This window comes from Dendropsophus ebraccatus, chromosome 5 (genome assembly GCF_027789765.1).
Source record: "Dendropsophus ebraccatus isolate aDenEbr1 chromosome 5, aDenEbr1.pat, whole genome shotgun sequence".
NCBI classification, from domain to species: Eukaryota; Metazoa; Chordata; class Amphibia; order Anura; family Hylidae; genus Dendropsophus; species Dendropsophus ebraccatus.
In genome coordinates, this window is record NC_091458.1 from 95,436,719 (window position 1) to 95,508,807 (window position 72,089).

General features: G+C 40.8%; 2 protein-coding genes across 2 annotated transcripts in view; both read right to left on the bottom strand.

Moving 5' to 3' along the window:
- Positions 1-10,990: 10,990 nt before the first annotated feature.
- EFNB2 (ephrin B2) lies at positions 10,991-49,262 on the bottom strand. Its single transcript, XM_069970751.1, has 5 exons — positions 48,696-49,262; positions 30,232-30,512; positions 16,812-16,904; positions 15,814-15,927; positions 10,991-14,594 (listed from the first exon to the last, which is right to left on the bottom strand). Exons 1-5 carry the CDS (start codon positions 48,815-48,817, stop codon positions 14,212-14,214), a joined length of 993 nt encoding a protein of 330 aa, XP_069826852.1. The 5' UTR covers positions 48,818-49,262; the 3' UTR covers positions 10,991-14,211.
- Positions 49,263-69,853: 20,591 nt separating this feature from the next.
- ARGLU1 (arginine and glutamate rich 1) overlaps positions 69,854-72,089 on the bottom strand; it is a 9,068-nt gene continuing 6,832 nt past the window's right edge. The window contains exon 4 of the mRNA XM_069970752.1: positions 69,854-70,665. Coding sequence (XP_069826853.1) covers positions 70,501-70,665 — 165 coding nt within the window. The 3' untranslated portion in view covers positions 69,854-70,500. The remainder of the gene's footprint in view (positions 70,666-72,089) is intronic.

Genomic DNA, 72,089 nt, shown 5'->3' on the forward strand with positions numbered 1-72,089 from the left:
CATCTGTTTTCTACTAGGAGTTAAAATCTATCTCTGGTACACAACTAGGCAGATTTTTTTTTACAACACTTTTTAACCCCTTCATGACCCAGGTCATTGGTGCCCGGGTGTGCGGGTCAAATTAATGTAATGTTCCTCCCCGCCTTCTAAGAGCCATAGCGCTTTTACTTTTCCACCTACAGGGCTGGTCGGGGTGTAATTTTTTGCGCCATGATCTCTAGTTTTTATTTATATCATATTGGTGTAAACTAAATATTTTGATGGCCTTTTATTAATTTTTATTAGTCCTGGTGTTTTTTTTTTCTTTTTCCGTTGACTCCGTTAACCGTGCGGGAACAATAATGTTCTATTTTAATAGATTGGACAATTCTGCGTGATACGATATGTGCTATGCTTATTTATTTATTTTACATATCTTTATTTTTATAATGTGCACAGAGCTATTTTATACTTTTAATGGGGGGGTATAAGGTTTTTTTTAACACTTTTAAAAACTTTTTTTAATTACACTTTTTTTTACACTTTAATTTCACTGTAAAACATGCAATCATTATCATTATCAGCGTTTAAGGGGTTAATGATCACAGCTGCCTGTCATTATCTCCGTCCCCCTGACACACGGATGTGTGTTGGACCGCTAACACTGCTGCGGTCCCGCACCCATCACAAACCACTGAAGCCATATGGGGCATCGGCAGCAGGAATCTATATAAACGTATTGCTGACGTGAATGGGTTAAAAGCCCCTGCATCTATTTTCTCATCGTCAAATGTGTGTCTTGTTAAAGGGAACCTGTCACCCTGTGGCCCCAGGCAGTAACGGACATAACCTGCAATAAAGCTCAATATACTTACCATATCGGTCCCGGGTCCGAGATCCCGCTGTTGACACGGAGAAATCGCCGAATCTTCTTCTGGCTCCCATTATGGTAATGAGCGCCCCCCGGGCTCGAAGTCCAGCCTTCTCCACGTCCCCGACAGTTGATTGACGCCGGTCTTCTTCCTCCTCATCTTCTGTCTTCTAAACAGATCCCGCATGACGGACGTTTTCAGCGTATGCGCAGTTCACTATTGAAGCTGCTCCACAGCTTCACTGTTTACCAGTGACAAGACCTTCGCAACAGCGCCTGCGTGGGAATTCGTTAAAAGACTGAAGACTGAAGACGTCAATCAAGTTATAGGAGGCGTAGATAGGCAGCAACAGGTAGAGGACCTCATGAATAAGATGGACTTATCCATCAATTCCTATGGACGTTGGACTCATCTCGGCCCATTGCCATAATGGGCGCGAGAAGAAGATTCAGTGATTTCTCCGTGTCAACAGCAGGATCCGGGACGGGATCGGGACCGATGTGGTAAGTATATTAAGCTTTATTGTAGGGTATGTCCGTTCCTGCCTGCCTTTAAGGAATGTGACCTACACTGCACAGGGGAGAGACTATGGCACACCACTGACAGCATGCATTCATTTTAATACATTTGCGCCCTATAGTCTTTTAAAAAAAAAAAAAAAAAAAAAAGGAAATTAAAGGGCATCTCCCAAATTTAGAAATGATCACAAAGCTGCAGCATAGGTAGTAACATTGTGATTGGGGAGGGCTGGCCCGTGTACGAATCCGCATCAAGATCCACTGCTAATCCAAAATTTCGAGTCTCCATGGATACAGAGATGCAATGAGACTATAATGCATTACCGTCTCATTGTCGTCTCCGTATCCATGGAGACCATACTTAGGATTAGCAGTGGGTCTTGACGCTAATCCAGAAGCAGCCCATTGCGAGAGGTACACTTTAAAGTGTCACTGTCGCTTAAAAAAAAAAAAAAAATCAATAGTCCAGGCAGTGCTGACGATAGAGGAGATAGCCCGGTGATGTAGCTGTAAATTTGTTGTCCTGTTTTGGTGCCTCATCTCCCTCAACCATAAAGACAGAGGGGAGAGCTTCAAACTGCTTTTTCATGATAAAAATGCATTTTCGGCTAGTAAGCCCAAATACAAAGTTTCTTAAAATCGCCTGTACTATTGATTTCTGCAAAAAAAAAAAAAAAAAAATGACAGTGACACTTTAAAGGGGTTATCCAGCCCTACAAAAACATGGCCACTTTTCCCCCTACTGTTGTCTCCAGTTCAGGTGTGGTTTGCAATTAAGCTCCATTTACTTCAATGGAACTGAGCTTCAATACCCCACCCAAACTGGAGACAACAGTAGGGGGAAAGTGGCCATGTTTTTGTAGTGCTGGATAACCCCTTTAAGTTGGGAACACTATAGCATGCTGCTTAAGGCTATGTTCCCCCAGCGTATCTTTTCGTAAAATACAGTCGTTGTTGCAATCGGCAACAACGACCGTACTTTGTATGAAAGGACACACTGCCTTATTTTCTATGGGATCCCTGCTGGAGTGTATACACATAGCATAAGCTCTGGCCGGAATCTCTCGCTGCGCCGTAAAAAATTGACATGTCAGTTTTCTGCGGCCGCTATTCACTGAAAACCCTGTCAGTGCATACTATGAAAAGTAACTAAGCAAAGCCCTGTGCCAAGGAGCCGACAGCCTGAGAAGCAAGCAGTAGTGCGGCCAGGTAACGTATTAGCCTGCCAGCAGTGGGTTAAATGGGAAGAGGCTTTACATACTCCAATAAAAAGCCATAGAAAATGATAGGACACAGGATTGCAGCGGATTTTGCTGCGGAACTTGCAAGGTGAAATCTGTTGTGGATTCTGTATGTGTGAAACTGTCCTAAAGGAATTTTTTTAGTGAAATAAGACAGACAAATGTTTTTAATAGGAATGACATAAAAGGTTTTATTAAGCAGTATGATGCTGTGCTGCCAGCTTCATGGCATTTGGTATGGGGGGGGGGGCAGATTCGCTTGAAATTTTTGCTATGAATAGAGGCTCTACGGGACAGATATGCCTAAAATGAAATAGATTGGCTGTCTGCCAAAAGCATGTTAACATTTGATAGTGGATATTTTAGCAACTGTACAAGTAGCAGGCATATTTTAAAAAGTGGCACAGATAAGGTTTTGGATCTGAACTGGAACAAAGAGGAACACACACATGTACCATATATACTTATGCTTCTTGTGAGTCACAGGAGGGGGAGACGGTTATGTCTATCTATCTATCTATCTATCTATCTATAAAAAATTAATATTTTCCCGCAGGACTTCTCTTCTAAGAAATGCTGCGGGAAATTCTTTTTTTATAGCTAAAGGAATCATGGTCAGATACAATCCCGCTGGCACTCGGACTCATTGACTGAACTGGTGGTGCTGCTACTATTCTATTGGACTAGCTAGGTGTGCGTCCGGGCAGAGGGGGTATGTTCCCTCCTGCCCCGATCTGCCCCATGTTCCCCCAATCTGCCACATGCTTCCCCAGGTCTGCCCCATGCCCCCTCCCCCGTGTACCTCATCTCCCCCCCCCCCCAGTGTGCCCCATGCTTCCCCCCCAGTGTGCCCCATGTTCCCCATTCTCCCCTCAAGGTGGCCCATGCTCCCCCCCAGTGTGCCCCATGCTTCCCTCTCCCAGTGTGCCCCATACTTCCCCCCAGTGTGCCCCATGCTCCCCCCAGTCACCAAGATTTCATGGGGCCCCATGCTCTTAGTTATGTCCCTGACCATCATCTGTTCCTGTACTACTACATCCTTAATCTATTCCTGTACTACTACTACACCCCTCATCTTTAGCTGTACTACTATTACTCCCCTCATCTGTTCCTGTACTACACCCCTCATCTGTTCCTGTACTACTACTACACCCCTAATCTTTACATGTACTACTACTACACCCCTCATCTATACCTGTTCTACTAATCCCCTCATCTGTACTACTACTAATACATTCCTCATCTATACCTGTACTACCACACCCCTCATCTTTACCTGTACTACTACATCCTTAATCTATTCCTGTACTACTACTACACCCCTCATCTTTAGCTGTACTACTATTACTCCCCTCATCTGTTCCTGTACTACTACTACTACACCCCTCATCTATTCCTGTACTACTACTATACCCCTAATCTTTACATGTACTACTACTACACCCCTCATCTATACCTGTTCTACTAATCCCCTCATCTGTACTACTACTAATACATCCCTCATCTATACCTGTACTACCACACCCCTCATCTTTACCTGTACTACAACATCCTTAATCTATTCCTGTACTACTACTACACCCCTCATCTTTAGCCGTACTACTATTACTCCCCTCATCTGTTCCTGTACTACTACTACTCCTACACCCCTCATCTGTTCCTGTACTACTATTACACCCCTAATCTTTACCTGTACTACTACTACACCCCTAATCTTTACATGTACTACTACTACTACTACACCCCTCATCTATACCTGTGCTACTAATCCCCTCATCTGTACTACTACTAATACACCCCTCATCTATACCTGTGCTACTAATCCCCTCATCTGTACTACTATTAATACACCCCTCATCTATTCCTGTACTACCACACCCTCATCTTTACCTGTACTACTACAACCCTTATCCACTATACCTCCACTATTACACCCTACCTAGATGGAGGCACAAAGAAGATCTCCTATAATATATGGGGGCACAGAGTACATAGGGCACATATTTGGGAAAACTATTTATATGGGGCATACAATGGGCTTGTCTACTACATAGGGCACAGGGGAGCACTGTTACAGCAGGAAGCAATGTAGTTGTTGTCTCAAACATCATTAAGACAGTATCTGGAAGAAAAATCAAGATTTAAATCGAGAATCACCCATAATTTTTTTTTAAAAATTGATTTTTTTTTTGGCCATATCGCCCAGCCCTACCGTCAGCTGCAATTTATGTTTCAAACTGCTGACACTATTAGATACTGTTAGGTGAAGAGGACACATGGTACCATTCATATATCCAGCTGTGCTTCCAAAATGTAGAGAAAGGCTTTTCCAAGCTCCTGAATAGCTGCATGCTGGAATGCCTCCTTTCTTCCCCCTCCCTGCTTGATTGACACCTGGAAGCCGAGTCCCAGCAGGCTCAGGTATGGGAGGGAGAGTAAGGAGGTGTTACAGCTATATAAGGTGTTCTTGCTGTATAATAAAAGCATTTTTTTACATCCTGGAAGCACAGACAGATATATGAAAGGTACCATGTGTCTTCTTGACCTAACAGTTATCTAACAGTATCAGGAGTTTGGGACATGAATTGGAGATTCCCTTTAACCTCTTAAGGACATATGACGTACCGGTACGTCATATGTCCTCACTTGCACTTCAAAGCGGGGCCGCGCGGCGGCCCCGCTTTGAAGTGCCGCGATCCCGGGTGCCGCGAGTAGCCCGGGACCACTGCTATTAGCGGGCACGGTCGGATCGCCGTGCCCGCTAATTAGCTAATCGGAGGCAGCTGTCAAAGTTGACAGCTGCCTCCGATTACCGGAGGCAACGTTTCCCTGGTGTCTAGTGGGGGAGCGATCTCCGTTACTGATGCCGGCCGGGGACGCGTCCAAGATGGCGCCGTCCTCGGCTCGGCACTCGTTCGTTTTCGGCTGCAGCAGCCGAAAGCAAACGAGTGCCGATCTCATGGATCTCTGCAGCATATCTATGCTGCAGAGATCTCTATGAGAGATCAAAGTATATATACTAGAAGTCCCCCAGGGGGGCTTCTAGTATATGTGTAGAAAAAAATAAAAATAAAAGTCTGAATCACCCCCCTTTTCCCAGGTTTTAAATAAAAGTAAACAAATAAATAAATAAATAAACATGTTTGCTATCGCCGTGTGCGTAATCGCCCGAACTATTAATTAATCACATTCCTGATCTCGTACGGTAAACGGCGTCAGCGCAAAAAAATCCCAAAGTGCATAATTGCGCATTTTTGGTCACATCAAATCCAGAAAAAATGTAATAAAAAGCGATCAAAAAGACGAATATGGGCAATCAAGGTACCGATAGAAAGATCACATCATGGCGCAAAAAATGACACCTCGCACAGCCCCATAGACCAAAGGATAAAAGCGCTATAAGCCTGGGAATGGAGCGATTTTAAGGAACGTATATTGGTTAACAACGGTTTGAATTTTTTACAGGCCATCAGATACAATATAAGTTATACACGTTATATATCGTTTTAATCGTAACGACTTGAGGAACATGCATAACAAGTCAGTTTTACCCCAGGGCGAATGGCGTAAAAACACATTTCCCCCAAATAAAAGAAATGCGGTTTTTTTTTCAATTTCACCACACTTTGAATTTTTTTCTGGTTTCGCAGTGTAATTTATGCAAAAATTCAGCCTGTAATTGCAAAGTACAATTAGTGACGCAAAAAATAAGGGGTCATGTGGGTTTCTAGGTGGAAAAATGCAAGTGCTATGACCTTTTAAACACAAGGAGGAAAAACCGAAAACGTAAAAACGAAAATGGGCCACGTCCTTAAAGGGTTAAAGAGGATGTACCACCAGGTACATCCTCTTTAAGTTGAACCAACGGATCGAACGGCACAGTCACGCGGAAGTCGGTGCCGCGGTCCGTTTTTCGGACCGCGGACCACTTCCCGTGCACGGCTCTCTTCTATGCACCAGAACCTGCCGGTGCTCAAGCACTGGAGGCCGGCCGGGCAGCTCCCAGTGGGAGGGAATTCCCTCCCCTGTATGACGCGGCTCCCTTAGAATGAATGGAGCCACGTCATCCCACCCATTGGGGGCGGCCCGGCCGGCCTCCAGTGCTTGAGCACAGGCCGGTTCTGGTGCATAGAACAGTGCCGTGCACGGGAACCGGGCCGCGGTCCGAAAAATGGACCTCGGCACCGGCTTCCCCGTGACGGCGCCGTTCGATCCGTCGGTTCAGCTTAAAGAGGATGTACCTGGTGGTACACCCTCTTTAAAGACAGTTGTACACCGTTCATTGACAGGAAACCCTTTATGAATCCTAATCATATTCTCATATTCTGAAAAATAGATAATTAAATGTTTCTTTCTGAGCAAACAGAAGGTATTTTTCTGGAAAATTGGAGCAGCCAGTAATTCTTACTGCCTAAAAACTGGCATCAGCTGGCTGAGCTTAGGACGACGCACATGCATGGGTCCAAGTCAGGTTGTTGTTTTAAATGGTCTAATAAAAGAAGAACTTTCAAACATCCATCACGTTCACTTTCTTGCCTATGTGCCAATATTCAAGCAGCAATACTGGAACGGATTTGAATTTTCCAATCCATTTATATTGCACCATTAATAAGCATCTGAGTTATTTTCAGGCCACAAGTTGTGATACTGGACCAAGCTGAAATATTGCAGTATGTGCGGCTGGCATCATATGTAAAAACGTTCACATACAGGGGCACTAGACCTAAAGTATTATCAGTAGAGCACAATCATATACAAGTAAGCATTCTCGGGGGGAACTGTAGGACGTTTGCAAACTTGTATCTGACATTTCTATAGATTGTAAGCCCTCGCGGACAGGGTCCTCTATTCCTATATACCAGTCTGCCATTTACCTTGTTCGTGTAATGTGTTTTGATTTTGTAATATTCTGTTTGTTACCCCCTATCACTTGTATAGTGCTGTGGGATCAAGGGCACTTAAAATAAAATAATAATAATAATAATACTTTTCTATTAAAGCAATCTGCAAGAAGCAAATTAGCCTTCCCAGTGGACATTCTTGTTGTCCTCTTTTGATGCTGTTCCCAGTCATGTGCTTGGCAATGTAAGGCTATGTTCACACTACGTAAAACTACGGCCGTATTTTTTGCCGCAGAACTACGGACGTAGTTTTGAGGGTGGAACATAGCCTTATTTTCAATGGGATCCCGGACGGAGCGTACACACATCGTACATGCTTCGGCCGGGATCCCATGCGGTGCCAGAAAAAAAAGTGACGGCTCGGGCCGCTTGCTTCACTGTGTGCTATGGGAAGCTCTGATGCGGTCACGCTGATGCGCCCGCATCAGAGCTCCGCAGCCGGAAAGATCACCCGGCAGGTACTTAAAGTGACACTGTCACCCCCTTTTGTGCATTCTGACATCTCTACACAGGTGTAAAGGGTAAATTTAGCAGTTTTCACACCTTATTTTATATCATACGTCATGGTGCTTGTTTAAAAAAAAAATTAATCTTTTAAGAACTGCAGATTGTGTTAAATGGACGGGGCCTCGCGGCATTAGCGCTACTTAGCCCCGCCCACAACGTCACCGTTGGTCCTGCCCCCTTGGCGGCCATTGGTGGGCTGACCTAGAGGAGGTGGGGCCTAGACCTTTAGGCCAGACTGTTCCAATGGCTGGTGAGGGGGCGGGGCCAATGGTGGCATTGTGGGCGGGGCTGAGTGGCGCTAATGCCGTGGCCCCACCCACTTAACATAAACTGCAATTGATAAAAGATGACTTTTTACTTAAACAAGCACCATGACGTAAGATAGAAAATAAGGTATGAAAACCGCTACATTTACCCTTTACACCGGTGTAGAGATGTTAGAATGCACAAAGGGGGTGACAGTCACAGAACGGCCGGTCTCACACGCCGTGTGAACATAGCCTAAATGTGGAAATGAGTGGTATTCTAATTACCACCACAAACACTACTAGGCACTAGCAAGAGTAAGAACTATGACAAATAATATATTGGTGATCTTTTTGTTCATATTTACACTAGGTAATTGCTGTTACAAGTGTCTGAAAACTCAAGTCACAAAAGTATTTGCCCCAGTAAAGTCGTCCTAAGTTCTCTGTTCTGCAATGAAATTATTGATATACAGCCAGAAAAAAAAACTTACTTCAAGATCATTAATCATGTCTAGTTGTGAAGACCTTCAAAAACATCTACACACATTCAGGGGTATTGCTAGTCAGCATGGGACCTCTGAGTTGCTATATTTATAAAATACATAAAATTATTCACGGTGACACAAAGAATAAAAATGAAAGCATTACTCACTCCTTGGAGGAGAGTAAAGGTAGAACTCCCCCCCCCCCTCCCAATACACATTGGAAAAGTGCAATAAATGTTTTTATTTGGATGAGTGTGCAACATCTACGTAGGATTGTGAAGCTCAGTGTTTATCCAACCTGCAGAGTGATTGTGAGCGCTCAAAAGGATGCAGTAAAAACAGCTGCGGCCTGCATTCCAGGGGTGTTATACAATCAAGGTGTTCCAGGCCCAGGGGGGAGTTCTACCTTTTCTCCCCTCCGAGGAGTGAGTAATGCTTTCATTTTTATGCTTTTTAGTGTCAATGTGAATAATTTTAGATCAGCAACAAGTCTGCTCTCCAGATTTTTGTTGTGTTTTATCTCTATATCAAAGGATTAGTCAGTCTGTCTAGGAGGATAGTAGCGGACATGAGGATAGAAACTATTTGGGCGTTGTTTCCTAGGGAGTGGTAAATGATTCACTATTCACCAAGTGTAAGACTATGTTCACACTATGTATATGACCGGCCGTTCTGTGACCCGGCCGGGTCACGGAACGGCCGGTCTCTGCAAAGAGCATTCCAGACGGTACTTAAGTACCAGCTGGATGATCTTTCCGGACGCAGTGTTCTGATGCGGGCGCGCACTGATCAGAACTTCACATAGCACACAATGAAGCAAGCGGCCAGAGCCGCTCGCTTTATTGTGTGAACTGACAGGGCTTTCTGCGGCCGCAATTCACTGAATTGTGGCTGCAGAAAACTGACATGTCGGTTCTTTGGGGTGCCGTATGGGATCCTGGCCGGAGCGTATACTATGTGTATACGCTCCGGCCGGGATCCCATAGCAGTTAAGGCAGTGTTCCACACCGTACAAAGTACTGCCGTTGTTGCCGATGGCAACAAAGGCCGTACCTTTACGTACCGTCAACATAGCCTAAGTGTGTATTGCTGGATTGCTGCTAGGTCATACTGGAAGAATGGTTCTGCTCCAGATTAGGTTATTTGTGCTTTCTCTAGAATTATTGGTTGGTTTTTGAAATAGTGACTCACAGTTGATGTCTTCTCTGATCACAGTCATTCGCTTTTAATTTCCTTTTCCATTTTGCCCAAGCCATGATTCTTCTCTGCAGAATCTTCCAGATAAACACTTTAGGCTTTAAGTATTTCCATACAGAACAACCCCCTCCGCTATGCAAGCTTTCCATATAGAATAGCTCCACCCAGATGTGCAGTTCCCATGTGGGTTAAAAAACAAACAAAAAAAAAAAAACTTGTTTTGCTACCCAGAAGTGTCTTATTTCCTAGAGGCCATCCATGCTCACTCATCTCTCTTCCTCCCCATTAACCATGTAACCATGTAACGCGTCCCGTATTGAGCATCAAAGCCGGCCCAGGAGTGTGCAGCCCCACCCCCCTCCCAGAACTTGACGGGAGGTAGGACCTGTGTGTGCACTGTCAGACATTCGGATTGGATATATGCTATCACCCTTACAATTACATACTATGACAGTATACAGCATGTGGTTAGAGAAAAGATTAAGGGCAGTGACCTTCCTATCTGGGGCACTGGCCCTGAATCTTAATGCCTAGCAACACCACTGCACACAATATTATGAATTTGACAAATATTAGATATATTTCATGGTGTTATATACATTTTCAATGTGATACTTACATTTCCACTACACTACTTAACATAGAAAATAAAGCAATTCCTTCTTTTAAGGGGATGTCCCACAAAAATAGGTTATCCCTATTCCCAGCATAAAGAATAAATAATGCACAATGTCAGCTAATTGTGGCCTTTCAACATGCTAAAAAAATCAGGTTATGTGACGTCTGCTGTGCGTCGCTGTGTAAGGAGCGACAACATCAGACCACTGCTGACTTCAATGGGCCGCCAAGATGATCTAATAATAATAATTTGGGCCGCCCCTCCCCGCTCGCTGCCTGTCATGTAATAGCACTGTCCTTCAGACTGACAACGTGTGGGCAAGTTTATCATGTATAATCTATCACTCCTTTCTAGATCTAATGTTCCCATACAAGTGTTCAGTAATAAGAAAAAATGAGAAAGAAAACGCAAATTACAATAATATCCATAGGAAAAAATATTTTATTTTTTAAGAACAAATTCAGTTTGAAACAGACGTGGAATGTGAAATTTTAGAGATTTGTTGTCTTGTAGGGAAGGGGCTGAAGGGCTAAATACAATGTGAAACTAAAGCAAAAGTTGTAAACCTAGGGCTATTTCGTTTCTTAAAAAAAGGAAACAAATATTTATAAACTCAGGCATAATACTGTGTTACTTACAAAATTGGACAAAATTATTTTAAATAAATATTCATGGTACACAATTACGGCACATATATGCAGCAATTTGGCAACCTTTTTTTTACCTTTTCTTCCTCATTACAGTGCAAAGGGAAATGACACTGCCTTTAAACAAGCGGTAGCTAAATACATAGCAAAAATTCAATTTTATACAAAACATTTTGCTTAGACTTTGTAAAAAAATCCAACATTGCTCTATGTACACAATCTAGTTAAGAAAATCCATTTTCTGTCTTTTTTTTTCCATGTGTAATTTTTCTTTTTTTTCTATATTAATATTTAAAAAGGTGAATAAGGCTACGGACACACCCCAAATCCAGATACAGTTCTCCACATATTTACAGCATCTTCACTTTGACATAATGGTGCAAATTCCTAAGTCGGGTGACTAAGGATCATATGATCTCACAAGCAAGGCATTTACAGAAACAAAAACAAAAAAAATTCCAAACCTGAACCGACTTCTAAACAAAAGGGAACAGATTGAAGATTGTCATTCGGCATCAAGACACAAAACAGACAATAAAGTAAAGGGTTTAACACTATTTGCAGGTCATTGCATTTGTGATTAAGATTTTCACAGCTTGAATTAAAACAAGGACATGGTCAAAGGAGTTAAAAAAATAAAGTGTCCTTTCTATAGCACACAGGATGACAAAAATTTAAAAAAAAAAAAAAAAAAAAAAAGGCGGCACAGCATGAGTAATTCCCATCAACTTAGTGTACCTACATGAACAATTCTGTGCATCACACTCAATTGCTAGAAAAGAACTGTCGCAAATGCTAACAATGTCTTGCCACCTTGCATTTGTTTAAATGACCACACAACTATTCCTTCGTGCCAACGTAATTTTCAGGTTCAACAATACAAAGGATCAATCAATCCTTTGACAGTTTGTCGTTGCAGGTGCTCCTTAGAGACTTGAGAACCTTAAAACGTTGTTACTAATTTTTTTCTTTCCAATTCAGAGAGCAAAGTGTTACCATAGAAACAGGACTGTGTTGATGATATCTGTTTTGCATAGCACATAAATGTAGGAGAAAGAAGGGGGAAAAAAATGACTGAAAGAGGAGAAGATGGTGATGGGGGAGTATAGGTAGAAAAGAGGAAAAACTAGGTATTGCGCTCTGTAACCTGCCGAAGTCTAGTAACATTGTTGCATTAAGGCAAAAGGAAATTCTAATGGAGAGAATGACTTACAAAACATCTTCTCATCTTTGTTACACGTATGATGCAGTAACACTGATTTCCTGCTTTTTTGGGCTTGAACTTCCTAGTCTGCTCGTGTTGCTCGTGTAAGACGCCTTGAGAAGGCTTTGTTATTTTCCTTCTTTTTTTTCTCACTATTGTTATTTTTGGACTACAGTTGTTTTCTCTCCCACCCGCCAGAAGCAGCGTCCGACTCTTCTGTAAGACTATTTAACTGCTGAAAACTGGATTTCATATCTTCTGGCGGGGCAGGCTGTGCAATATTAAATTATATATTAGTAAAATCTTTTTTTTTTCTTTTTTTTACTATATATCCCCTGTGTGCTATACACCTATTAAATAAGTATTTTTTATTCTTTCCTGTTCTCCGTACTAATAATTTATTTTATACCTAAGAACTGTAAAATGTTTGCCATATGTGCTTTTTTTTCTTTGAAATAGAGCACCAGCGAAATGCCATGTCAGCTAAGGTTTCTATGCCGCACTCCTCCGGGACAGTATGACCACAAAGCTAAAGTGTCCAATCATTCATTCTATAAGGGCCGGGTAACGCCGTTTTCTCAAAAATATACCAATGTGAAAAATAAAAAAATAATTTAAGCGGAGATGTGGAATATTTGCTCTGCTATGACCTGTGGTACTAGAACTCACAGGTCAGATTTGGCTTTCTGCTATTGAAAGCTTTTCCTAAGCTGAGGAATAATATGGTCAGTATAGCACCTGAGTCTGCTTATAAGTTCAGTCACAACAGACTAGGAGTTTTTATACAACATCCTCTTATTGCCTATGTCTCCAACAGTCTAGCCTCATCACCACTTACTATTTGTTCTTCTCTACCTGCTTATGCATTTGTCTAAATATCGCCATCTTGAAGGTATTCTGCGCTTCGGCATACCACTGCTAGACGGACAGAATACCCTTAGCTGCAGTCTTCACTGCATTTCATTTGTCTTTCTAAAACTAAGATATCAAAGTGCTTCGCTGCCTATATAGGTGTCTGCCCTATGTCTAATGTCAGAGGCAGCAGCAGCATTTAACTGCATTTAACAACTTATCCTATGGACTCCAGGACTCACTGACAGCCATGACTTCAATGCTGGAAGGCTCGCTATTAGCAGATACAATTTCCATAATATATTACCCATTCGAGTGTGACTGCAGTAGAAATGGATGGAGCAAGAGTCTACAAAGGTTAATGTTCCATTAGTGATATAGGAGGTGGAGTGAAAGAAGTCTTACGTGAAGGATACAGTCATCCTAGACAACAGAGTAAATGAAACAGTGATGGACTAAAAAAGCAGAAAATGCAGTTTTTATGTGTTTCCTTAAAAGTCTTAGACACATGTTTCTGACAAATCCAGTATGCACTGAGAAAGTCAGTGGATGTTAAATCAGAAGATTGCATTTCAAGATAAATATTCTAAAGCATCTTAAAAATGCCTAAAATGAAAAATGTCAGTGATTCTGTCTGTATTAACCTGGTTTTGTATACAATTGGATGCCCGGTGCTCATGGCTTAAAAAGAGGGTGAACATGACCAGGGTATAGCTTTCAGAATGGGTATTTTGTCATAGTCTTCCAGCTTGAAATAAGCACTTTTCACAGATCCCATAAGCTGCACAGCTTAAAGAGGCTTTCTCTGAAGGAAGGTTTTCACTTGTGCCGGTTCCCCAATGCAAGTTCATGTTTATGCATAAGGAATCACCAAAAAACCCCATCAGGAAGCAATGGACCTTTCTTGTCCTTAATATTGTCAAAAGGTACCATCACTATCCTCAGACCTTGTAGTAAATATTTGCAGGACTCTGTGGTGGCATTTCTTGCACAATGTAAACAGGATGTCCATAATCTCCGCTGACCTTTTCATAATGGGGGCAGAAAACACTGTCTGCAGTCCTTAGAGGGATGATAATGTCACTTGGCTCTGAACCGTTATTATTGCCACTGCGCTTTGGTGTGGCTAATGTACTAAGGGACAAAGTTGTTGTATGCTGAGGTGAATGCTTTCTGTGTCGTCTTCTGTATTTCAACAAAAGCACCACTAAAGTGATTATGATGACGATGAAGATGATGCACCCTGAAGCAATCCCTGCGAATAAGGCCACCTCGGATCCTATGATACTCGTGTGTCCGGAGTTTCTGCCGTCTGTGCTAGAACCTAGGAAGAAAGAAACCAAACATTAGAATCTTGGAATAAATGCACTCCTGTTTTATATGGTCAAAATGATTATTCTGAATTCTCGGCAGACAACGAACAATGAACTGGCTCTTATCTGAACTTTGACAAAGCAATTACCCTTATAAGTAGCGAAATACAAACAGAGGGAGAAGGCGATCAATATTAAACAAGACTTTGTCTCTCATAATCCTACTTCCAAGCTGATGTTCAACCACATTGTTGCTTTTATGGACATCCATCAACCAAGACAGCCAGACTACGCTATGCGTCTCCTCCTGTAGCAATTGCTGGATGTCCTCTTACTTTACTGCAGAAGAGGCATTCCCAGAGGAGTTGCCCTAACAGTATGAAACATTATCTTATTGTATTTCCCTGCAAACGCTGATTAACCTGTTTAGTGCCTAAGGGGAAATGCAGCCAAGTTCCTTTATCCTAATACGAGCTAGAGAATTCACGATTGCTGATGCTGTAATGTGCTGGTATCTCATGTAGCTATCGGTGCAGAGTAAGAAGCTATCTACCCTCATGAAAACCAAAGTTAATTTGTGCAACACAGTAGAAATATTAATGATTCAGCTTATGTAATAGACAATTAACTAAACAAATGACTGCACATCTGGCAAGCAATAAAAAGTGTCACATTGAACAGTCTGATATTCTGTGCTCTCAGCATATTATGAATTAATTAGAATAATAAGCACATATAACATAATGAGCACAATGGGGGACATTATGGATGCGCACATGGTGAGGGACTCCTCCCATTTTTCACTTCAGAGGGTCATGCCAGACGACACATTCAAAAAATTAGTTACAACACTGTAGCTATAAAATCATGTTATCAATGCAATTAATCATTACCCATTCACCAATAAAGGATAGTCATCGTTCAAGAGTATGCATGTACTGTATGCACAACCATTCAACCCCTGCACTGAGATATGTTGGATTAATACAGACCATTGATGTTCATTTAATTTTCAGATCTACTAGTTCAGACTACTTTATGGGTCTGCATGATCTCCAATTATAGAAATTCTAAGGGTGAGCGTCTAGAATGTTGGTATTAAAAGCTGCCTATTCCCAAAGTGATGTTTTGCTTGAACAACACTATTAAATATAGACCAATAAAATGTATATTTATTCACGCAGGATCTAGATCTAGATGAAGACACAAGATGGTGGTACTGATACTTACTTGCAGGGCTATTAACAAATGGACTAGTGGTTGAGCTCTTCCCATTTGAGCCTGCCTCCTCATCTGGACGTCTAGATGGACCTAAATCCCGATTGGAACCCGGAGAGGAAGGATCTAAAAAAAAATACAAGTCTATTTTAGTACAGGAGATATCAAAAAGTTACCAAGTCAAGTAAAGGAACAAAGTAAGAACACAAAGGAACAAGGAAGAAACAGGAATTTAGAGAAGTGCAAAAAAGTCCCTTTAAAAGAATCACGCAATGCAAGTTATTCTAGATGCTGAGATTGTAAGACCATCTGCAGAAACTATAGGGATTCTCACAGTTGGCAAGCAAAGCTCGGCAAATGACATTTCAATTTAACAGAGTGAGTTGATTGACTACTAAAGCAAGATCTAATTAGGAATATTATTCATTCTTGACACATAATCGGTTATCTATATGTAAAGGGACAAAGCAACCTATACAGATTATATGAGAAATAATAAAGCTGCTGAAACAACATTTACTGTAAGCAAGAGGGGGAATAGGCAGTGTTTACATCCATCTATTCTGTGCATGTCTAAGAAGAGGTTTAAATATTACTATAGTCTACATTTACATTGTGGAGGTCTAAACACTCTGTAAATAACGCTGTCAGCTGGGGTGACTACATACCACCTAATAGGAGATACAAGTTCATCTGTATTACTATAAAACTATAGAACTATTATAAATTTTCTGATAAAGTTATACACAGCCTTGCCAGATGTAGAGACCTAGGTGGTCTTAAAAGCTGCAGGCAGGATGCAGATGGGTAGTCTTCCCATCTTTGGAAAAGTCTTTCCTTTTGGAAAGATTTTTGGCTTGGCATATATCCCTTAGCATATATCCTAGATGGAGTGAACCACTGACTTGAAGGGTCACAACCTTTCCAATGAGGCTTGAGAGCTATTTTGCATATCCTTTCTTCCAATGAAATTAAAGTAAATAAAAATTTTCAAAGAAAAAGGTTCTCACCTTGCCCAACTTTCATAAGGATCTTCATGGCTTTAGTTACACATACACCGCCTTGCTGGTTATCCACACCCTCTAAAGAGCCATTTGATGTAGCTGTAAAAAAAAAAAATAGGTATATACAAGGTCAAAACACAATCTGTACTGTATACAATACACAGATGCACAGTCTGTTAGTCGTCTACAGTCTACTGCTAACTTATGACCATGAATACAAAGTTAAAAAACACTGAATTCTAAAAGGGGGCTTTGAAGGCTCCCACCTGGATTTTCTGATTTAAAGTGTTTTCCCACATTTATGCCATTTTTTATTTTGTATAAATAAGATCAGGAAATTACATAGATGGTGTAATGTATCAGTTAATTGTTGCCATTAAGAAAAGTTAGCTGGTTCCTGTCAAACCAATCACAGAACGTTTCATCATAAGAGCCTGTTTTCAAAACAACATAAAGGATATAGGAGTTTGATTAACACAATCAGTTAAGTCCTTGCAGCCACAAATACATATATTATACATCAAAGGGCTTCTATCGAACTAAAAGATGTGGTCAACTTGAACTTTTTGAGAAAGTAAGGCCAGTCACAGGTGCTATGTATTTGCTCAAATCTATCAGTCTTGAATCCTAAATAAACATGAATGTCCAGCTCAGGCTAGCGTGCATGTTATTTTAACATAAAGCAGAATAAAGACAAGCCTATCTTGCTGATTGCAAAGGTTAAAATCCATCCTGATCCTAGGTCCCCTAATGGGAGAAGTTGTCACGCCATCTAGCAAGCATTAGATTGTCAGCTAAAGAATTGGGATTCAGTAAGACAAATCTATTGTCTAAGGGTAGACCTGAAACAGAACACCAAATTGAGTACTGGATTATAAACTCATAGATAGAGAGTTATGCTGCGGCAATGCTGGATTCATAGCAAAACTACTTGTCACTGCCGTGTAATGTCCTCCATGCTGCTGCTTCTATAAATGTGAGATAGTGGAAGAAGCAGTAGCAGTGTCTGTCTGTGTCTCACTGCAGTTGCTCCTCTCCTTATCCCTATCTTTATAAAGGTTTATTGTCACTTGCTGTAACCTGATCACTAAGTGAAGTGGAAAATAGCTCTCTCCCCTCATGCCTGGATTTTTTCAGTGGATTCAAAGTGAGGGATCTGTGCAAAGGGGCAGAAGAATACGAGTCTGATAAGAGGAGAAAGATGCTTTTTCCTGTTCATAGTTTTACGTGTGCCCTGCTCTCTTTAGGTAGACTTACATCACTCTCTAATTGGCCTCCCTTACTACCCCCACCCCCCTTCATTTGGGAGTGTACCCCTATGCTTCATGCTTTTATACCTGTACATACAGATATTGGTTGCTGACTGGTTGACCCACCTTCTCTCACACAACCATATTATATATATATACATATATACATACACACACTGTATATATTTCTCATGGATTGTGAGCAGAGCCCCAACTTCTCTTGATTGATTTGAAGATTCGCGTGTAGTTCTGTAATGTGTGTTTATGAACTTATGTACCATCCAGATTGTAAAGTGCTGAGGAATATGTTGGTGCTATATAAATAATAATACTAATACTACTGCTACTGCTAATACTAATACTATTATTATTATTTCCTACCTTAGCTTGTGCTAACGATCTATGGAAAAGAATTTACAATTGGACATACTATTAAAGACTGGATTGAGAATAGATCTATACTTTGTGTTTATCCACACACAATACTCTAAAGAAAGACACTTATTCTGCATCCACTAATTGTCCAGACACTCCATTGTATGAGTACAGCAGGCTTGTACCACCCATCCATCTATTGTCCACATGACGCTACCTCTCACAATACTCATAAATCTCTCTTTAACTTGTCTACATGTGTACTTAGGCTTACATGTACAATAAAACAAGTCTACATAGGCCTTGCTTGCTTTCTTTCATTAACACACAGGCATTCCAATGCAATGCTATGATGTCTCCCTCTTAAACCGTCTTATCAAACTTATTCTTATTCCAAGCCCTTCTTTAGGGAAAGGGAAAAAAAGCGATAGTAATTTAATCTATGAGTACATCTGACAGCGTGACACTAGAACACAAGGCTCACAAAATAATGGAGACATAGTTTTTTTTTTTTTTTAGCGGAAGCAAAAATCAATAGCAAGCAGCAGCCCTAGACATAAATCAAATGTGTCTTTGATAAAAGTGTTTTTTTTTACAACCTATTTGCCAATGTACTGGCAAGCAAGATAGAGGAGAAATAGGTGCAGAGAAACTAAAAGCTGAACTGGAGCTATGCTGAAGCATTTTTTTTAATTGTAATGAAAGCTGCAGGGTGCCCTGTCCTTTGTCAGCCACAAAATGTATTTACTATTGAAAAGAGCCTTGCATCTACTGTTGGGCTGTCAATCACCCATTACACATAAAGACTGCGAGTGTGCAGCACAAGAGGGAGTTAATATAACCCAACATTTTGTAGCAAAATGGAGCACACCTATAGCATAGTTGATTATAGAAGCGTCAGGATCTAATTCAAGCTAGAAGCCTCATGTAATAGAATGCCAACATAAATCTGACTCAAGCAAGCATTTCTCTATTTGAAAAGTATTCTGCTTGGGAACTACAAAACGCGGCTCACTCGAAGCCATTTCATCATTTATATTAGTGCACACTATTTTAGTGTTACGGCCACTATTTTAATTTTTTTTTAATGCGACGTTTCATGAAGGCCTTTGTGTCGAGTAATTTTGCATGTCACAGTCTTTTTGCGTGATCTCTCGGAGGTTCCGAAAATAGCTCTGGGCACAGCAAAGCTCATCCTCAAAAAATGAAGCGTTATCTGGTAGCATAGCAAAAGGCCAAAGCCACATTACACCCTTAATTAAAACTGACTACTTGTAACAACCTCTATAGGGAAATTCAGAACACCAGCAATTTGGATGAATTCCTTTGCTTCCTATTCAAAGCACAATAAAGGCTTTTTATTAAGCAAACACATGAAATGACTGGAAGGCCTTTCTGATATTGAAGGGGTATTCTCTGTGGCCATTTTGTATTCTAAGCAGATGACAATGACATTTAAAGCAAACCCTTTAAATCGAATAGCGAAATCACCATAGAAACGACAAAAAAAAAAAAAAAGCAGCAACCATATTTACATTTCAGACATTATAATGTTAATAAAAAGGTATCAAAAGTCACCCTTTGCCTGAGGCACTAGGAAAACATTGCATTTCATTTAGATTTTAGGAACCAAAATGTTACTTTGTGCTCTAAATCATTTTAGTTCCTAAATCAATCTGAAGAGGAAAGGTCGGTCCATGGCCCTAATATCTGGATGAATTTTAAATAACGACATACCTTAAATGAAATATATTCACAAACTAAAACCAGACACTAATACATATTCTTTCTGCTAATCTTATTATTTTCTAGATTTTATAGAACCCAAATGGCTGACTTCTATGGTTTAGTTTTCTAGGCATGCCCTGTGACAAGTGCAGAGGTCAGTGTGCAGAAAGGGGGAGAAGGGGAGCCGTGACTATCACCTATGGTTGATCCTGTGTTATGTATATACACATGTAATTCTTTCACTGTGATCCTGCCTGTGATGATATCACAGGAGGAGAATGCTAAAAAGTGAACTCTACTGCACAAGAAGGCTTAGTGGCCAGATTGGGGAGTGCAAGATATCAGATTATTTTTCTTTTAGATTTTATTTTAATTTTATTTTAGTGTTTGTTTTAAACAGATGTGCAGATATTCTCTTATTTAGCAGAGCTCCTGTGATGTAGTGGGCTAATTAATAGGACCCTATTATTGAGGATATCAGGATTACAACCAGTTAACCTTCTGTTAAAGAGGTTATCCAGGTTTAGAAAAACAAGACTACTTCCTTTGACAAATGGCACCTGTCCTGTCCTCAGTTTGTGTGCACCTCAGTTGCTTTGAAGTGAATGGATCTTAATTGTAATACCACACACAACCTCAGGACAGGTGTGGTGCTGTTTTTACTAAAATGTAGTATTCTTTTTCAAATCCTGGAAAACTTCTTTAAAAAAGGTAAGGTATTAAGTTCTCAAGAGCTGTAAATTATGTAGTATGAAAAAAATATATATTTTTTATATTGTTTTGCATCCTTCACAGACAGTTCTCCTATAATCGTCTGCTGCTCATTTAATGGATTTTGTTTTCAATTTAGATGTTAGTTAAATGCTTAAAACTTGTCAGAAAGCTCATTTAAAGCTAAAATGAATTAGTCATTTGTGTTGATGCAGCAGCTTGCACTGAGGCACGGTGATGAGGCAAGTCAGGATGAAACGGTTCTTGAGAGCAACCATATTAATTCTTCAATGACTGATATCTCACAGCGCTCTCTCTATAGCTGTTTTTTTTTTTTTTTTAAAGAAAAAGCTCTAATAACACAACACATTAAGAAGAGATTTGCCCAATTTGCTCCATAGTTTCAATGAATTGAGTTTTTGTCTCCATAATAAAATCACAACATTAATTTCCTGCCATTTAAAAGGGAATTAATATTCCAAACCCTTTGTTTGTACAAATGCTATAGCTAAAAACTTGCGGCAAAATGGAATGTGCAATTTCTAATGCCCGAGGCTGAAAGCTGTTCCTACTTTAAGAGCATTTGCTCCAATTATTTTATCATTTGCTCTTGGCTTTTGTTGTCCTAGGAACAAAGTGCTACTGAATTTTTAATTTATAAAGCATGGTGTGAATGCTAACATGAGTAATGTTAGATCTCAGATTGGAATCCCAATGCTTTTTAACAAAAGTAACGCTGTCTAATTTTCCCATTAGGTTACCTTTTAAGTAACCACTTGGTGAATGGTCTATAGAAAGTCTACCAAAAACATCTAAATGTCCTAAAGGATGGTGAAATTAAAGGTCAGACATGTCCGAAATTAGGGTCAGACATGACAGACACGATCAAGTACATAGGCACTCGTTTAAGGAGCCTATCAAACAACCCAATTTTATAGTTGACACAGGGAAATGAAACCCTAAAAATCTTTGCCGGTTGGTGGTACATGATCATGATGGTACACATGCTAATTCGTCGACCCAATGCTGTCTCATACACAAGGCAATAATTACAGGCTGATATTTGCCCTTGGTACACGTCCCTTTATTGACAATTGCTCAGAGCAGAGCTCAGCTTGTCAAAGACTGGACATCAATGTTCTACAACAGGTGTGTTGCTCTTGCTAACATATGGCACATGCTTAGCCTACTTGCTCATTTGTGCCCCCCTGCTGACAGTGAGAAGATGAGAGGTTTACAGTTTGTTGCACATTTGGCCATTAACACTGATGCCAACCTGAAGCTCTTTTCTATCCGCAGCAAGACATGAATAGTTAACATATCAAACAGCTCGAACAATAGACAAGTGATTTATGGGGCCTATGCCTGTACGCAATGTGGCTCTATATGTCTTGGACAGACATGCCAGGGTTTGTCCTTACATTACTGCAATATGTAGTGGTATCTACAGATGTAACAAACCTGTCAAAACTAGTCTATCCCAAGTCACGGGCGGAGTAGGTGAGTAGTTGTCAGATGCAATGACATTGTACGGATCGTGGCTGGGGTTGCGGCACGGATTGCGTGAATGGCTGCATTTACTTGGATGGCTTCTAAAATTGTCCGTGGTCACGAATCCGCGACCATGGACAATTTTGTGTGACGTGTGAATGCAGCCTAACTCTACAATGTCTGTAGTCAACCAATAGACATTTGTTGGACTTAAGTCTATAGTGCAGTATAGGCCTTATAAAACATGCATCAGTTCTGCTGACCCCATCTAGAAGTTTGAATAATGGGGTAACCACCAAGCTTCTAGGCATTCCATTTGCTATGTGGCAATCAATAGATGCCATCCTGCTACCCTTCCTAACAGAATCCATGTAAAGAGCTGGAACACATGGCTCACGTTGGTTTGACTATTTACTCTATCGGTCTATATATCTGTTCCATTTAGCGTTAGAAATGCTAACTCAAATTGAAAAGCTATTGAATCAGCAGCTAAAACAGAAGCAGCAGGCACAATCTGTTTCTGGCTATGATTTTTATACAGTCCCCATGGAAGGGAAGTAATATTACATTTTAATATGTCTTCATTTGATCGTTATTACCCTACTTCCCAGGAGACTAAGCTGCTGCATAGATCTTGGCTGATTTTGGCCTATCAAGACAGTAACACTGCACTAATCACATAGAGCACTGAGCTGGCTGGGTTTCTGCCTCTACATATATTTTCTCTGATATGGGCTGAAGAAAAAGCAGTAATAACAGCCAAATCCATCCTCTGCAGTTGATTGTTGCATGGTAGATAGTTGAAGACAGAGAGTGTCTATTTTCTAATTACTGTCTATAATGTCTCTTCTCCTACATTCTGCTCACGCTACATGGTAATTTAATCATAGTGTTGAGATGAATTACCTGCGAGTTTTTAAAGCCTAGTTAAACGAATATTCATTTCTCCAGTCATATCCGTTTGGGCTTTGCAAGAGAGGGAGGCAAGTGTAATAAACATCCCTCGTCTCGGTAAAAAAAATCTATTCTACTCAGTAAAACAGAAAAAAAAGAGAAAGCCTTTAGAATCACGCATTATTAAGAAGCAATCCTTATTGCGAGCTGTACTTGATCTAATGTCCGCTTCACAGGATTATCAAGCTCACAGCTCTTTTATCAAAGAAAATCCTTTGGCGGCAGGACCATGCAAGCACGTTCTGGCTCTTTTCATTTGTCTCCCTGCCTTATAGTGCATTCTGCTGGACTGTCTGTCTTAGCAGCCTGTCCATTACACTGTATGTGACCAGCCAGCAGTATGGGTTAATGAATGTCCCTGTGTCATCATTTTGATAATCCACTGGTAATCCATGCCTCTATATTAATGCCTTATACATGTACAGCAGCAGCAAAAAGCATTTGTTCTCTCGGAGACAGACTTTGCAAAGGGTGTATCGTGTTTTTATGGCAATATCCTTCAATATTAGAAAAACCAGGGAGCGTGATCTCTTGCTAGTGAGGAATTATTCTAAGGAGCATAAGCCAAAGCTGACATAAAAGTCATATCGGTCAAAGTCATGTTAGAAAGTGGGAATGTAAAAGCACCGAGAGCATAGAGAGAACTACATGTCTGCGAGTGTAATGTTATTGAGCAAACTGTACAGACACAAAGGGAGAGGCATAGCACAGTAACAGTGTACCTAGAGAGTTCAGGAGAATGGGGCCTAATTGCTGTAATAGTACATAAAAATTGCAACCTATGTTTTCTGCATTTGTTTAAATCTTTGGTCTGTTTAGGTCTAAAGCCCCTATTACATGGAGGGGGGGGGGACTCAGAGGAGCAAGCGAGTGCTGACCTGACAGGTCAGCACTCACTTGCTCCTTGTTCCCCGCTTGCTGCCAGTGCTATTACAAGTTCCGACAGTGAGTGGGTAAGAGCTGGAGGTCCGCAAGGAGCTGTAAGGGGGATGTCTGGGTGATAGCTGGAAAATCCGAGCAACCCATAGAAGTTAGCAGCAGTCTGTTGCCACCGCTCCTTTTGCACGGGGTGACGGCAGCATATCGCTGCTATCTAGATCGTTGATTTTTCGTGAATGTCGAGTGATCGTTGTCTTCTATTACACAAGATGATTATTGGCTATAACTGTCAATATCGGCCGAATACGGTCAATAATCGCTTCATGTAATGGAATTAAAAATAAAAATAAAAAAAATAGCCATGGGAATACTGAAACAATAATAATGGGACTGTATAAGGAAAAGTAAATTTCCACTTCCTCCTTCTGATGATTTTTTTCTGTGAGAAGAATCTGCCAGCCGGCTAGCCCACTGACTGGCTTAGCAGACACAAAGTGTCTTTTGAAGGAGGTAAAAATAGATTGCAACAGGGACCAGAAAACTGCAACAGAAGAGTCAGGAAGGTGAGTATGCAGGATTTTGATAATGAAAACATTTAAAGCACCTATTGCAGGCCATGATGCCCAAACTTTTCCCTCAATTCTGCCACTAAAGGCGCATGGTGAGAGCTCAATAGAACTTAATAATTGGCGGTTATTCAGTTTTGATCTAATGTTTATGGGGAGCTGCATAGTGTTTATAACAAGAAAAATCAAAGGCTCGTATTTTAGAGAAATGGTAAAAAAAAAAAAAAAAAGAGAGAAAAAAAAATCTCTATTATGATGACTCATTAACAAGAAACCTATTATAAATGCTCTATGGCATATATAGAAGCTAGCGCTCTGTACAGAGATTTCATTGTAATGGTGTGTGGGCATTAGGAGCCATGATGAGGAAGACAGACATTTATTTTACATCAGCTCCAGAGAGACTGAAAAAAGCCATCAGTTGGTAATCAAACAAATATCTGTAAGTCGTAATCCAACAACACAGAATACATTACAGTTTGTGAGCTTTTCTTGAGAGAAATTTCCCTTTCAAAGCAAAGTGCACTGAAATCCCATTCAATTAGGCAAATAAATGTAATGCTACAGAATCATGAAAGGAAAGCCTGCACTGGTAATCACGCAGAGGGAACACATTACTGCAATAATGCAGATAGACATTAGCCAAGTCAAAATGCATTGACATAAAGAATATATACATGGGGTTATATAAGACATGATATCATCTGCAGCTGAGTGCAATGCCATTCGCAATCATCTCAAGAGTCAATGACCTTTGACTCTTACTATATAGCCAAATACTAGCTTTAAAGCATCCACCCACTATAGGACACTATCTTGTACTGATCTAAATAAACATCCTGTATTATAGTGCAGGGATGCATTATAAAGGCTTGTTTCACACACCGCAGTTCTTTGGAAAACTGCCACTGCAGTTTTTGAGCCAAAGTCAGAAGTGGATCCAGAAGTATAAGTCCTTCCTTTATATTTCCCACTTCTTTTCAATCCACATCTGGTTTTGGCACAAAAAACGCATCAGCAAGTTTAAGGGGAACCTGTCACCCCAGGCAACACTCTCAAACCCACATCACCCCTAGACAGGGCCCCGCATACATACCCGCTCCTGCATGTCCCACTCCCGATGCTGGTCCCACGATGGAGATCTGTGTGCTCAATATGCAAATGAGCTGAGATGAGTCCAATGGCCATAGGAAAAACACTGGAGCAGTGATTTCATATGGCCATTGGACTCATCTCCGCTCATCTGCATATTGGGTGTGCAGGTAAGCCGCGGCCAGATCTCCACGGCAGGAGCAGATATGTATGTGGGGCCCAGGGGTGATTTTAGGGGGCCTGCCCGGGTTGACAGGATCCTTTTAAAAAACTGCTGTGTGAAACCAGCCTTAAGTGTCTCATTCAAACCAAACAATTCTCAGCCATCCCAGGTGATCTGCATTCTAGGTGGAGTTTTTATAACATGCACTAACTGGTACGATAAAGTATTGGTCCCCCAACCTTTTGTCTTGCTACATTCTGTACAAGAACTGCAACATTGTGTTCAAAAGTGTACATACCCTTTAAAGGCACCAAACCCAAGGGGCATTGTACAGACAGCTGCTAATATGTCCAAATGTATAAATGTATAGTCATTGAGGCCGACATTTTTCTAGACTTCCTGATGATAAATCTATTGTATAATGCCGTCAATCTATTCTGAAATGCTAGTAGATAACACAGGCTTATCTTTTATGTGACTTTTTTTTAAATAACTTCCTTACAGAGAGGAGACAAAGGAAAGCAAGTTTTAGACATTCATTTTTAATGTTCTAAGACATTTCTACTTGTTACTGACTTTTTTATGAAGTATATACTGATGTTTCCCAGTTTCGGCAAAGAAAGAAGATACTTTTTTACGTTTGTTTTTTTTTAGAACTTTGGAATATCTACAGAAGTTTTTTTTTAGACTTTTTTTTATAGACTAATGTATAGCAGGAGTTTATGAATTGTTCATAGTTCCTAAGAAATGTTCATTGGGGGGGGGGGGATTATATATATATTTTTAGAAAACTGACATTTTTTTAGCTCCTCCTTTTACCCATCATACACATTTCTAAGAGCACCATTACAATGATGTCTCATGCTCTGGCCTTTCAATAGCTTCTAGGAACACTTTACAACCTGAGTGGCTTGAATTAATGAGCACAAATTTCACAGGCCACAGCTGTCTTTGTAAAGCACAGTTCATTGCCATCCTTGCCGATAGCAAAGAAAAAGAAAGAGTGACAAGGACACAAGTACCTTCCCAGGCCGGAGCCCAATACGCCTGCATTTTCTCAAGATGATCAAATAGTCCTTGCAGTAATAAATCGTCTCTCCTCTTGTACAGTCATGGCAGATGAGGAGGGCGAATTCTTTATATAAGCTCATCGTATACAGTAATGAGTGGGGACTCATTGAGGAGTATCCTAATGCCACAGTCATGTCCTCTTTTATTCCAATTTACATATGTACCCTTTGAATTTGCTAAAATATGTATAAACTACATAGTATATTAAGTTCAAATGAGCACACTATGGACCAAAAACATAAAAATGTGCACGTAAGCCTCAGATCTCCGCTAAATTGAAGCTGAAATATTATTTTTATTACTCAACTACGAGCTAATTTTCTGTCTGACTTCAACCTGATTGACTCCGAAGGGCATCTTTAGCAATACAGGCTAAACCGTTCTTGAATTTATATTTACTTTTATGTTCTTGGCCTTTCTCAAGTAACACTGGAGGGCTGGCATTAAAATGATGGGACACAATATAAAAAGGAGGAATTAACAGTCATTTGTAAAAGCGGGAACAACTAAGGGGACCTTGGGCAACAAATGGAAGGCACAGAAGGTGTGAACAGGCAGTGATAATGTGACAGACAATAGGGTGACGATGCGTGGAGGACTACAGCACAGGTGATTTAACCCATCTCATGCCTCAGTAGTTCACACAACGCTGCTATTACTGTAATTACACCAATCAAATGTTTGGTGGAAAATAAAAACAGGCTGAGTGAGCTGATCTGCTGAATTCTCTGGCCGATGTGGGGTCATGGTGCAGGGAAGATCCGCACGCTCGCTCTACTGGCACTAATTGCATGCAATGATATTAATGACCCAGTAATTGCGTTACAAGTGGCACTGAAGTGGAAAACATCATTTTGAGGCAGAGTTCAGCTCTTGGTGGTGAGATTTTACCACTGACTGAGTTAATGCCAACTGACAGTTCAGAATATAACACTACAGATTAGAAGGCCCTCCACTCTCAATGTATAATAGATCAGATGGATGTGATGCCAGCCTAGTGGTAACCCAATAAAAAGGCATGGTTAGACTCTGCCCTCTCAGTGAACTTTCTTTAGACTATTCCTTAGTGGGGATCTGATCAGTTCAATACATTGCCTACAAAAATTTCCCACATGCATGGCTAATAACAAAAAATTACCTAACTCTACAATAATAAAGAGTTGAGAAAGCCAATTACAGAAGAACACAAATTTGTTCCATCTCTAGGGAGTGCCTTTTATAGAAAGAACATCCCCCTGCTGAGCTAAAGACTAAATATAACAAACAAAAAACAGCTAACAAAATGGCTGCCCCTTCTGCTGTAAAGTAACATGCTGCAAAATTGAAAGCCTGGTACAAAGAAGCTTTTTTTTTTTTTTTTTTTAAGTGTTCAATGTTTCGTGTTTCCCTTTCACATCTTGATTACCAACATTACAAATGTTCACAGTGAATTTCAACTTGAGCTATCAATGGCTGCAAATTATATGTCATTTTTCTAAGGAACTCTAAAAAGAATGGGTACAATTGTGTGCGGTATAAGAGCTGCTTTCTCGCTCAGGAGTGATCATTTTCACCTGGGAGCAGCAGTGGCAGCTTCCATTCTGTGTCTGCACTTAAGACATTGTTTTGGAGATCTGTAGCTGCAAATGGAAACTATGAGAACTGGCAAGAAAACTACAATGCAGTCTAGGGGAGATTACGAGACATTCATAATGTTCTTAATGGCGTTTCATGAAAATTTTCCATGCTTACAATTATCAAGGTAATGTGTGTTTAGTTCTTAGATATTGTTAATTCTATAGTATAGTATAGTGAGGTTGATCCTTAAAAAACTGAATGGGAAATGCAGAGTACTGTGGGTCCTAAGGCTCTGTACAGCCTATGTCTGAGACTAGCACCAATCTAGCCGGTCACCGCTCAATTAGCCTTTTACATGGCTCAATGACTATGTGGGCAGTGCCGATTGGATGGTCATTGGGTTGTTTGTGCGGCCCATTACTTGCATCATTGTTGGCCACACATACCCTGTTTACACAATCCCAGTGATCAGCCACCACACGAGAGATTGCTCATTTGTTGCCTGATCGCTGGGTCTTTTATACAGGTCAATAATAGGTCTGTTTGTGTGATTTCACTTAAAGGTGCCTATATAGCATAATATTGTCCGCTTTTTTGTCTGGTTGGGAACCAAGGGCATTTTTGAGGCATCCTACTTACCAGGTCCAATTACACTAAATAGCAAATCACTAGACACTAGTACCATTTTTACCATTAAGATACTCCCATCTGTGCAATCAGATAAACCTACCGCATTTGGGCACATTTTTATACTGGTTTATAAGGGCTTTTATACAACTACACTGGTGTTCTTAGAAGACTGGAAGGGTCTACGCCGCCTACATTCCCCTTCATCATCTCATGTAGCTGGTTGGAGAATGAGATAGTTTGCATTGAACCAAGAGGCCAATTAATTAAGATTAGTTGAAATTGGAAGGGGGAAAAAAGGAGGAGAGGACAAAACATTTCGGGAACCCTACATATTTGAGTTTGTGCATGTCAGAATAAATGATCGTCTGACTGTAAGCTGAACTAATGAGGTCCGCATGCAAGCTGGAGGTTTTCAGGCGAATGTTTCCCGAGGCACTTCTTTACCCACTTCACAGGTCATAAAAGATGTTAGGAAGCCGAAAAATGATTATATTTCATGATAGTCTGGGCAGTACTTTCTAAAAGGTTAGTAACTGGGCTTTGAGGGCTGAGGTAATGAAAGTGTGTTTCTTGCTTTGCCGGCTTTGATCAGCTCTCGGCCTGCAAACCCATTTAATGCAGCTAAAAAGCAGGGGACATAATGTATATTTCATAGCATTAGATGCTATTCATTTCTGCTCTACTTCAAGCTCCTGGAGGAAATTCTGATACCCCGCTCTTACAGAACAGATCCAGTAGCTTTTATTCCCTGTGCTTGCCGTGGGACCTAAATGATAATCTATTTTCAATATGAAACCACTCTTGATTTCTAGAAAGGGGATTATGCTGATATATTCTTACCCTGTCTCTGATCAAGTTACCAGCACACACAGTAAAAGATAGGTTTCATTCTGCACATAGCATTTCTTTCATCGTGTTAAAACTTGACAAATAAATAAAATGCAGCAAAGCATACGTACATATAATGTAGTAGTCCCTGTTCCTCTGGAATTCCAGTCCCCAGAGGTTTGGGCTGAACTCTTGAAATTTGATAGTAAATTTCACATCATGGTCTGGTTTCGCACAGTTCAGCAAAGGTGTTCTGTCTTTTATAGAGCAGCTTTCTGCTTGCTCCTTATCCACTAGGTAGACTTTATAATACTCGTATTGGGCAGCAGATTTAGAGTCCACTTTGGGGCAAATAATGTCCAGTTTATCTCCTATTTGCGGATACAATACCAGCCCTTGGCCAGGAAGGAATCTATTAAAAAAAGAATAGAGAAAAAGTTTACATTAGATAAAGGAAACATAAATAGACACACAAAAAACTAATCTATTGTTATTTACATGTAAAAGCTCTCATACGTGATGTATCCCAGCTTTTTTAGTATTGACTGTCTAGTCTAAATTTACAGTGTCTAAGCATTAACTCCGGGCCAGTGTGTTTGTGTGTTTTGAAGGGCAGAGGGAAAAAAAAAAAAGAAAAAAAAAAAAAAAAAAAGGGTCCTTTACAACACATTGCAATGTTTTTTGGCATCACAGTTTTAACAGACAAATCAATTTTTCACACGTTTCACCTGTAAAACCCATACTACAATTCCAATATCCACATTGAAAAACTGCAGCAATTTGCATTACTGATGCATTTTCTTTGCTGGCCTTCAAAATTCTAAAGAAACGTAAGTGTTTACGGTCTTAAGCAAACGTTAATAACTTAGCCAAACAAAAACAGACATGCAATGGCATGCAATACTCAGCACAAATGCTTTTTTCGTAAAGTAAAAGTCATGCAATAAGCATTTCCCACCTTCACAGACCTATTTTTACACTGGCTGAGAATGAGTCTCAGTATTCATGTGTCTATTTCAAAGCTGCGGAATCATCTCCTTAACGCATGGATTGCCAATATCAGCAGAACTGTACACGACAGCAATCTAAGAAAACCCTGACACTTTATATATCTCAACAACCAGCAGGGAACGCCTTTCTGTCTGGTCAATGTGACCTGATCGTTCTGGAGTTGTTTGAACGTCCTTAGCATGGTACAATTAGTACCATACAAGCCAAAACTGTCAAAGAAAGTGGAAAAAAAAAAAAAAAAATCCAAAAAGATTTTTTTTCCGCTTTGACACCAGTAGAGTCGTTTTTAGGGAGTTGATAGTGTACAGTATGTAGACCGAAGCAGTCTAAATGAGGCACAGCTAATGCTTGGACACAGTATGCCACAGTACAGCATCCACGCTTGTAGCTTAGCCTCTTCATGTATTGCTTGCGGCAGAAAGCCTGTGGGAAATTGAAACAAGAGCTTTCTAATCAACATCCTTTGCGGAGCAGAGACATTAAACACCACAGTTAGAAATCCCTACTCATTTGTAAGCAGCTAAGCCCGCAGGCTCATTAAAATATGAAACGCTGAGAACAAAGATTTTAGCCAGGAATCCCTCCATGGCGAGGCTGGAGAAGGCCACCAGGTAAGTTTTATTAATTGCTAAATCAATTCTCATGTCAGCTGAAAGGCACCATGTTTGGCCTAGCAACTGAATGTCAGGCTCCGGCGTTTTTGATCTTCTAACTTTATAGTTACGGCTTTTGTTGGTTAACATTATGGGTAATCAAAGCGGAGGAAGAGCATTGCTTATTTCCCTGCAGCTATTATGTGCAATCACACAGCAGCTAGCAGAACGCTTATCTTGGTGTTAGGAGTAATGTGATGCTGCAGCTCTGTCACTCAGGGGTTACACTGAACATCAGGCTAGGGCAACTAAAAGGAATATACAGCTCTAATATCAGTTACACACGTAAATTAATGTCGTGATCATTTTATTCGCTCCCAATAGGGAGTTAGTCTCTCCCTTGGATAAAATTGCTGATATCAGAGAATAGATTGTATTAAATATAGACAATTTTGAGTCAGTTGGATGATTTTGTGAATAAAAACACGCAATATTCTGAATCCTGAGCTATGATTGTACCATTTATTGTGGATTGTATTATAGCACATCGCTGAACTACTCAATGGCAGCAATTAGAAGGAAAATCACTTCTACTATAGTCTGGGAGATTTACCTTTTTAAGAAAATCAAGAGAGTCTATAGAAATCTATTACAGTGGAATATAAAAAAGCTGAAAATATGCAATACACAGAATGTAAAGCATACAAGTGCTGTACAAGCATTCCACAATAACGTAATAGAAGAGAGGCAAAGGTGAAATTGGTGTTTGTGTTAGAAAACCAGTTATTAAAGAGGAGAAAGAAGGAAAGCATAATTGTAAAGTCTACGCGACTAATGCGCTATCTGTGACTGCACAAAACAATCAGCAGGCGCTGTAATTAGTTGCTTTTACTTGTTACTCCTGATAAATGATGCTTTCTGGTCTGGAGAAGGGCCAGCTCTTGACCCATGACACATCTACACACTTCACTACTTCACTTGGGCATCCCTCCTTCTGAAGAGGCTGGCAATCATTTCCCAAACAAGGGCTTTCCACACTATAGGCATGGCCCTTTCTTCCTGTTCAGCATCTCCAAATGTATGTGCATAATATTTCTACTCAACAGCAAAAGAGAAATGAACACTTAGCGGGTGCTTATTCATATAAGGGTAGCAATAACCACAAAGGAATAGGAGGCAGGAGGGCATTATAGAGGGAGAATTTTAAAGGGCCCCAGATGGCATATAAATCTAGTTACAGTGATGCATATAAATCTAGTTACAGTGATGCATAAACTAAAACTCTTCCAGAGCAGATTTCTGGTTGTAAGATTCCTGCAGAAATCGTGGGACCGTTGCTTTCTAGCAAAGTAATCAGGCCGGGTTCATACCAATCCAATGCCAATGTCTGTGCTATATGTCAGGAGCCCAGGAGAATGGGATGCCTGTCTAGGCCATAACGGACCCCATCTGACCCAGTTATTTAAATATGCCAAACAGTCTAAAACTGAATACATTCAACACATTTGCAAGCATAAACTATATTTTTTATTAGGACTCACAAGCATGGTCAACCAATGTTTTGCATCCCACTCAAAAATGTGCCAAAGTAGTTCTTACACTATATTCAACATATTTAAATAAATGGGTCTGGTGGGGTCCATTGGGGCATATGCAGGAATCCCATTCTCCTGGGCTTGTGATGTATAGAACAGAATTATGTTGAATACCTTTCAACCTTGCCTTATACTCGTTGGGCTAAAATAATAGGGACTTCAGAGGTAGCATTCCCACTGGTGCACCACTGCCACAAAGCACACCACTATTATAAATGGCACATGGCAAACATGGATTCTGATTAAACCTTTTATATTGGGGACTCTTAGTGGGTATAACAAACAGTAACTTCTGTGCCCACTGCTGCAGAGTAGACTAGGCAGATAACTTTTGTCTGCCCATTGTATTAGCAAGAAGGGAATGTATAAGGCTAGCCACATCCCTTAACTGTTACAACATGTCCAATTAAAGTCCTATAGAAATAAAGCCCGCCATATTTGGCAGACCACACATTTGTGTATTTTGGCCAACCATTATCACAGGTATATGGTCTGCCAATTGGGACAACATGGAGATCCTGCAGAGACAATACCCCTTTACTAACCACAACATGACAAATGTTATTTAAATGTAATGCACATAAAAGACAACCCAAACTATTACATCTGCCATGCCTACAGTATGCTTTATGGACCAAGGTAGTAATTACTTCCTTTTATCCGTCCTTTTAATAGACAATTTCTCCTTGGCTATAAATAGAGTTCTTTTATAGTTTCTATACATAAGTGGCACATGATGTTATTATATATCAGGTTGGGTAACAAAGTGTTTCTAATAGTGACTCTGTGGATAAAAGATTGCTATTAACATGTAAAACTGCAGACACTTTCAAGAACTATTTTACTGTGGAGCTCAAAGAGGTAGAAATGGAACCAGTTGAGCAGGTATTTATTAGGCGTGTTCCAGCACATTTCTGTATGGCAGTACAATCAAGCACTTTCTTATTTACTAAATAGTAATTTATACTGACATAGCTAGAGGGGGCAGTTCTAACCCTCAGTGACCTCATGTTCTACTTAACAAAGAACCTGTGTGGCTGTGTATAGTTTGACTCAATTCTTAATCAATTTCCCACCTCTGTCTCACAATTGCTATTGATGTAGCAATAATATTATATTTCACAGTCCACATCTTTGCAATTTACTCCTAGCATCTGATACCTTCCTATAGTCTCTTCAATTCATCAGTGTGGGTAATGTATCCACATGTATTTATATTAGAAGTATCACAATGTATTGTCAATCTGTGTAGTGTATACAAGCATGTAAATAGTAAAAGATGTGAAGTAGTTGTTGCTGCTTAGTAGGCCGTAATATTCGGCTAGTGAAGCAATGCCATCACTGAAGCCCGTTCTTTTAGAAAGAATTCCTTCTTATATAAGGAAAATATACATGCTTGAGTTTCCTATCCTATCTGGCTATAACAATATACTGAGGCATTGTTGTGTTCTTCCTATTTTGGAGAAGACTACATAAAGGGATTGCTAGCAACCTTTCCCGAATCAATCTGCCATGATAATCCGAGATAAGGGAACTCCAGGATACATTACCACTACATTTCTAGATGCCAACCTCTTAGGAAAATGCAATGGAAGGCACACTACTTTTCACTTAACTAAAATGTAGAAGAAAATTCAAAGGCTTACATGTACTTCAATGACTTTTAGGTGTATATACCCAATAATCCTTATAAAGATGTGTTATAGTGATGTCCTAGGTCCCATCTGGTTACACCTAAGATGACTAGCACAGGATGTCTATAGCAGCATACAGGTCTTTTATTAAACAAGTGAGGAAAAGGACTTCACCAGCCACCACTGACTCTTAAAGAACATACTGGAAGACTTCCTGTAGCCCTACTGGCACCTGTTAAACAACTGGCTCTACACGTAAGCCATAAATCAACGGATAAGACAGACGGACAGGGCAGAACATTTGGCTTCAGCAAGCTGCATAATCATGCCTCCCCATCGTAATCGCCTTTATAGCATACCATCCTTTTAATTTGCAGGTAATTCACACCTGTACAGTCAGATTCCCAGCAGCAAGTCTCCAAACCACAGACTGCAATGGAGGGTGGGGTCCTGTCTTGCTATGTACAGGCGAGGCGTTAGATAAACAGTGACAGAAGCCTGGAAAATTATTTATGCCAAATGCAAATGGTGAATGAAGTCATTTTTCTCTTCCAAACTGGTTTTAAAAAATGTAAATGACATATCTGCATCATGCCAGTAAATAAAGGAATATTTATCTACCATTTGCTGCGTGTGACAGATGATATGACAGTCAATCACAAACGCATACAAGATAGGCAATTAGCAAGTTGAATGGCAACAAGTATATTTCTTATTTATTTTAGATTTGTGGATCTCTTTTAACCCCTCATTCCATGATCTCCATATCACATAGTGTATGTAAGTAGAAGCCTGTCAAATATCTAGAAGATGTGATTCAAGATAAGGTATTACTGCCTTCTGTCTCTTAATAGCCAACGACCCCACCTACTCCGTACTGATGAAGAGCAAAAAAGCCAGAAAAACAGAAGGCTCTGCAGAAGGGTCTCTTCCTATAGGAGGAGGTTCTGCTTAGATTTATGATCCCTAGTCATGTGCACTGATTTACAGGAAAGCTACCACCAATAGGTGGCACTATAGAGCAAGCTCTATTTCTTCAGCTACTCTGCACAGCTTTTCTAACACAATCTGAATTGAATACTGTCACTTTATTCATAGTATTCACGCCATCTCAGGGACCATGGCTATAAGGGCAGCACAATTCATTTACATACAGGACAACCAGGACCAGGAGAGCTGCAAGACCAGAAAAGCTATCCCTGTAGCTCTGAAATAGAATATTTATTACATGCAGTACTCTCTTCCATCATCTTTACTTATAATACCCTAGTGAGGGATTCCAGACATTTATTTTAGTTACGTAATATATCTATGTGCCATGTATTAACACCATACGCTGCTTCTTACCGCTGTGTGCTTACTGAATTTAGCCTATGTAGAGGTAACAGAAGAGTAGCAATTGTTCATTTTTCCAGACTTGCCCTTTTCTACTTTTTCCACATATAACTGTCTGGAGTCAGTGTGGTTTTACAATAAAATGTCAAATTCGGTTGGGTCCTGTTTTGTCTTTCCAGTGCACGGCTATTGTTGGTTGGGCTCCAGATTTTTTTTTTTTTTTGTTCGTTTTTTTTTTTTTAAAGCCTTCAGAAGGTGTTAATATGTGTTAGAAATGCATTATGTAAGGTCTGAGTAAGGAATCTGACAATTACATTTGTCACTATTCAACGGTTACCATTGATGCTTTTTTTCCCCCTTGTGTTCATTAAGAAAATATATCAAAGATCTTATGGTTAACAATCTGCAAAAAGAAATATTGTTTGAAACCATAGTATAGGAGTACTTTACTATAGTGTTCACGTTTTTAATTTACTAGATGAAAAGCAGATGTAAAAAAGCTTTACTTCAGTGGGCACTGCTTGTAGGTAAAATAGTTATCTAAGCAAAAAGAAGCTTCAAGTCAAACTAGGATTTAATTTTGCCTAAGGGTGTGTTCACACATACAGGATCTGCGGCAGATTTGATGCTGTGTTCGGTTTAGGTCAAATCTGCTGCGGATCCGCACCATCAAATCAGCTGTGATATGGTGATTGTGAAGCTACACTAAAGCTGGACATAACTTGGGCCTGGCTGTTACACAGGCATACTACAGTTCAGTAAGGGTAAAACCGAGGAGGGAGAATGCGGCCATGATTGGCAACTTTTCCAGCCCTGAAAAGCTGTAAACTGGCAAATTTCCCAACCCTAAAATTAAATGTCATTTGATTACGACTAGATGCAAGAAAAACATCATTTCTCCCTACCGGCTCAATTGCACACTTCAGCCTAAACTAGATTGACTGCTGACATCTCTGCCCTAGCTATCTCTGGTGAAACCTCTCAGTGAGACATCATAATTCCTACCTCTATTACATATTCAATCTCCAAATCTGTAAGCCTCTACATTGGCTGCAATGCTTTGTGCCAAGAATGGGCTCTTTTTTCCATTCTTACTTAGTGTCACTTTTAATAAAATGTATTTTTGCAATATGCACGTTCACAGTGCCCCTCTATTCCCTTGAATTTTCCAATTCTGCTCTGCTGCTAGATTTGTTTGACTACCCGTCTCCTTCATAATATCCCCTCCAGACTGTGATGTGAGTTGTCTGGCCTACTATGCCATGCCTGACATCACTTAGGACAAAATATATGTAGTTTGTTGATATTTCACAAAATTAAAGGGCTGCTTTTTTTTCACCACATGAGCACATATTCCTGCCACAGAGGGAGAAATATATGACTCGGTAGCCTGGGAACTCTGTTAAAAGCTCTGGTAGAAAAAGAACTTTTAATATTTATGCCATGCTCTAAATCAGCTGCTTTGTAATTAACAGCCATATCCCGCAATGAAATAGAGGGTGTTGGCCGGCCGCAGCTGCCAAGATGGGGGGGAGAAATGTCTTGCCCTTTGAAACCGTATTTGTTTATCAAGGAAAGCTGATGACTGGTATATAGAATAATGCTAATATTATCTAAAGATTACTCTGCTTTCAGTTTACACAGTATTTTCCAAACCAGTGATAAGGAACAAGAAGAATGTGGTTGGGATGGCAATTAACTGAGTCAATGTGTGAGTCATGTCGCCCTATCGGGTGACGCGGTACGCTGTATGCTGAATAGCAGATGTCGCCACACTGTTGAGAAAATTGCCAGCAAGACCAAAAAAAAGGGGGGATTCACAAGACCAGTTGCCCCACAGTTTGTTATCTCCTCATTAGGCGTGCACACATGAAAATGCATGATCTGCACCAGTCTCATTATGCTTATCAATCTCTCATTTACCGCACAGGCTGATTGCCATCATACATTATGTCCTCACATTGTTGGATTGCATTTAACGCTTGAAAATGGTAGAATTGTGCTTTACAAGCTGCCAAACCATGTGGACTGTCAGTGTGCAGAAATGAATGCAGACAAGTGAATAGCATTGTAACCGCCTGCTTCCTCTTTTCTTCAGGCAAGACAGAAATAGGATTACCAGGTACCTAATGGCTGCAATACAACTTACCCTGCTTGGCCAGCATGACGTTCAGGCATTTATAGGTGGCACGTAATGACATTTATGATATGGCACATGCCAGATGTGTAAAGCAAACTATTCAGTAGTTGAAGGAAATGAGAGACAGACAGGCCCTGCTTTACATCAGCACTATAGCCTTTACTTTATACAAACAAGCAGCAGCCATTCACTTTGCCTCTTTTGTCATCTGAACGCCATAAATATGCACTGGTTTCCATTTGAAAAGCTGAAACCGGCAGAAAGCCTGCTGGACACACAGACAGAATGTTATACTTCCTTACACCATAAATACTTGGACTCAATGGCCCCTCAGTGAACACCATCAGACAGCAATACTCATTAAGGACATTTTTCTCAGTGTTTTTACAGGCATGTAAAAAAAAAAACAGCTAAGCTTTCATGCATTTTTTATGATTTTTTTTTTCAAGCATTTTGGGGTCAGTTTTTCATTTTGTACCATTTAAAAACTTGCAGTGTATTGTTCTATAGAGAATCTATAGGCAGAACTTTTTACCCAGAGTTACCCAGGCCCAGCTCAGCCCATCAGTGGCCACAGTGGTCCCACTTCAGTCAGTGATTGTCGGAGCAACGTACTTCCTTTTCTTTAAAGGGGTTATCCAGCGCTACAAAAACATGGCCACTTTTTCCTCTCTCGTTTCAAGATTGGGTGGGGTTTAAAACTCAGTTCCTGAACTGGAGACAAGAGAGGAGGAAAAGTGTAAATTTTTTTGTAGCGCTGGATAACCCCTTTAATCTTTGCAACATGACAGTGAGTAAGAAGTAGCCGAGAGGACTGGGGACCATTAGCCACAGTTTCTGCAGCAGAACAAGCGAGTATGACTATACCACCAATGGCCATGGATAATTCCTTCTCCCCCCTGAACAATCCCTTAAATGTTTTTTAAATGAGCCCCTAGTGTCATGGTTGATGTTATTACAGGAAATATGTGCCACTTGCTTCTACACTGGTTGACAGCTTTCATTCTGCTTTAGCTTTTACACAAAAGGTGTTCCTCAGATTCCCTGAGATACACCCTAGGCAGGTACACAGAGTGAGGACAGACGTTGGCACATTCCCAGATGTACCTGTGATGGGCCAACCGATTATTAGAAACCTACTGTGGCCATATATGTGAAAACTTCTATGCAAGAGAGCTTGTGAGCTATATTGCACATAGATATTGTGGACCAGCACAGCAGCTGACCATGCCACGTCTTTCCTTATAGCAAAAGACAGACAGACAGACAGATGTATAGAGTAGTTTATAAATGCAGCAGAGCAGAGTCTGTCATTGATATAACTAGTAACTTTCACACAAAACCTCAATGAGTTATTACAATGCACATAAAAAACATATGAATGACAGATTCACCTCTGCTACATCAGTGGAGACAGATCAGTTCCCTGCCTATACGTTTTCCATTACTGTTTTTATCTCCCGGGTTATTTCTTATTCTTATCTGTCACACAGCTGACACCATGTAAAGTTAAGGTATATGCTCTTAAATTTCCTGCAACAAAGAAAGATGTAAAAACCTGGAAACTTCTCCAAGCCGTCCTGCCAAGGAACATGATTTAATGAAATCATCTGAGACGCACTTAATCAAAAAAGTGTGTTTAGGATTATTTGTGCAGACAGAACAGTTACTGTTAGCTCCTGTGTTTTCTCGGAGCCCGGACTATTCTTTCATCATAAAGAACAGCCATTTGGGCTATAAAACAGATCTTCTCCCTCTCTTGCACCTGTACTACCACATCTCAGCATGGAGTTTAGTGTCACTCCTCAGTGGATCTTGTGTCTGTAGTGACAAAGTGCAGGAGAAAACAAAAGCAAAAGAGTCTTTTCTTTCTTGCTTTTACAGGGCTGTTTTCAGCAGGAGAGCAGAAGTCAGGAAATCATCTTTGGTTTTACTGCTTTACTGCATAACAAAGAGCAATGGCTTTAAACAAAGAAGAGCCTGATGCATTTAATGTGACATTCTGCACTGCTCTTAAACAACCAGGTCCATCCCCCCCTTTTCTTATTTCAGCAGCCAAAGGACCTGAGAAAACAGGAGATGAAGTGTTCCAGGAATAAACCAGTGTTTAATACATATGTATCAGATAGGCCCCATGACATGTTTGCCTAAACACTTCCTCTAAATATGGTACATTAAGCCTATGTTCACACACAGTAAAATAAAAGCCAAATATGACAGTAAAATGGTATAAAACACTACCTAGAATGTTTCCCATTAAAGGCTATGGGAAAGGACTGTCTGCGCACATTGTAAATAAAATAATGTGTGCGCAGGCCGACATTTTTCCATAGATAACGTGGCATATTGATATATTCACATTTTGGAAGCATTTTATACATTTCATACTTTATATCACTCTGGTGTAAAGTAGAGCTAGCTTAGTTGCCGCTAGCAACCAATCAGATTCCACTTTTCATTCCTCAGAGATTTTTTGGAAAATGAAAGGTGGAATCTGATTGGTTGCTAGGGGCCACTGAGCCAGCTCTACTTTACACCATGTTTGATAAACTCCCCCTTCATCTTAATGGGCCTTTAACAACTAGATAATAATATGCTGACTGCTGGCTTAACCTAGTTTTGCTCTATTAACACTGAGGTCCAATGGGAAAAACTCATAATAGTATCTGCCAAGCTTAAGTGCAGAAAATAAAAGCAACTATCTGATTGGTTAGCAGTAGGCATCACGTGATTATACTGGCCTTCATATATGGTCACCTAAAATAATCAAGTAGGAACCATCTTCCACAAGACTTATTCCAGGCTTCCATGTTTTTTGTGCTCTACAAATAATACCCAATGGCCACATGCAATGTACTCAGTCTAGAAACCCTTTCAGATATACGTCAGCTCTTACATCAAGCTAATCTATGCGTTGCCATGGCTGCCCCCTTTATTTACCTCTACATTTGTGGAATACAGGAAAATGGCGGTGCTACTGCCGTACAATCAGATTACGGCTGTCCGCTCCACCATGCTTTTCTTCCACACTTCAATCAAAAGGGATCAGTTTCTTTAGAGGTTGTTCTGGACTGAAATCACTTGTGTACAGATCTAGCCCCAGTCCTTGTAATCCCCTTATTAACTATGACCATGGCGTGATTTGCTTAAAAATAAAAGCAAATTGTTTTAGCTTTGTCTTTCAGTCCAAGCTACAAAATGGATTACGAGAGAAATCAGCAGATTTCACACAGCTAGTATGGCACTGAATTTCCAATGAGAATTAAACAAGTTAAACAGGAAAGCTGTGTGAATGGTTTACATTTTTCTTTATGAGAGAGACCCTGAAATGCTCACGTCTTTTGTCTTGTTGGCCTCCGAGGAAACAATGAATCCACAGGAGCCTTTCCAAGCTATTCTAATACTGACCATTTGCTTTCGTATACCATAAGGGCAAAAATAATGTGAAGAGGTGAAATCTGGACAGGAGATTTGGGCTCGCACCTTCTGAATCCAAATATTTGAGACACTTGAACACACCCATTTTAGTTACCAGAATGTGACACAAAGACTAAGCACATAAAAAGTCTATGAAAATGTATGATAGGTGACCTGAAAAACAAGTTTTACCTATGTCAGCCTGTACAGAAGCTTATTCACATACCAGCACTGCAATAACTGACAGGCCTGATATGTCTACATGTAAGTGGTGTTTAATGTCTGGCTGGCCAGGGAGACTAATGTATCTCACTTATTAGGTTTCAAGTGAAGCCATTTTGGAGCTACCAGCGTAACAAGTATGACCTTGAAACTGGTGACATCAGTGGACCAAGAACAATATTAGGGTGTAAGCTATAACCAAGTCTAGCTACTACTAGAAGTACACTAATGGGACATACTGTATATTTGGGTTGAAACTGGAAAAGTGTGATGAACTAGTGCTATGAGGCACTATTTTTTTATTTTTTTTTTTGGGGGGGGGGGAATGACTTTTCCCATAAGCTTTTCTATAGAGGAAAAAAAAAAAAACAAGAAACACATCTGAATTTATAACAAGCAACAAAAAGCTAGTTCTGAAGTAAGCTTAAAGGATATTGGATAGCACATAAACAGCCACAGACGTCACTGAAGTACCAGGCAGATGGGGTTAATTTTTTACAAGAAAATTCCCATGATGTTTTATGGCAAGCTTTGATTATAGGCCTATAATTTGGTTTTGCTTTCTACTTTGCATACAAACAACTTCATGATCACCCTGCAATATAACCTGAGACACACAACAGCCTTATCCCCTCCAGAATAAATGTCTGGTAGACGCTAAATAAACCCTTTTCTTAATCGATTGTTCCTTGGGGTGGTGTGTACCATGTCCCAGCCGTAGTAATGAATTCTTTATTTAACTCACTATAATTCTTTATATACTATCTGCTTATTGTACCCATTAATATTTTTACTGGTTTCATTAATAAATGAAATATTCCCCTGAAACAAGAGTCTTAATACCATCAGACTATAAAGTATGAGTAATATATAGTGCACATTTCACAGTGTAACACTACTAGACAACTGCTGTATCCATTGTACTGCATGGCTTGTGTGGGCACGCTACTAGTGACAATGCTGCTGTTTGGTGATCATGACGTTGTTTGCAGGCAAATAGAAAGCATAGCTAGTTTATAGGCCTGTAATCAAAGCTTGCCGTAAAATGCAAAATCATCTTAACACGTTCACTAAGACAAACTACAGCTGAGCCGTGACTGCCCTTTGAGCTCTGTATAAAGTGTGTCTTGTAATAAATAACACAAGGCAATGGATTCTATCCGGATATTAGACGGAATGATGACTTAACCTTGTTTATATACGTGCACAGCCAAGAAGTGCTAATGATATTTACAAATGGCATCTGCATTATGGGCAATAATTTCACTTTACAGCATGCTTTCAGGCCTCATTTTCCAGAGTGTATTTCAAGCTAAAAAAGACTGCAGGGAAAGGGATATTGAAACGCTGACATTATCTTTCCATGCTAAAATATTCCTCAAGGTACCAAAACACTGTTTCTGGGAATTACAGGAAGAATCAATATTTATGACTTAAACATGAGAAGAAAATGCAACACATCAAAGTGACAAAGTGCATAACTCGGCTTTGTCCGGTTGGCAATAGCTGGGAGAGTTTTGACATTGTAAGTCTTTAGGAAAGACGGATGAGCTGACAGTAATACCTTCAATAAAATGCTTCAACAAACAGATTAACAAGGAAAATGCAAGAAGTCCAACTAGTCTGTGTCATTAGGTTTTCTAGCTACACATACGCTGCAGCCGAACATTAGGAGAGTATTTGGTGCAGGCATCCTTCTGTGGCTCCCAGGCATCTGACATTCTATACATGTTTCAAGGTAAACCCCAATGTGAGCACAGACTGAAGATGGTAGATTACAGATTGTCAGGTATTTCATTATTCTCCCTGGTAATTGATATTTCCCTTCGCTTTATGAACCCAGGGATAGGTGAACACGGCCTCCCTGATTTATAGTAATCCATTGCATATTGGAGATTAAACACACAGTTCTGCTTGTTAGTAAACAGAGCCTAGAAAATGTACCTGGAAATAAATACATTTCATTGTTCTCTACTTTCCAGTGACAATCTAAAGACAATTACCGAGCCAAACAAAGCGCTTTACCTGAGCGAGCCTTATAGATAAGAGTCTTGGAGATAATTACAAGAGATAATGTAACAATTAAACCCCAGCTGAACCATGGAAGAAAGATAAAAGGGAATCAGTATATCTAAATCTCAGCCTCTTCTGGGTCTAGAGGATGTCAGTAATTTACCTGAGCTAATATGGTGCGCAGGTGTCAAAGCAATGGAAAAGGATAATGAAATAAAGATGTTTGCATTAGTCCTCCAAGTGTCTTAGGCAAAACTTTGGGTGATGGAGATTTCGAGGTAAGTGCTACGCTAACCATTTCATCCGCAGCTTTTGTTGCTTCAGCTTGAAGCCGTAATTGGGAGGGTTAAAAGGGCCATCTCAGGGGAAAGGATTCCTAAATAAATTCTTGTCTACAGCAGTTTACCAGAGACTGAGCTATGGTTTCAGCGGGCACTTTGTTCAAGGGCTGGCTCAGTTGTCCCTTGGAACAAGTAGCATTGCATTCAGTTTATCATGCTGACAAAATGTGAGGAATGTGCATGTAAAAGCAGCAACCATTGCACCCCTGGTGCGGCCTTCTTTCTTCCTATTCTATATTAAAACTGACATGATTAACCTAAATGCAAAACAAAGGTCAGGGTTCAAGGGGGAATTCACATAGCAGTGAATGTGCACTTGTTTACCCAAACAATGCCCAGATGCCAGTTCAGCTGGGTACCTCACCTTCAGCAGGGATTAACCAGGTAGAAAGCAAGCAATACACACTTAAAATGCCTTCTCTCCACTTTTAGTTCTAAATGGAAATGAACTAGGGGCAACCTTGCTATATACTACCCTTATATTATCTGAATATTCATCCAGGCATAAACATCCTAAAGGCAGCTGCCTGCCATCTATATGCAAAGAACATTTTATTACCATGGCTAGGAATTCTCCAGCACATACGTTCCTTTAAGAATCTAGTACAAAAGAGATGTTTTTCCTGCGAGTATCAGTAGTGACAGCTGACAAACTATGAAGAATGTATTTATATCTTGTGCGGTTAATCAAGCGCGGCCCTGGTTAGCCATGAGAATAACGCAGATCCATAATATTGCTTGAAAGGACTATAACATAAAAGAAGCAGAGAGGAGGCCCTCTGATCATAGAAGAGACTGAGGAGACGTCTTCTTTAAACTAGTAATGAAAGTTTTCCGCCTTTCATATCCCCTACAGTCATACTTATATATTTAATATGCTGCAAGAAATCACTGGACCACACTAACATCTGGAAAGAGCGACATTCATATTTAATTGCTGATCCCCAAAGAAGAAAATTACATGTATTATTTAATGGCAATGTCTGCCTAATGCAAATATATGACTGTTTAACTCCCAGTATGCCACATTACCAGCAGAACAATGTAGGTAGAGGAATACTTTTCTGCATCATGGAGACACAGTAGAACGTAAACTAGAGCACTGTAGTGCCCCAGGAGGGATAGGTGACGTACTTCGTGTTACTCCTGTACCACTGATTGATAGGTAATGCAGAAGAAATAAAATCACACTGCCGCCATTTGCACTGGACTAAGAGAAAACAAAAAAACTAAATAGAGTATATAGCCATATACTGGAATGGCTTCATGCTTAGGGTGCAATATAGAACAGCAAAGGAGTGTTTTATCACCGCAATCACTTATAATGTAAAAATGTGCAGGAATCTAAACAGTAAAGAATAATAATAAAAAAAAAAAAAAAAATCAAATGTGATGAGGCAATGAGATGGTTGGCTTTTAGTGGGGCCGAAAGATTAGGAGTCTATAGCAAGAGGCAGCATTGTGTATTGGTAGAGTGACCTCTGTAGGACTGACGTGATCACTGGTTTCCAAATGTCTCTTTAACATAACAAGTGAACCTTTTGGAAAGTAATCTATTGGGAGGAATGGGATAAGTTCAGGTTTGCCAGCTCAGTAATATAGTCAGGATAATTTATACAATGACATGATACACACAACTGGCCTAGTGGAAAGCTTGCCTTCCAGCTCCATACAGCGCTATATTAATGGCAAATCCCCTGCCAGCTACCACAGAGTGCGAGATTAAAAAAGCCAACATTGCTTTCTCATTTAACCCTCTCAATACTGTACATTGTGTACAGTATTAGTGTCATTTTAAAGACATAGATTTCTGAGCTTATTGTCTGACTGATCACTGCTGATTCCTGGGCAGGAAAAGTAGCAGCCAAGACTGACGTAAAGAAAGCTATATACATGGACAGATGTCTCTTACTGTTACATGCAACTGCCCTATACATATTACTGTCCATCAATACATTCCACCTTATAATGATATTGAGATGAGGGAGAACCCATTATCCCTCTTATCTGCAGTCTCTGGGGGGATGCACAGCCATGTAATGCCCCTGCTCCTGCACACAGGCAGCCCCTCACACTAGCAGCAGATCCTTCACCTTTCCCATGTATAATGAGGCAGCACATAGGAGGGGTGACCTCAGACACATTGATTGCCTTGTAAAAGCTTCCCTTCTGCCTGGGATTGGGCTTTGTCCAGTCTGAGACTGTTTAATATTACAGGACAGCCTCATCTGTCAGGCTTTATAGTGAAGGTGGGAGGCATTATATCCATTATATAACCGATCATCCCTATAATAGGAGACTGTAAACTGCTCAGAATGGGAGATAGATGCTGCTCTGAGAACCAGTAACCCTACAGTATGCCAGCTGCACGGAGCCCAGTAATGGCCTAACACAAGCAGCTAGTCCTGGCAGTGCCAGGGGAGGGAGCCTGGCACACTACATTACACGGCTGCATGCGGTACCGCACAGCCTACAGGGAACAGCACATTAGGCAGTCCGGGAACAAGTGTCTGCACAGGGGCAGCGGGTCCACTGGGCAAATACCAGGCCATAGCAGGGCACATATAGCAGGGCATCCAATGAATGGGGAGAGCAGCCGCAGTAGCAATAGCCCCGGTGTGTATATGCCCGGTCCACTCATTACCGGGAGGGCTGCACAGTGGGGAGAGGTCGCAAAGCAACTGTGCTGAATACATACTCAGATATACACAGAGATATAGACATACACACACACACACACACACACACACACACAGAGATATAGACACACACAAATATATACTGACACACACACACACACACACAAATATATACTGACACACAGACACACACACACAGATATAGACACACACACACAAATATATACTGACACACACACACAAATATATACTGACACACACAAATATATACTGACACACACAAATATATACTGACACACACACACAAATATATACTGACACACACACACACACAAATATATACTGACACACACACACACAGCGCTCCGGTAGCGTCACCCCCGGCTCCTGCAGAGTGGGGCGCACTGCTTACGTAATAGCAGCACAGTGGCCCAGCATAACCCCACACTGCTCCAGTACACCCCCCAGAGTCACACCACTATACACCAGCATAACCCGACACTGCTCCAGTACAGAATACCAGAGTACCCATACAGTACCCCACCATTACCCCAGAAGCCCACCACCAAACACCAGAAATCAGGAAAAAAGAACTACTCTACTCCAGCACTAACCTAAAGACACCATCACTATATACCTGAAGCCCAGCACAACCTCACACTACTCCAGTACCATCCCAACTCCCCATCACCAGACACCAAGAAAAAAACTCTGCTGTACTCCAAAACTACCCCGCAAAAACCCCCAATGTTACACACCAGGAGCCCAGAAAGACCAGAAAAACCAGTACTCCAGCACCCACTATTCCCCAATAGCCCTGACTGCCCCTCCAGCAGCCCGGCTACACCCCTAGGACCCCATCGCAATACACCAGAATCCCCTTAGATATACTAGTACTATCCCCCCAATATCCATCACTATACACCAGAATCCCCTTAGGTATACTAGTACTACCCTCCAGTATCCAGCACTATACACCAGAACCCCCTTTAGGTATACTAGTACTACCCTCCAGTATCCAGCACTATACACCAGAACCCCCTTAGGTATACTACTACCCTCCAGTATCCAGCACTATACACCAGAACCCCCTTATGTATACTAGTACTACCCTCCAGTATCCAGCACTATACACCAGAAGCTCCGAATCCCCTACAGTCCTTCACCACTACCTAGCAGTGCCCCCTTACTAAACAACGGGAGCCCAAAGCACACACATACTCACAGATATATATACACAGACACACACTCATTCACTCAAGTCAAAGCCGCCCCTCTGAGATCCCCTATAGTAGTAGCAGCACAGACCTCCTGCAGACCTGCCATTACAAGTGCCCTTCAGTAGCCCCCAGTACTTCAGAATAATAACCCAGAGCAGCCAGGAACAGCGCTTCAGTACTCCACCAATACCATCTAGTAGCCCAACACTACCGCACCACAGCAGTGTAAACAGGAGCCTAACACAACCTGCAGCATAGCCCGGCAGTAGCCCACCCCAACCTGCAGCATAGCCCGGCAGTAGCCCACCCCAACCTGCAGCATAGCCCGGCAGTAGCCCACCCCAACCTGCAGCATAGCCCGGCAGTAGCCCACCCCAACCTGCAGCATAAGAGGTGACATTCAGACAAGTGACACCTTACACAGCAGACACTTACTTGGGGTTGGAGGAGTTCCAGTAAATGGGCTCTAATACTGTGGATCTGGAGATTGCAGTCCTGATCAACAGGATCCACACTCCCAGGCTGTACTTCCACACGGAGTCCCTGCTGAGGGCCATAGTAGTGTCGTGTCCCCCCGAGCCAATGCGGGATCCTCTATCCGGTAACCAGGGATCGTACAGTGAGTCCAGCGACCAATCAGCGCCCTATCCAACCAGATCGCCCGACACGGTCAGTCCTCACCCCGGGGGAAAAGAATCAACTCCACACTGAGCTACACTCCAGCCGGGATAGCCGGTATCCTAAGGCATCAGACGCGAGCACAGGGATCAGACGGGAGCCCAGCATCCGCTCGCTGTGCCCGCCTGGCACCACTGATCCTCGGGGAACCAGCCCACAGTGATGATGGCAAGGATGACAAAGTGCGCGCAATTATCCCACTCTGCGTGGCAAGTCCATATACTCCAATGCCCGGCGACAATGGTAAATCCTCGGCCGCTCCTGTGCCAGTGGCTGGCGATGGAACTCCACTCGTGTCTGTGTGATGTCTGCTCATCCAGCCACACTCATCCAAAGTAACCGCGGACAGCAGCGAGCAGTGTGACTATAAACCACTCCCGCCCCCTGCAGCCCGCCACGCTCATTGGCTTACAAGCGCAGCCTCGGCCGCCATTGGCTGCGCTTCAAGTCAATCAAGGCTTAGACTGTGTGTTCCAGGGCAGAGTATTGTATGTGACAGGTACAGACCTCCCATACAATATACAGCGAGAACCGCTCTCCATCCCGAGTGCTGCTGCTCATTAATATTCATGACGTGACCCGCTGACACCCGCCCTCACCAGTGCCCACTGTAACCTCATTATTGTAATGGACTATCACTAGGATGTGATCACCTGCAATAATCACATCAGGCACACAGGAGCCGGCCATTGTGTGCAAAGGGCATCAACTAAAACGCACAATCTGCACGATGATGATTTACTCATCGGCCACAACAACATTACAACATGCCACGATATAAATAAATCAGCCTATACAATAATACCATGAACTTTATCTACGGGTCATAAGGTAAAGACAGAAAGAGAAGGAATAGGGAAAGATATATATATATATATATATATATATATATATATATATATATATATATACACATAATTTTTACACTATTTTTACACCATCAATCTGTTCGCCTGTTGCTTTCTAGGTTCTACACGTGTCCTTTACATTCGGTTTAAATTCTGACCGTTACCTTCTGTTTATAATATCTGACCGTTACATTGTATATTGTTACATGATTTATTTATATCCTCTGGCCGTTAGTCTCTTTACTTGATCTATTTGTTACATATTCTCTGGCCGTAGTCTATATATTTATCTGATCTATTTGTTACACACTGTCTATATTATATGTCACTTACATTCTATATATTTACATGGTCTATATGTTACATACAGTTTATATTATATGTCACTTACATTCTATATATTTACATGGTCTATATGTTACATACAGTTTATATTATTAGTCACTTACATTCTATATATTTACATGGTCTATATGTTACATACAGTTTATATTATGTGTCACATTCTATCTAGTGTACACAGGAGCTGAGGTCAGTAAATGAGGAAAATGCGCGGGAAATTGTCCCTGTTATTGGGGTGATGGAGGAATCCCCCCGAGTGCAGGGAGCGGGAGATGAGTAGACAGGGCCGCAGCGTGTGTACAGCTGCTTACAGATATTGTTATTACTTGTGTTTTCTAGCAGGGCCATCTGAGGCTCCTGTATATTTAACCTTCCTCCTCGGGTTACAGCAGCAGATATTACCTGGAATGAAGGGATAAAGTAGCAACAGATTGATCAGAGCTTCATATCTGACCCTGCCCTGGAAATAGCTACTGCTACTAGCAGGGGGAAGTGTCACTGTGAGACTGCCAATGCCTGTATGTACAAGAGAGCAAAATAATAGCTAACACTAATAGTAATGAGAGTGCCTGCATAAGAGGTGACACTAATAGTAATAACAGTGCCTGCATAAAGGGTGACACTAATAGAAGTCTATCAGCCTGACTATCAGACAGGAGCTGAAGTCTTACCAGAGACCCCAGACTGCTTTATATATATAGGGGCCACAAACATCTAAGGCTCTGTGCACATCACCCCCTATATGTTACATATATACTTTTGTATACAGCTCCTATAGCTTTCTATTGGTATACCTAGGATACATTTCTGTCAGGATTGTGGAGATCTGTTGCTACTGGTGCACTATACTAGCCATTGCTTCTGGCCACTTCTCTAAGCAGAAGATTGTTGGAAAAGTGGAAAAATTATTATTTTTCAATAATTATATGAAAAGGTGAGTATTTATAGATGTGGTTTTCATGCTGAGTAGTATATATGAGTACTTATAGATGCGGTTTTCATCCTTGGTGCTATATATAAGTATTTATAGATGCGGTTTTCATCCTTGGTGCTATATATGAGCATTTATAGATGCGGTTTTCATGCTGAGTAGTATATATGAGTATTTATAGATGCGGTTTTCATCCTGGGTGCTATATATGAGTATTTATAGATGCGGTTTTCATCCTGGGTGCTATATATGAGTATTTATAGATGCGGTTTTCATCCTGGGTGCTATATATGAGTATTTATAGATGCGGTTTTCATGCTGAGTGCTATATATGAGTATTTATAGATGCGGTTTTCATGCTGAGTAGTATATATAAGTATTTATAGATGCGGTTTTCACCCTGGGTGCTATATATGAGTATTTATAGATGTGGTATATTTGTATGTATTTACTGTACACTAGAAAACTTATATAAACTTATAAAAACTATTGTAAACATATGTTGAAATCCGCCTCAACAAATACTCTGTCTGCTTTGCGATTTAATGTGTAAAAAATGTTTTTTTATACACTAAAACTTATCTTACAATAATAATGAATATAAAAATAACAACAACACAAGAAAAGGGAGAAAATACGTGGAAAAGGTGTATTAAAAAGAGTGAGCGAGGCAAAAGATGGAACTCGCACACAAAAACAATAGTTAACAATAGTCAGTGACATTAAAAGGATTGGCTATAACCTGGTAATATCTGCAAAACACCGCCACCAAAAAGTTTCCAATTATTTTAGTTATTTTTTATAACAATGATCCTTTCCCCTTGATGATGGTGTCACACAGTAAATGGATGGTTTTAGCTTTATCCAGCGAGCTTTTGTAGCGGTTACGCCAGCCAATTCAAAGTGCACACATTAGTATGGCGAATATCATCTTAAAAAACCCATGTGATGTGCGACCCCCGACCCATATATGACAATGTGACGATAATGTGTTGTGAGGCCTACTGACCGTGTGGGTCACGCTTTTCTATAGTTATCCGGCTACATACAATGAATAGTTTACAAGACAGCGGTGAATCCATAGCACACCAATAACATCCCCAGGATTTAGGATAGCACACCAATAACATCCCCAGGATTTAGGATAGGAGTCTGGTGACTATCTGTGGTGTGCACAATGTACATAGCGGAGGGCAGTTGTAGGGATGGAGCTGAGCCTGGCTGTCTCCCTCACAGACACCCTTCCCATGAGGCACCAGGCCTGCAGATTATCACACATTGCACTGGGACTTTCTGCGACAAGTTAAGAGACATAAGAAATCCCTCCCTGATTGTGTCTGGTGCCTGAAGAGCTGATGTCAGTGCCTGGAGAGCGATAAGCTGAATCCACATCCCACACAGCCAATATATATATATATATATATATATATATATATATATATATATATATATATATATATATATATATATATATACACACACACACACACCAGCTTCGTGCAGGGCCCAGGCTCAGGCAATGAGCTCCAGGAGGTCACTGCTCTGCTCAGCAGCTTCTTCCAGCTCTCTACAGCTACACGCTGCCTTTCCACGGAGTCACAGCGCCCACTAGCGGCGGCTAGTCACTTTTTAGATCTGACTTCTCAAAGACTCCTCTGGGTCCTACACTCCACTCCACTCTTTTTAACCTTTTCAGAGTCCTAACTGCATGGTTGTGTTCAGGCAACAGTGTTCAGGACCAAGGGGGATTATACTGTATCTAAGCTGCAGTGCAATATGACATAGTTTAACGGTGGTGTATCTCAGCACCAATGTAATTAATTAGAATATATTGTATCCAGACTGCAGTGTAATGTACCATACAATAATTGTAGTGTATCTAAGCAATATAATAGTCTAGCTAATGTATTTCACTAAATTTAACAGTACAGTATAGTGTAAGTAATCAGTATACCAGTAATCAGATGCATTTTATGACCTGTATGCAATGTATATCTCTATATAGGAGGACCAGAATAACAGAATTCTATGTATGTTCACATCAGGGGGATAGACTGCAGATGTGCGGCAGATTTTTTTATAGATAATTGGGAGGTGTAAAAAAATCAGCACAAAAATATGTAACAAAACTGCATCCTATCCATCACATATGAACATGCGTGTATTTGCACACAGACAAACAACTGCTCTATGGCTACGGAAGACACTTAGTTTGTATGGACAAAATATACAAAGAAAACTGCCAGCAGTTTTTCTGTTTTCTATTGCTTTTTTTGGTGTTTTGTCATTTTAGTGTAAATTAGTATAGGTGTTTCATTCCCTTTTTTTTTCTTTTTCTTTTTTGTCTTCATGTACGCAGAGGATAAAATGACAGAAATAAAAATGTCTATGCAAATTTACACTAAAATGAGAAAACAACAGAAAAATTGCCAAAAAGCAGGAATAGCTTTTTGGCAGTTTTTTCAGCCCGAATAAAGGACATGGACCGCCTCATGGTTTATCTCCCAGCCCATCTACATGCTGTGAGCTGCCGGAATGGGCTCACAAGTAATGGTGCTGAAGGCCCTGGGAGAAGGGGCTGACAGATTCAATTCAAAGTGTTTTTTTTTCCAAAATAAAACAATTGATATCCTATCCACAGCATAGTTTATTTTTAGCTGTGCCGACACCCGGCCCACCTTCCAATAAGAAGTTCGGTGCCTTAACTACAGTGGGAACGGAGCCAGAAGAAGTTGGCTCTGATCCTTGTGTAGTGGTGGTGGTGCCGGTGTACTGCAGCCTCGGCTCCTGTTCATTTCAATAGGATCTGGGGCTGCAGTACTCTGGTGCCGCCAATACACAGCAAACAGAGACAACTGCTTCCGGCTCCCTTCTCTCTACAGTGCGGGAAACTATGCTGGTGTTTTCTTCTGGACAACACTTTAACTATAAATTACATCTAGAAGCTGCATAACATTGCACAATAGAGTGTACTGTATCTGTATGTGGCATTATGGAATACTCAAGATATAATGTAGTATCTATCATGTGCATTGTATGCTATCAGCTGCACAGAAGCGTATCTTATCTGTATGGGTATGTTCACACTGAGGAATAGGTGAGGCATTTCACCAGTAAAATATGTGCAAAGCATGGTGGAATGTACATGCAGAATATTCCGCCACAGATCTGCTTTCTCTCCAAAGAATTGACATATCAATTCTTTTGGTGGATTTCTGCTACAAGAATCCCATAGAAGTCATTGGGACTTTGAATTTCCGCTTTCTGCTCGCATTCCACGTGTATTCCACCAAATTTCAAGCAGAAAACTTTCCTATTCAATTCCTCAGTGTGAACATACCCTATGAGCTTGATTCAGCCACATCAGGAGTGTATCTCGGTGCAGCGTAGTCATGTGTGCCATGCATGGCCGCCGCTGTCTTTGATGGAGTGGAATAGCTAGTTTTCAGTAGTTACAGATGGATCCCCTAGTTGAGGAAGGCTTGACCCCGAAACATCCTGTTTTTACCGCTGTAAAAAAATCTGATGAATTTTCTATATAAAAAAAGATTTCTGGAAGCATGAAAATGGTGAGTGCCGAGATTTGAACTTTTATGATGCTATAGGAATTTTTTCCTACTACGAGCACCACCCTCGACACAGACGTGCCGTCCCAAAAAAATTTCTTGGATCCCCTAGTCCTGGCATGTTTAGACTTGTAATTGATCATGATTTACAGGATGCCAACCTCTCATTCTTAAAAGGTTTACATACATCATAGCATCATGAGTTGCATGATTTCCTCTAAGTAATGAGTATAACCAAATGATAAGCATTTCCATTATAAGACAGATAGATAGATAGATAGATAGATAGATAGATAGATAGATAGATAGATAGATAGATAGATAGATTATATAGGAAAGGTTTGTAAATGTTGGTGAAAGTGGGCTGGTGAGCTTTGTAGATAATGGATGGGGAGAGGGTCACTCTGAGACAATACTCCATCAGTCATCAGAGGGTTCCTGTGACAATGGGAGCGCTGTGTTCAGTCTAGTTTTTTAACTGAAGACTTGGGTTCAGTGCTCACTGCTCTGACTAAACTCCTATTGTCAGGGCTTTGACTGACAGCTGCTGAAAACAAAGTGTTTGGTAAATTTGCAGTACTCTGGAGACTAAACAGAAGCAAAAGGCGACATTAGATAAAACAAATACTTCACAAGAGATTAAAAAAGTTTAGTTTTTCTTTTTTTTACTATTGAGGTGGATGCAGGGGCCATGCTTAAAGGATTTGTACATGACCCCACCTACCAGAAGAGAGATTAGAGATTCAGTTTCTTTTAACCTGCAATGCATCCCATTCTACCTGGCCTTGCTCATATTTCCAGGCTGCAGAGTGAATGTGGATTCTTATCTAAGAAATGTGTTTTGCACCATCAAAGACAGGGAGCAGTTTGTCTCTGACACTCACTTTTCAAAAGGGCCCTTTTGTAGCAAACTATTAATTTAATTTGCAGTTTCACAAAGGTCGTGGATCCGGTTTTCATCAGGATAAAGGGTCTGGCTCTCAAATCACATTTAGCTGGAGACAGGGCCCCTGCTGGACAGATATCCATCAACTAGTGTACACAAAACAAGCAATACCCAAACACAGAAAACCAGCAGCTATGAGTAATTACATGCTTTAACATAAGCAACTCATGTGTCCAGCCCTGTGTTTATGTATGAGTGGGAACTACCCCTACAGGACACGGACACTGCAATGCCCATCTGGCCCTGTCTACTGCCTAGCAAAAATATATTTTTTTAACTTAAGTTCCTGTCTTGTTTCTTGTTTGTTTTGTCTTAAATAGCACCCGGTGTGATAGACGTGTAAGGGGTGTGAGTAAATTGTGACCTCTCTTTGCTGCATCCTCCTTCCAAGTAAACTAAAGGAAGTGGAGATCTTCCACCGGTTCCAAATATAACTTTTACTGCCAAAAATATAACTGCAAAACAATTGCTCTGATAAGCATACACCGGGTGATATCTTCCCTAGTTGTTAAAAATCTGTATACACATATATTGTGTGAAGACAGTACGTTTGAGTGTAAATGTATAGACACATGACATATGCCTTTTCATTCTATATGAAAAATACTAATAATTCTATCACAAAGTTTATGGCAGCAACTTGTCGTTAACCAGAAAGCAATTTAGGGGTTAGGGGACTAAATATGATATATATATTCTTGAACATACAAACACACACACATGCAGATCACACCAATATCTGGAATCTGGTTTTCCCCCACGTACACGCCTTACCATGCTTATAAGACTCCTATAATATTGTACTGAATATTTTTTTTTTCCTGTAATTATTTTTAGCAATATGTTTGCATATTTTGCCTCCGGATTATTTGAGACGAGCTGTACCCTTAAGAGCCGCAGTGATTAATGATAGGCTGCTCTTGATTTCAAATGCTAATGTGTACAAGATGGCACTGGTGATCGAGAATCATCATGATCTGAAACGCGACAGCCGTGAGCACTGTACCCGTCATAAACTTTTAAAAGATGAAGAAATAAAGCTACCCATTGCACGGAAACTGGATGAAGGCTTCTTTAAATATTGTACGTAAAGATATAATGTTCTAAATATATAATACTCTTTCACCTAAATTCCTTGGAGGATTTTCTTTTTTTAATATTCCTTTGGTAATATTAAAAAGCAAAAACAAAAACAAAAAAAAAACATAAATATAAAAAAAGAAGACATAATTGTGTAAATCCTTAAACAATATGTAGGATTTTTCTCTTGTGTAGGAGATTGGATAGAATGCAACTATGAAGAGGAGACACAAAGCAGAAGCTCTTTGTACATATGAATGTGTGTGATGATTTAGAATGTATATTGTAGAACAAGTCGGGGGTGTTGAAGCTGTCACTTTCTCCCCCATTAGTTCCATTATTTCCTGGTTACAAGGTAAACGTTCTGCCTCCTGATCTTGTAGAGCTGAGCAGTCTCTTCTCTAAACACACTTATTACCTTACTGCTGCCTGCTCTCCAAGTCATGACACAGACCATCTAAAAACATTTAGTCTCCGCTTATTGTTACAACTAAGCCTTGTCTGCCACCTAATGACTTTGGTGTCTGAAAGGATGACTCTTTAAAGACATTTTAAACACATTCTGACTTTTCGTTTTGAAGAGGTTACTATTAAAAGGGGTGTTCAAGAAATTGTATGTGGATAGTAAGGATAGTATATATAGTACAAAACAGATCATGTGTGACACATAAAATAAGAGGAGGGGTCATATACTGACTGAACCTGCTCCTGCCTAGTGTGAATGGTGCTTTTATTCTTTTTGTGGGATTTTTTTTTAAGCAATTGGGGGGCTGCTTTTAACTATTTTCATGTCTGTAGTGGGTCTGTATCTTGCTGTTGCGGTGAGCTGTTGCACTTTTCTGTGTTTTTGTGTGTTTGCAATTTCAGCCATAGCAACATGCTCCTGCCTAGTGTGAATGGTGTTCTAGGAGAGATGACCAAACTTGTCTTTTTTTCTGTGTTCCAGATGAGGGGAGTGGCTGCCCTTCCCTCCCAGGTGGTGTAATTACTTTTGCTGGTATGAGATGCCCAGAGCATAGGCGTATTACACGCCATGGAGAGGCCATAGTACAGTGTAGGGTCTGCCCTGAGCATGAGGCTACCTTATCATGGTGGGGTAGTTTACACTGTTTGTAAAAAGCCTCATTATTTTTGTGGAAATTTTTTTTAGCAGTGGGGGGGGGGCTGCTTTTAACTATTTTCATGTCTGTAGTGGGTCTGTGTCTTGCCATTTTTCTGTGTTTTTGTGTATATACTGACTAAAAGACACGCACACACGCACACACACACACATATATATATATATATATATATATATATATATATATATATATAAAATTATGTAGCACCGGCAGCATCTGGTCACTATAGAATGCACACATGAAGATACTGCCAGACACTACAGGAAATATTTCCAGGAACACTTGTCAGACTCCTAATAATCAAAATAAAAACTAAGACCGAGTTTGGAGAACATACGTCCCCCATCAGCATTGCACTAAGCACATATCTCACAAGAGCTGGGATTTCACATCAAAGGCTTCTGAATCACTGATAAGATCCTAAACAAAGCAAAGGAATAATACAAAAAGAAAACTCTAAAGTCAGCGTCTTCCGCTGGTGCAGGGGGAAAATGTGCACTGGTGTCTTTAAGATGAGACTAGATATACAATATTATGTCTAGATTTCTAAGGTTTTAATGTTGCAGGTGGATTTGAGGCTTCATCCGTATACTTTCCATGAGTGAATATTAGATAGCACTAGCAGCTTTTTAGGAAGTTCTCTAACTTTCAGTACTCACATAAGAGGCACTTTTTATTACCTTACATTTTGTTATACTTTTACCTTACAATATAGGTAATTGTAGTACAATATTACCTGAGATTGGCGGTAGGTTGGCCTGCAGTCAGATGTAATTGTAATAGTATATTTAGTTATTAGAAAACAATTCAAGCATGTTGAAAACTCATTTCTATGGATGGTCCCTTGAGTCTGGTGTTATCCGTTCATTGCAGTTCAGATTTTCCTTGGAAGCCCCGCACATTGAATTTATTTCTGCTATACGGACAAATCATTATTCAGTACGGTAGAAAACAGACACAAATAACTGCAACATAGTCAATGGAGTCAATGGTGCAATCCTTATATCCATAGTCATATTGATCATATTCAAATCCTCACAAGTCTACTGCTACCCATGTCTACATTATTCCCACAAGTATTGTTAACTCTCCTGGAACCATGTTTGGTCTTACAAAAGCCCACGATTAGAAATATGGTGTTCTCTCTGACAAGTGAGAAGTCACAGTAGCTGACTCTCCGACACTTGAAACCCAGGGTCTTATTTTATGTGCATGGCCACGGTCACTGTAAGACTTTAGACCGATTAAGGGGGTAAGAACAGGGCATATTCAGTGTCAGTGAAACATGATATATACACTGATTAGCCATAACATTAAAATCACCTGCCTATTATTATGTGGGTGCCCTCGAATTACCAAAACAAGTATAAATTACACAATATCTCAGAAGGTGTCCTGTAATATCTGACACCAAGACAATTGGGGCAGATTCTTAAATACAAAAAGGGTCATATCACATGTCCCGATCCTGTCAGTGAACAAGCGTCGATCTCTGTGATCAGTGATCGTTTACAAAGCCTTCACCAGTCACTAGCTACATATCCCCTATTACACAGAGATGTGTGTCTGATTAACCATAATTTTTTAGCAGAATGGAATAGCCAGATCATCAGCCACATGAGCATTTGTACATTGGTCAGCTGAATGTTAGCCCAATTACACAGTGCAATATCTGCCTGTTCCGCCGATGGCCGATAACTGCTAATTATATCCTCATCCAGTTCTGATGCTCATGTTAGTTGTAGATGCTTTCCGTTATAAACTCGGGTCAGCATGGGCACCCTACCCAGTCTGAGGCTACACAGACCAATGTGCAGTAAGCAGTAATGCATGATGTGTGTGTGTTCTAATACCTTATTATCACATCCAGCAATTTGCATTAAGCCAGCATACTATTGTCTCTAGAGCAGGACTCCTTAAAGGGAACCAATGGGTGTGTGTAGAAAGCGCCGCATGGTGACGTCATTAGGGGGGGGGGGGGCGGCATTGCACGTCGGCCTGGCCGACGTCTTTACTAAGCTGCGCATGCACAGTACTGTGGGTGAAGCAGCTGCTGTAATACGCCGCGCAGGCGCAGTACCGCAGCGCCTTCTCCGGCTGCACTGCGCATGCGCAGCTTAGTAAAGACGTCAACACACAAATACTATTGTGCTGTGACAAACGTCACCATGTAGTGCGCATGATATCCCCTATGCATACTGCTCCACCTGAAGTAAACCAACACCTCAGTGCAGCATAACATATTATTCCATCTGTACTACGCCTACATACTGCAGAAAAACATATTGTTCCTCCACATGTGCAAAACATCCTGCTCTCCACCTGTGGTAAGGCAACATCACAGTGCAGAAATGCATATTGATCCATCTTTAGTAAGCCAACATACTGCAGAAAAATATATTGTTTCACATGTGCAGAACACTTCTGCTCACCTGAAGAAGGCAAGCACTATAGTGCAAAAATGCATACTACTCCACCTGTATTAAAGGGGTAGTGCAGCGCTAAAAAATTATTCACAGAATAACACACATTACAAAGTTATACAACTTTGTAATGTATGTTATGTCTGTGAATCACCCCCTTCCCCGTGTCCCACCACCACACTTCCGGGTACACGGGCGGGGGTGGTGGGACACGGGGAAGGGGGCGATTCACAGACATAACATACATTACAAAGTTGTATAACTTTGTAATGTGTGTTATTCTGTGAATAATTTTTTTGCGCCGCACTACCCCTTTAAGCCAACACAACAGTGCAGCAGCTCTGTCCCTATTCTCACACATCTACCCATCTGGCAGTTTACTCATCTTCCTAACCCCTCTCCCAACACACACACTAATAGCAGCACTACCTCCTCCCCACTACCACCTCCTCTGTAAGGCTGCTTTAACACACCCCATAAAATTGTCCATGGTCATGGATCCGCGACCATGGACAATTTTAGCTGTGATTTCAGTGAGTGCAACCATTCACACGATCTGTGCCGCGACCCCCACCGCAAAAATAAATAGGATGTGTCCTAGTGCGGATTGTTGCACAGACACTCCCCCGCCCAGCAGCAGAGATGACAGGAGCACATAATGTGCTCTCCTGTTATTGCATCTGACTACTCACCTACTCCTCCGTACCAGCCGGCTTACATGTTCACCAGAAGTGGTGTGGATTACGGCCAGTGGATTACGGAGGGGAGCAGGGATAGTTTCCACGTGTGTATATAAGTGGACAGGGCAAGGGGTAATGCTGGATGAGGAGGGTCAGGAGCTCTCATTCAGGGGATGTTGGAGGTGGGAAGGAAGGAGGTAGTCCCTCTGGTCATCTTTTCTGTTTCTCCTCTGTGTGCTTTACCATCTTTAGCACTGCCGCTCAGGTAAAGAACCTGTAATGGTTATGTAATTATGCTCATTACATCATTAACTGTAAGTATGGAGTCTACACTGCTAATGGAGGGCTAGCATTATCAGTGTAGTCTCTGTTTTGGGGTCCTTGTATCTTACAGTTTAGCAGTATAGCAGTGTTTCACAACCTTTTCCCCCTACCAAATAAAGTTCTACAAAATACAAAAAAACATTATTTAGTGACTCACAGGAGGTGTCTTTAATGATCAGAGGAAGTTTACTTTCCCTTGCTTCTCCATTAGGCCCAGGCTACCATGACTCTTTTTTCTAGCTGCAATTCAACTCTTCAGAACCTGCCAAACATCTTTTCCAACAACTCCCTTCCCCTTTTCCCACCTATAGGGACCCAAACAGTAGTAATTCTGCTGTTTGTCAGTAAAGTAAGTTTGTATGTGAGTTGCCCCCTATATGTAGGATCCCCTGTTGTGCCCCTCTAAAGTAATAATGCCTCCTGCTGTGCACCCCAATCTAGCTCTAATACCCTCTGCTGTGCACCTCACCCCCCACATAGTAAAATGTCCCATGCTGTGCCCTCTATAGTAATAATGCCCAAATACCCCCATATAGTAATAATGTTCCATGCTATGTACCCACCACATAGTAATAATATAGTAATAACAAATAAATAAACATAATGCTTAACTAATCCTACAGGCATGGGGCGGGTCTTTTCATCTTCTAGCCTTCAGTCGCAGGGATGGTATCCTTCAGCAGGCACAATGACGTCATATCACTAGGCCTGCTAGAGTGGAGACAGAGCCCTTCACAGAGGGCATCTCATAGGAATAAATAAGAATAAATGGAGGAGTGTGAGGCTGACAGCTCCCGCTCCTCCGTTCTCTTCACTTTATTTTTCAGCCCGATCACCCTTCACTGCATCGGTTACAGTAAAGGGAGTGCAGGCTGAACCTTGAAATGAGCAGGGAATCCCTATCTAATAAAGATAAGCTTCAATGGTTTAGATCTGTTTTGGTGGCATTGGGGTTGGTTACTCTGATTACTTTAATGTTGTGGCTGATTGGAAACAGTAATAGAGTATTGCTGTACTAAATAGCAGACACAACAAGCACAATACATTATATCCAACCCAAATGTTTTGCCTTCCTTAATTAGGTTCCCTGTGACCTATTTCCGGCAATTTGTAGTCTACTTAACACATGTACTAATTGTGTAGCCATTGTTATGCTTTTATATGATGACAGGTGATTCATATATGTTTTCTTCCCTTCCCTGTTCCTTTAGATAAACAGGAGATAATCAAGAATGTTACAAGTGAGCAAATAGCATGTCATTAGAAGATAGGGTATGTAGGGAATGACGGACGAGGAGGCCGGCACTCATCAAACCCATGGGGGTCTATACTCAGGAAGGGTCATGGAGGCTGAGACCAGAAGACATTAATTTCTTCCCAAAACAATCTAATTGTTTCTTTCTGCAAGCTAAGACCTTATCTGCAAATGGCTTGTACAGTGACACACAAGGAAGAGGCCAGCAAATGTTAATCACCTCTCATTGTATTCACAAGTCACATTAAAGAGCCATTCCACTAAGAAGAAATTCTCCCTGTATGAACTGGTCTCTTCATTGTTATGTAGGCTTCCCACAAGTAAGGATCCTGCCTGTGAAGCAGTGCCCAACACTCTATGCACCATGTTGTGGAGCCCAGTATGGTTTTTACATTATACCCAGAATGTAGTGAAGGGTGATAAAGCTTCCATTACCTGCATGGAAGATCTAGGAAAAGAATCTGGTGCACATTGACCTAAAATATAGAAACATAGAAAAAAAGCATTTAGAGGCATTTGTTGTTTGAAAATGGAACTTCAAGGGATACTCCACTTAAGAAACATTTAACCTTGTTCAATTCCCGGGCATAATCTAAGCTTGTCTGCAGTACATCCTGACTCACAGCCTAAATGACTAGTCATCTAATGTGGATTGTGGTCTCCTATTTCCCTGTCAGCAGATGATGGTAAGGGAGGCAAGGATCTAGCATGTTGGATTTCAAAATCCTTTTGGTATAAGCTGCACCAGAGGGGCAAGAAACAGCAGCTTTCACCCCTCTCCACTGTAAAACATGCATGCTCAGTCACGTGTGCATGTGTATAGAATATTTGGGTGACTGAGCATCTAACATGTATGGCCAGCTAAAAGTGTGCCTGTTACTTTAAGAAACCTTGACATGACCTAACGTCAAATCCATAGGGTTAGTGTCTTTATTGATCACTGCAGTTTTTTTTTTTTTTTTTGCAAGGTTTTTAGCCAACACCACAATAGTGAAAAATATTAGAACACCATCTGGATGGTCAGTGTTAAGCTGCACAAATAAAGCATGATAAAGTCCACCAGAACAGAAATGTTATATTTTACTCATTGTTATCTGTATGGCCAGTTTTACCATCAATTTGGTATTGTTTTTGCCATGACAAAGGTCCCCATACACTTTAAACTAATGTTGGTAAATCGTGTGACCCTTTTGTTCTCAGAGAGCCAAGCAACTGCCAGGGTTGTCTGGCAGCGACTTCCCCCCCATAGAGAACACATTACAGTTTGGCTGTGGAGCTGGATTTGGCTGTCAATCTAGGTGTATGGGGATGTTCTGAAAAACCACCAACAGATGATGTCGGTGGTGATAGGGGTTGGCCATGATGGAAAATCACAGCCGATCCCTTTGCCCAAAAAGAATACAGGAACCCTCGGCCAATGCGACATTCCTATGTGTGGTGAGGGCCTGTCAGTTATTAAAAGTGTATGGGGGCCTTTACACTATGCTCAAAGATCAAATAAATTGTGTTCTTATTATCACACACACTGTAAGGGTCCTTTTACGTGGCCAACATTCGGGCCGTGCAAGGGAGCTAACGAGCGCCCCTTTGCTGTGCCTTTACACGGCACAATTTAGAGGCCGGCCCGCACAAACGTGCCCTGCGGGCATGGAAACTGACAGAACAGATATGCATATAACCATGCTGTCAGTTTCCAGATGACAAGCAGTGTACCCTGTTTAAACAGGAAGATGTGTGGCCGATAACAATACATTTTGAAGCCTGCCCAAAAGATGCGATCAGCTAAGAATCGGGCGTTTTCCCACTAGTCGGCTGATCACGGTCACTTTTACACAGGCCATCATCAGCCAAAGGAGCATTTCCAGCAACGCTCCTAGCCAATAATCAGCCTGTGTAAAAGCCCCTTAACTCATCAGAGAAGACGCAATCTTGTCTTTAAATATGCTAAGCCATTCTCCATCTTATCACACTCAGCCTGATCAATGATAAGCATTCAAGATAGCTTCCAGTCCTGCAGCTATATCTCTGATCATTGTCTTTCTAATCAAACAGAGAACAATTTCACCATTCATACACCCTGAGAGATATAACTCAGCTGATTGTTATGGACTCAATGTAATCAATCATTAGTTCATGTCTGCGGGCTGCTGTCTGCCCAGTGCTGTCAATCAATATCTGCCTGTTACTTGGGAAGAAAAGCTTTACATAGTCCCTAGATTCAAGAATACACACAGCAGCATGCTCTTTCTTCATTCATGTATCTTCTTAAAAGAGGACAATGCTGAAAAATTCCACAAGAGATGCTGGAATCTGGCGAGGGTTGAACTGTCCTATCTGTCAGCACCCAGTATACTACTTGGCTGGGAGGAGGATGTGTTCCAGTGTGTAGGCACATATGTTATAACATACAGGACATTAAAGTCATTGTACTTAACATGAATGCAATATTTGTAGATATACATCATACTTAATGGGCAATGTTGTAGTGTAGCTCAGCTAGCATGCACTCCTACAACGTGGAGATCATCATATGGTTGCAGTGTCCTCCCAGCAAGGGCCCTATCAGGTTACCAACAGTGTACAGCAATCATAGTAAATCGTTTGCGAAACGGCCGTTGCGCCACTGGAATACACCTGCCACTGCTCTGTAACCTGCTGATCATTGGTGTACTTTTTTTTTTGCTTACAATCTCTACTAAGAATACTTAAAGGGGTTATTCAGTGAAAATGTTTTTCTTTCAAATCAACTGACTTCAAAAAGTTATATAGATTTGTAGTTTACTTCTATTTAAAAATCTTAAGTGTTTTCATACTTATCAGCTGCTGTATGTCCTGCAGGAAATGTTTTCTTTTCAGTCTGACACACTTTGCTGCCACCTCTGTCCATGTAAGGAACTGTCCAGAGCAGGAGAGGTTTTCTATGGAGATTTGCTTCTGCTCTGGACAGTTCCTGACATGGACAGAGATGTCAGCAAAGAGTACTGTGTCAGACTGAAAAGAAAACACCACCTCCTGCAGGACATACAGCAGCTTATAAGTATGGGAAGACTTGATATTTTTAAATAGAAGTAAATTACAAATCGATATGACTGTCTGAAACCAGTTGACTTGAAAGAAAAAGATTTTTGCTGGATAATCCCTTTAGTAAGTACTTTCACCTCCAAGGTTTTACACTGTTGCATGGGTTTAGCATCTTGGGCCCCAAGAAAGCCTTATTGTTTATAGTATGGTGGCTAGAGACATGAGCCTATGTTGACAAAGAAAATACAATGTAAGTGCAGCTAATATGAAGATATTGGGAATTCTGCAGTAGCTGCTTAATAATTCTACTTTGGCGGAGGCAGCAGGAAAGTAATAAAGTCTTGCCATGTTAAGTGTTCCCTAAGGACTGGTTTTTAAAGTATTACTGAAGATATATTATTGCAAGGAGAATGAAAAGGAATAACCAGGTAATTTGGTACAGATTATGCATGATACGTCTAGAATTGTGCAGAGAATATATATATATATATATATATATATATATATATATATATATACACACACACACGCGTCAAGGAAGCAAAATATGATAATTTACTATTACAGCACCTCAGAGCAAAGGACAAATGAAAATATGGGTCCTTTTACATAGGCTGTATCAGCAATGATTTACTCGATAATCAGCCCAACTCTTTACATTAAGGGTACTATTACACGGAACGATAATCGGCCAAATCAGCCTGATTCGGCCGATTATCGCTCCATGTAATAAATACAACGATGAGCCGATCATCGGCTGAACGTTGATATAGGTTCTGACCTATTTTCGTCCGGCCGCTACGTGTAATAGCGGTGTGCGGCCGGTGACCGACGATATACATTACCTATCCACGTTCCAGGGCTGCTCCTGCGGTCATCTCCCGGGTCCCGCTCGCTCTAGCTTCAGAGCGCGCGGGACCTGTGGAGAAGCGGACCGCAGAAGCAGCCCTGGAGCGTGGATAGGTAATTTAAGTCGTTTAAACAAGGGCTGCAAGGACATCAATAACGATGTCCTTGCAGCCCTTGCTAAACGATTATCGGGCCGTGTAATAGGCCCAGTAAACGAGCGACGATCTAGCAGATCGCTGCTCATCTACAGCTATTATCGGGCCCATGTAATACCACCCTAACACTAAACAGAGGATGTGCAGCTAATTACAATGCATTTAAATGGCTGCATGAACAATCCTGCAATCGTTTGTGCAGTCTCTCGTTTTCCGCATCATATTGGGATGTGTAAAAGGCACCCTTATGCCCCTATTCCACAGGTCGTTTAGAGGAGCAAACGAGCGCTCTCAGCGCTCGTTTGCTCCTCGTTCCCGCTCGCTGCCGCCGCTATTCAAAGCGGGTGAGTGCGGAAGGGGGCGGCGTGAGTGCGGGTGAGTGCGGAAGGGGGCGGCGGGGAGCTGCGGGGGGGCTGCCCGGGGGATCGCTGATCGTCCGGGCAGCCCATAGGATATAGCAGCGTCTGCTGCCGATGCTCCTATTCAACGGAGCGACGGCAGCAGATCGCTGCTATATCAGTCGCTTGTTTTTCAACATGTTGAAAAACAAGCGACTGCACCGATCAGCCGACATGAACGATGTCGGCTGATCGTTGCACTCTATTCCACCGATTATCGTCCGTAGCGGCCGATATCGTCCGAATACGAACGATAATCGTTCCGTGGAATAGGGCCTTAAGGGTGCATTTACACAGAAAGATTATTTATCTGCCAAAGATTTGAAACCAAAGCCAGGAATGAATTAGATAAGAGAAATCCCAGTCTTTCCTTTATGACCTGATCTCCGTTTATAGTGTTTCAGGCTTTGGCTTCAAATCTTTGGCAGATAATCTTCCTGTGTAAAATATGATAGTCATCACATGGAAGCCAAAGCTGCACACTACCATTGCTGCAGGACAAATGCAGTATTGCATGCTACCCATTCAAAACAAGTAACCATGTAAGATAGAGGTGGTTCTTTGGACTGTATATGAGCCACATTAAGGACATGTTGCTAGGTGGGGCACCAATTGCTAGAGCCGCAGGTCTAGCAACTACATCAAAGTAGATTTTTCCATTGCACCTAGCGATTGTACAAATCTAGCAGGCAAGTAGGTGAACTCTGTTTTTGCATTGTGTACAAGTATGGTGAATTGTGCCCAGATACATAATAGACCACACTTCATTGCCATGCTTCACTTTCCATCACCATACCAGCCCTACTCCCTTGATTATGGTGTAGGGGTGGCATAATGTACAGTAACCAGGTCCCTCTTCTTTATTGTAGTCAATTCTCAGAAGTGTCCCAGGAGCTGTGTTTTTTTTTTTTTTTTTTTTTTTAACACACCACCAGTCCATGTGTTCTTATCACTGTGAGCGACCTTCATGGCCTTAAAGTGCCATAGTCGCCATAAAAAAAAACTTTTGCCATGTTAAAAGTTTTGATGAGGTCGGGTCTGAGTGTTCACATCCATACTGATTGAGAGAAAGAGCGGGGAGAGGACATGTGCATTTATTCTCTTGCTCTGAGCTAGGAAAAAATCAAGACTAATGGTGGTTTTACACTGAACAATTTATTGTTCGAATTTGCACGATAACGATCGAATTCAAACGATAATCGTACGTGTAAACACAGCTAACGATCAAGCAACAAGCGATAAATCATTCATTTTGATCTTTCAACATGTTCTCAAATCATCGTTCACAAAAAAATTTGCAGATCGTTCCGTGTAAACATTGTTTCAACAATTTCAACTATGTGTGAGATGGGCTTAAGCGATCGCATAACGATTTTTCTGTACGATGTATCGTTCCATCTAAACGCTGATCGTTATAAAAAAAAAAAATTGTTCATTCAAAATCGTTAATAGTGCGAATTATCGCTCTGTGTAAAACTACCATAAGGGTCCATTAACACCGAAAGATTATCTGCTATAGATTTGAAGCCAAAGCCAGAAACAGACTATAAACAGAGACCAGGTCATAAAGGAAAGACAGGGATTTCTCCTCTTTTCAAATCCATACCTGGCTTTGGCTTCAAATCTTTGGCAGATAATCTTCCTGTGTAAATAAGCCCCCGAATGTTTTTTTTTTTTTTTTCTAAAATAGCTTCTTCTCCCCGCTCATCTTCCCAATTGGTATGGGTCTGAACACTCTGACCCGACCTGATCAACAAAGTCCAACTGCTAACAGGATTATGCTTAGTGAATACAGAATAGATAGATATTAATAGACAGCGAGGATGATGTAAGAAGTTTCACCGTATGACTTTTAGTAATTGCACATTCATAATCAGTTAAATGTTACTGAAGCATATAACATCTATGGTAAGCCATTGTTATTGCAGTGTCTCCTAGATAAATGTCCAACATCTATCTTTAGATCAAGGGCTTCCCAGCCCCCTCTGGTCTGTTCGCAGACAGCCGAGGTAGTCAGGAAGCTGAAAACAGTTAAATCTGGAGAGTTACACAATTTGCATAATTCCCATTTACTCTGATACTTCCATCTGAATAGGTGGGACAGGTTTGTGCAAACGAACCTGCTGACAGATGCCTGCAACTCATTTTTGTGGCACCGGTGTCGTTGCGAGGGCACCGGGATAAGTAAGTATACAGTATGCTCTCTTATGTTACCCTAACCCCCTGCTCGTAATAATTAAAAGCCCTCAGAAATACCAGAATTGCACCCTCCAGTTCACAAGTATAGGGCATCTTACTGTAAATATAAAAGATTTTATGTTTATCCTCAAATCTGTGCCACCTATTGGCCATATACATACAGGTATACAGAAGTATTGCTGTACTGCATTCATGTATAACAAAGCACACTATACAGTAGATACAAATTAACCAAAATAAAATAAACTACACAGGAACACAAAAAAAAAAAAAGAGAGGCTGAAGGTTTATCTTTCTTTATTAAAAACTATTGCCCATTTTTCTTTGCAGGTTTCTAGGGAAAGAACACTAAAAAAAAAAAAAAGAATCCTTTCTGCCAAAAAGATCAGTCCAGAGGTTTTCTGCAAGAACAAAACACCTGTACTGCAGCACTGTGAGGGAAAAAAGTTATAATTGTAGAACATTTGCATTCCTGGGACTTTAGTTGTAGTTTTATTGCTTTCCCAATGTCTAACACTTGTTACTGTTTCTATGGAAGATGATGAATATGCCTGATTGCCAGCGTATGCATTTTTATGTTATAATTAGAAAGTGTTCGGTATTTAGGAATTTATCAAAGGCAGCGAAGCCAACCAGCTGCCTAAACAAGATCCAGCATCTGTAATACGGTATTCAGTCAGCATACACATAAAAAAAAGTCTCAACCTTCGCTACAAAAATACAGTGGGCAATGCAATGAATTTAGATGAACCAATGAAAATCCCTTTAAAACATACATGAGGCATTTAAGACTTTATTCAGCAAACAGATGTATTTACACTGTGGAAAATCTGATAGGGTTGCATCAATGTAGTTAAAAACAACTGTGTACTGACAATACTGAACTAGGTAAACTTTGAGAGGAATCCTTTTACTATCCGTATCCTTACCTGTACCGGGACATCAAGTGCAAGTGGAACAGCACCAAGGGGACACTGGTTTTACAATACAGTACTAAGTTCCAACAATACTGTGGCAATTCATGGATGCAAACAGTCAATGCTTTGTAAGAGATCAGACCGAACAATGTTTTTCCAGTGAAAAATATAGCATTGGGAATGTTAAATCCTTACCAGATCATGAAAAGCAGTTTAAGGGAACCTAGTCCATGTTTACATACTGAGAAAAATTATAAAACATTATGTAAAAACTAAATCTGGTAAGAATTTAACAAAACTTTGATTTAGTCAATAGCAGTTATACCTATATATATAAAAAAAATTAAACATACATTACGGAATTGAGAGCACAGCCCCTTTGAGAAATGATATTTGATATTCCAGACTTAAAAAAAAAAAAAAAGAAAAAAAAAAAAAAAAGACACTTCAACATGAAGCTACCATACATAGTCTTAGCTTGGTTAGGACAATGTTCATAGGCTAGAATCAATCTGGGCTTTTTAATGAGAAAGATAATTTCGGCCTTGACTTTCCCTTTCCCAATATAATTTTTTGCTCTTCCTTTTGCTGTCGCTGTCTCTCTTGTTCTAGTTTCATCCTTTCCTCATGTATTTTTCTTTGTTCTTCAACAATTTTCAATTGCTCCTCAGCCTATAGTTGGGAGAAGAAACAAAATGAACATCGCCAGACACAATTTAAATTTAGAAACAACAAAGGTCAGAATTTTAGAACTACTAAAAGGGATTTTTGGTTTTAAACAAAAACTATAAGAACTGCATCATTTGTATATTATATTCAGTTTCTTGCTATCATTCTGCTAAGTAATTTGGGATGCTGTTTATATATGGATGTAGATGCACACAAACATATAAATATTATATACATACACACACATAGTCCTGCTCTCAGCTGAATGGTGGATACCACAGTAGCTACAACACATCAGATTTTAGCCGCTGATGATTAGTTAACTCCAACCTGTCTTGTCTGGATGGAATTAAAGAGGATGTACCACCAAATGAAATATAATGTATAATAATATAATGAAATATACATTACCACCCTGTAGGCGCTGTAATGTAGAACCCAGTGATGTGGAGCTTTTTTCAATTCGTTGTCCAGTTGCCGTTAAAACCACCGATAAAGTAATATGCTAATGACCTGTGCTCAAGCCCTGGAGGCTGGCACTGCTCTGGTTATTGAAATTACTCTCCTCCCCCCTCCGTGACATGCCAGCTTCTGCTCATGCTGGTACGCCTCCTATTCTAATGTGGACAAGCCTCTTATGCCAATTCCGGACTGCCAGCTCCACAGCCCCGCCACCGTGTGTCTTCTGCCCGTCCGCAGCGCTGTCATCACGCCGGGATCACGAGCACTGTCGGCAGAGCGGGGTATGAGTCCTACTGCGCAGGCTTATACCCAGCTCTATGCTGCAGTGTTCTGGAATTAGCATAAGAAGCTTGTCCACATTAGGGGATAAGAGGAATTTCAATAACCGGAGCAGGGCCGGCCTCCATTGCTTGAGCACAAGTCATTAGCATATTACTTTATCGGCGGTTTTAACGGCAACCGGGCAACAGATTGAAAAAAGCTCCACATCACTGGGTTCTACATTACAGCACCCACAGGGTGGTATGTATCTTTCATTTTAAGTAGAGATGAGCAAACCTTGAGCATGCTCGAGTCCATCCGAACCCGAACTTTCTGCATTTGATTAGCAGTGGCTGCTGAAGTTGGATAAAGCCCTAAGGCTATGTGAAAAACATGGATATAGTCATTGGCTATATCCATGTTTTCCCAGACAACCTTAGAGCTTTATCCAAGTTCAGCAGCCGCCACTAATCAAATAGCGATCGTTCGGGTTCGGATGGACTTGAACCCGAACCGCTCATCTCTAATTTTAATCTGTTTGGTGGTACATCCTCTTTAAGAGCACTGATGGACTGTTGTGTTCAGGAAATGGGTCAGTAACTGGTCCTGATGAAACTAATGGTGTGTTTACACAGACAGATTTATCTGACAGATTTGAAGCCAAATTGAATTAAAAAGAGAAGAAATCTCAGTCTTTGCTTTAT

Bases quoted from the DNA above. Each gene is read 5' to 3' on its own strand.
- EFNB2 (XM_069970751.1), bottom strand. From the start codon at position 48,817: ATGGCCCTCAGCAGGGACTCCGTGTGGAAGTACAGCCTGGGAGTGTGG. The intron at 16,905-30,231 runs GTACGTATGCTT...TTTTTTTTACAG, and splicing joins CAGGGACTACTACATTATAT to CTACATCAAATGGCTCTTTA. The intron at 14,595-15,813 runs GTAAGTATCAGT...CTTTCTTCCTAG, and splicing joins ATTTGTTAATAGCCCTGCAA to GTTCTAGCACAGACGGCAGA.